This window comes from Balaenoptera borealis (genome assembly GCF_965194805.1).
Source record: "Balaenoptera borealis genome assembly, chromosome: 7".
Taxonomy (NCBI): Eukaryota; Metazoa; Chordata; class Mammalia; order Artiodactyla; family Balaenopteridae; genus Balaenoptera; species Balaenoptera borealis.
In genome coordinates, this window is record NC_138864.1 from 99161684 (window position 1) to 99233772 (window position 72089).

The 72089-nt window shown below is 34.0% G+C and overlaps 1 pseudogene across 1 annotated transcript; it reads left to right on the forward strand.

Annotated features, from left to right (window-relative positions):
- Positions 1-14426: 14426 nt before the first annotated feature.
- On the forward strand, positions 14427-56594 carry LOC309632502 (ADP-sugar pyrophosphatase pseudogene; annotated as a pseudogene). The gene has a single exon. The product of its transcript is annotated as an ADP-sugar pyrophosphatase pseudogene (transcript).
- Positions 56595-72089: the final 15495 nt, after the last annotated feature.

Consider the following 72089-nt stretch of genomic DNA (forward strand, 5'->3'; position numbering starts at 1 on the left):
TTGGTTGGATAAAGATTGTGTATTAGTTTCATATGGGTGCCGCAGCAAATTACCCCAAACTTGGTGAATTAAAACAAGAAATTTATTTTCTCACAGTTCTTGAGGCCAGAGTTCAGAATCAGTATCACAGGGTTGAAATCAAGGTATTAGCTGAAATCAAGGCTGCCATCTTTTGAGAGGCTTAAGGGGAAAATCCATTCCCTGACTTTTCCAATTTCAGGCAGTTGCCAACATTCCTTGGCTTCACTCCAGTCTTCAAAGTCAGCATCTTCCATCTTTGCTCCATCTTCACATGACCTTCTCCTCTGTTTGTAGTCAAATCTCCCTGTGCTCTCCTTTTAAGAAAACACGTGATAGCAATTAGAGCCCACCTAGCTAATCCAAGATTATCTGGCTACCTCAAAATGTTCAATTTAATCACATCTTAAGCACATCTACAAAGACTTTTACCTTATAAGGTAATATTCACAGGTTCCAGTTATTAGCATGTAGCTCTCTTTAGGAAGGCCCTTTTTAAATTACCACATAGATCATGTAGAAATAACTTTCTAGGCACAAGATGGAGCCACTCCTGCCCAGGGTGCCATGGCAGCAAACCGAAATTTAGATATCTTTTTTTTCCTATTAGATTAAGTTTACTATTTACATAGTTTTTATCTTCCATAATCTTTCTTTTTTTTCCCTTCCAGTTTTATTGAGATATAATTGACATACAGCACCGTATAAGTTTAAGGTGTACAGCATAATGATTTGACTTATCATACAGTGGTTATCACAATACCTTTAGTGAACATCCATCCTCTCATGTGGATACAAAATTAAAGAAATAGAAAAAAATATTTTTCCTTGTGATGAGAACTCTTAGAATTTACTTTCTTAACATCTTTCATATATAACATACAGTAGCGTTAATTCTATTTACCATATTGTACATTATACCCCTAATACTTAATTATCTTATAACTGGAAATTTGTGCCTTTTGACTACATCCAGTTACCCCTCCCTCCACTCTCCCACCTCTGGTAACCACAAATCTGATCTTTTTTTCCAGGAGTTTACTTTGTTTGTTTGTTTTTGAAGTGTAATTGACCTACAACACTATGTTAGTTCCTGTTACACATTTCATATTCCTACACATTTCAAAATAAACACCATGATAAATCTAGTTATGATATGTCACCATACAAAAGTATGACATAGTTACTGACTATGTTCCGTGCACTATTCATTTCATATCCATTGAAACTGTGAGTAAGCATTAGTCAAATCCATTTCACCTGCCTTCGCTAATCAAGGTCATTTTAATTGTTGTTACAGAGACTTACATATCCCCCTAGCAGCATGTAGCTTTAACAACGAGGTGTTTGCTGGAGTTGTATTCCAGGATCTTGGAGTCAGCTGTGTCCAGTTCCAGCTGAGCTGGTTAAGACTAGATAGGATGACCCACCCTCCAACTGGGGAAACGGGAGAATGTGCGGAGGCCTGTAGCTTGGTTATAGCTATGAGCAGATCGACGATTACCTCACCCGTTTCCAATCATCTTTCGCCACGGTCCCCACGGTCCTCACGCTCCCCACCCTCCCCAGACCTCAGATCACCTATCTCACAAATACCCAGAGTCCCTTGCGTTAGAGGAGGTGGAGCTGAGTTTTCTCCAGTTTCCTCACCTGGCTGGCTGGTGAATAAATCCTCTCTTTGCTGAAAACCTCGGCATCTCAACATTTTGGCTTGCTGCACGTCGGGCGAAACAAACCTGCTTCGGTAACACCATGACTCGTTTATTTTGTGGCTGGAAGTTTGTACCTCTTAATCTCGCTCACCTATTTTTTTCCTCCCCCCAACCCCCTTCCCTCTAGCAACTACCTGTTTGTTCTCTGTATCTATAACTCTGTTTCTGTTTTGTTTGTTCATTTGTTTTTCTTTTTAGATCCCACATATAAGTTAGACCAGAGAGCCTCAATATCAAAAATGCAAACAACCCCATTAAAAAATGGGCAGAGGACCTGAATAGATATTTATCCAAAGAAAATATACAGATGGCCAACAGGTACATGAAAAGATGCTCAACATCATCATTTATCAGGGAAATGCAAATCAAAACTATAATGAGATATCACCTCACACATGTCAGAATGGCTATTATCAAAAAGACAACAAATAACAAGTATTGATAAGGATGTGGAGAAAAGGGAACCCTCGAGCACTGTTGGTGGGAATGTAAACTAGGGCAGCCACAAAGGAAAACAGCATCAATTTTCTTCAAAAAACCCAAAGTTGAACTACCATATTATCCATCAATTCCACTCCTGGATATTTATCCAAAGAAAACAAAAACACTAATTAGAAAAGATATCTACAGCTCTCTGTTCATTGCAGTATTGTTTATAATAGCCAAGACATGGAAGCAATCTAAGTGTTCATTAATAGATGAATGGATAAAGAAGATGTTGTATTATATATATATATATAACATATATATATACTATATATATAATGAAATATTACTCAGCTTAAAAAAGAATGGAATCTTGCCATTTGCAGCAACATGGATGGACCTAGAGGGTATTATAGTAAAATAAGTCAGAGAACGAAAAGTACTGTGTGAGTTCACTTATATGCGAAATCTTAGGTCACTTTTCTGCCCCTGAAAATGTCCCACTTCACCAGAAATGCAGTGTATTCAGTCAGCCGATCCCCAGACTCCATGCCCACAGTGGGCTCTATGCTTATTTCCTTCTTATCCCAAACAATGTTGCAAATTAGATATTTTCTACTTTCCTCTTCCTTGTTCTTTATTCTTTATCCTTTAAAATCTTCCTGCCTTCCACCCCATTTTGCAGTTCTGTGAAAGTAGACTGTTCACTTCTTGAAGTATTAAATAAGGTTTTTGGTATCACCTAAATTGTTTTCTTTATTTTCTCACAGTTTTTGGCGATGAGGATGGGATCTGAAGCTGACTACTGAAGGCCTATGGGACAAGGAGACTCACAGGCAAGGTGGCCATTGAATGCTTGGTGTTAAGCGTCCCTCTCATTGTTACCAAGGGCTGTGGGTAAGTCACTGTCAGATTTGAGCTCCACTTCCTTGTGTGCAGCTCTCTGATCCAAAATAACTTTATTTAAAAAACATATATAGTTTGATCCTAGGATGTTTTCAGAGTTTGTTAAAGTTTCCAGAAAGGTTCTGTGGTTTGGAAAGGTTCTGGTGTAGTTATATTGGGAGTCTGTAGCAGGTGCTGTGCAATGGGTGCTGGCCATTAGGGAACTCAGAAAGCCTCAAGCTAAATTGACAGCATAAATAGCTGGGGGACTTGGGAAAATAAAGGCAAGAAATTCAAACTGTTTTGACCATCAAAATCAAAATATAAGTAGACACAAGTCAAACTATTAAAAGCCATTAGAGCATCCACCACTATAAAGAAATTTTCCAGTGAAAGGAGTAACAGAGCTGTTGCTAATGGGAATCTCAGAAGCCAAATCTGCAAAATTGGTGGGCACAGATCGAGCACTTAAAAGCTGTTAGAACTCTTGCCACCTAACTCTAAGACTCCTGTGCCAGGATAAGTTGGTCATGGAATGAGTTGGATTGGTACTAGGTCACCCACCAACCTCAACATTTCAGTGCTATAAGAGACACTGTAAAACACCACAAAATCCCCAACCTAGTGGCATATCCAGTTTAGGTATTAAATTGGTTCCAAGAGATCCAAACCTCAGCCAACGAGGTGAATCCTCAAGCTTCAAAGAATTGAGTGTGCCACCTTCCAGAAGACCTGCTTATTTTATGTCTAAAAACATTCAAATTAATAGAAAACTTTGCCAAATTCTGGTAGATACTGGGGCTACAGTGTCTACTTTGAACCCCACTTGGTTGGGAGCCTGCACATGGGATCCTTGGAAAACTGGCAAAAGCCAGTGAAGAGTGAGAATTCTTATCAGAGTCAGCTCTACTGGATCTCTGAATGGATAATGTAAAATTTCATGTTATCCCTTCCTTTCTAATCCAGACTCTTGTGAATTTGGTTTTGGGGTTTCCACTGGTTATCAATCTTTTCTCTCCCAGGGACAGCTATTGTCTGCTTATTTGTCTGGTTTTATGTCCTGAGAACTTGGCTTGGCTTTCTGCCTGCCTGGGGCACATGGACTGCTGGTTTTTGCATATGCAGGCAGTGCAACTATCAGCTTGGGGGCTGAAAACTGTGGCCAGACAAAAATGTGAGTTGCACTTCTTTTGTGGCTAGGGTCCTACTGATTGTTGCCAGCTCTTGGGGAAATTGTCTGTGCCTTTCTTTTGGCTATCTTTAGGAGTGGCTCTGGGTCTTGGGAGGATGGTATCTTTTGTTATCTCTGTTACAGAATTTGTCAGCAAGAAAGTTAAGATGATGGTTAGCTTTTTAATGTCTCATGAAATTTTCGTGAGCAATCTAAACATAATTGTTAACAGCAAGTAAATAGATATAAATAAAAGTTTATAAATGAACTTTTCAACAATAATTATATTTGATAGTATGTCTATTTTAAAAGCTTCCAAATTTTTTTGATAACCTTAAAGTTACAGGGCTGAGACAAGTTAATTGATGGATATTTATTGAATATTTAGATCATTTCCAAATGAGATAAAATACTGAAACATTAATTACTGAACACAGTTTTATCCACTTTGGGCGTCTTTTTATAGAGGAACTAAAGATATTTTGGTGTATTAGTAAACGTGTTTTGTGCCACGTTGAAAAATTTACGGTAAGGAAGAATATACTTCTAGAAATTATGAAGTGTATTTATAAATTTGCCGATCCACAAAATGCTTGTGTAACAGACAATCCACGATTGCTTACTTCTCAGTTTTCACTATGGATAAAGAATTCTAAGAGTTATGAATTCTAATCAATATAAAACTACTTAGAAATAATAAGAGTAAAATGAGACAACTGTGTGTGAAAAGTAGGTAAGAAAAGTGAAAACTATTTTTTCAGAATGAGAAAAAAAAACAGGACAAAATCTGAATGGATATAAAAAAGCTGTAGAAGGTTTCTGGAAAAGGAATCTTGGGAAGGAAATTTTATGTGTGGTCAAGCTGGCTAAGCTTGGAATGGATTTAAGTTTTTAAAAAATGAGTTTTAATATCTAAAGTACACTGGTGCAAAATTGGAATTTCCTTTTTTCTCTGTTAAAAGGACAGTTTCCCTAGGTTATTGGTCTGCTCTTAATACAAAATTATAAACAGGGGTTTTCCTTTACATTTTAAGTAATCTGCCTGGAGAGCAAAGATTTTGTGTCTTACCAAAATAATTTACTGCACTTCATGTTGTCTTTATCAGATCTTTGATTACTTAAGAGATTACTTAAGAGAACTTTCTTCTCAGTGTTAAAAGAGCTAAGTTTTGTTTACAGATATGTAACTTTCTATATTTGCCTTTAAAATATTTGTCACTTTGCCTATGTGTATATTCTTGACAAACTACCCCCCCCCCAAAAAAAATTAAGTTCTAAATGAAGACTTTTGACCTTTAACTAACTTTGGGATTTTCCGGAGGGACTCTGAGGCACCTCAAATTTTTTGTGTCTCATGTCCTTAAGATGGCCTATAATTATCTACATGTTCTGGCTTCCCGTTAACTCCTACCCTGAACACTCTGTTTATAATTTAACCTGATTCCTGTACATGTCTTCCAATTGGGAACCTCAAGTTGTAAGATGTATCGGTACTTTATTCCTTTTTATAGGTGTATAATACTTCATCACAGGTATACGCAACAATTTGTTTATCAGTTCATCATATGATGGGCATTTGGGTTGCTTCCACCTTTTGGATATTGTAAATAGTGCTGCTATGAACTTGTGTACACTTGAATTTGTTTGACTATGTGCTTTCAGTTCTTTTTGATATATATCTCAGAATGGATTTGCTGGGTCATATATAATTCCATGTTTAACTTTACTGAAAAAAACTCCAAGCTGCTTTCTTCATAGCTGAACCATTTTGCATTCCCAACAGCAATGTATTGTTTCCAACTTCTCCACATCCTTGCCAACACTTGTAAGGTTCCGGATATTTTTGCATTTTATTTGTTTGTTTTTAATTACAGTCATCCTAGGCATGAAGTAGTAGCTAACTGTTATTTTGATTTCCATTTCCTTAATGACTAAAACATTGAGCATCTTTTCAAATGTTGGCTACCTGCATTTCTTATTTGGAGAAATATATTCAAGTTATTTGCCTGTATTTAGATTGAGTTGATAGCTTTTTACCACTCAATGATAAAAGGTTTATATATTATGAATATTAGACCCTTATGCTTCTCAGATGTTTTCTCCTATTTTGTAGGATGTCTTTACATTTTCTTTATAATACCCTTTGATATACAAAAGCTTTTAATTGTGATAAAAGTCCAATTTATTTCCTTTTGTTGCTTGTACTTTTTTGTTCCATAACTAAGAATCCATTGCCCAATCCAAGGTGCTAATAATTGATACCTAGATTTCTTATAAGATTTTCCAGGCTTTAGGTCTTGCATTTACCTTGTTCATTTTTATATATCATGTGAGGTAGAGGTCCAAGTTCATTCTTTTGCATGCTGATATCCAGTTGTCCCAGCAGCATTTGTGAGGAGAATATTCTTTCCCCATTGAATGGTCTTGGCACCCTCTTGGAAAGTTAATTAACCATAGATGTATTATATCTGGACTCTCAATTCTATTCCATTTGCTCACATATCTAATGCTTATGCCAGCACCGCATTGTTTTGATTACTGTAGCTTTGTATTAAGTTTTGAAATCAAGAAGTGTAAGTCCCCCAAATATGCTCTTTTTAAAGATTGTTTTGTTTATTTGGTGTCCCTGTGAATTCCATATGAATTTGATGATTGGGTTTTCCGTTTCGCAAAAAGGTTGTTGGAATTTTGATAGGTATTGAAAGTATTCGGGGCATATTACCTTTTTAACAATATTAAATCTTTCAATAGATAAACATGGATTGTCTTCATTTATTTAAGCCTTTCATTTCTTTCAGCTATTTTTGTAGTTTTTAGTGTACAATTACTTCACCTTATTGGTTAAATTTATTCCTAGTTATTTTGTTCCCTTAGGTGCTATTAATGAAATTGCTTTCTTAAGTTTCTTTTCAGATTGTTCATTGCATGTTTAAGGAAATATAATTGATTTTTGTGTGTTGATCTTTTACCCTGCTATTTTGCTGATTTTTTTATTAGCTCTAGTGGCATTCTTTTGTATTCACTGCATTTTCTATATATAGGAATATGTCATCTGTTAACAGAGATGATTTTACTTCTTCCTTTTCATTTTGGATGCCTTTTATTTCCTTCTCTTTTCTAATTGTTCTAGCTAGAAGTTCCAGTACAGTGTTGAATAGCAATGGTTCAAGAGGCATCCTTGTGTTGTTTCTTTATATATAATCTTCTCCCCTATTACACCAAAGAGGAGAGGTCATTTACAAAAGTATTTAAATACGTGCAATAAAATTTAAAAATACAAATATATAATTGGTGAAGGGAAAGGGTACATAAGATAGAAGGTATCATGAATGAGGGCAGCATGTAGACATGGACTTACAGTATTCTAATATAGGGCTGCAAATTAGGCTCTGCACTTTTCTGATATCCAAAGGAAAATGGGGAAAATCTCAATTCTGTTTAAGGAAAAAAGCAAAACAGATATTTAGATGGAAATAAAGACTTCCCAGATGTCTCAATCTATAAACCTTTTTCTTCTATGAATTGTTATATAGGGCATTCTAAACAATGTGGTTGGTAATATTCTCTAATATACTTTAAAATAATTCCGTAGTGAATATGTAATAAATTATTATAGGAATTCTTAATGTAAGGTAAAGACACAAACCATTAAAAGCAATGGAGGAATGGAGATAGAGCAGCAAGGTAAAGTTAGTTTTAAAGAACAGAGCACATCTTTGTGAGGATGCCCTGATGAGAAAGAGAAAGTGCTGGGCAGACATGGGATTGGACTGTGGCTAGATCAGATTATCTCTTTTTAGCTGAGTGAGAACAGCCGGGTGGTTGTTCAGACTATCAGAGACCAGTGTGTTGTGTGTCCGGTGGGGAAGGGGTGGGTGGAGATGAAGGAGATTCATAAGAGGCAGCAAATCTGGGCCTTTCATTAGTAAAACTTGCTTCACTTTGATCATCAAAACTTGGAGAGTGTAAACCTTGCAAGATGAATCGATTTCTTAAAATATATTACTCATTAAACTTTGCTGATTTGGAGAGGACAAACTCATTATTAAAATGTGTATGTGATTTTGGTGGTTTTATGTTTTGCTATGTTTTAACAATGACATTTTGCCATTATACCTGAAAATCTAAACATCTAGACTACTATCACTTCCAGTTCACAGTAAAGAAGTATGATTTTTAGGATACTGTATCACTGCATATAAAACAGAACTGTATGAAAAAGTCTGTTAAACATTTTATTCCTCTCTGAAGCATAGTCTGAAATATCAATAGTAAATATTAATTTCAGCAGTATGTAGATTATTAACAGTTATTATTTTTAAAAGTAAGAGAGAGATGATTTTGATGCTCATCTGCTTTTTCCTGCCTGGCTTTTGCTGATGACTTATCACAGTATTTGTGTGGTAGCTTCTAGACAAATCAGGAAAGAGTCATATGTTCTTGTCTCCTTGTCTAAGCTCTTTAACTAAAGATAATTTCTATTTGATCCTCTTTAATTATATGACTAATTAAAATTAATAAAATGTGATATTTTCTCCTCAAATTTACTTAGCTACATTTTCATAGGACTCTAAACTCAAGGGTCAGGGGAAGAACAGTATGTACAATTCTATAAGGCAACTCCATGTGTTCTTCAATTTAAGTACATAGTAAGCTACAGAAAGAGGTAGAAATGACTAAGAAGGGATATGATTTTGCCAGACATTTTTTTGTCAATGAAAGAAAGAAATACTGGTTAATTTGGGCTCTATTTTATAAAATTATGTTCTTAGTTAAACTTTCTAATGATTTTTGTATATTAAAGATCTCTGGTGTTATTAGTGTCTTATTTTACTTGTTTCATAAAAGCAAAATTAATAAATTAGTCCTTTTTAATAAATTTTATGTATATTTCAATATATCACAACCCATTGAACATTTTCAACCCAAAGCTTCTAGCGAGTACAGAGTTCCTGCTCTGCGCCAAAGAATATATCTAGGGACAATAAACTGTTGTCCCGTAAGCATGTTTCTTTCTTGTCCATTCAGTTTTATATATATTGCACTAGAATCTTGCATATAGTCTCCTCCCCCACCGTTCCATGCTATAGAAATATACAAGGTTCCTATGGAAATCATGGGATATTTTTACTGCTGCTCCCAACACAGGAAACTTGATTCTTAAAATTCAAGAAAAGGGTATATTGTCATAGCCTTAAGGTCATTTTTTAAAAATATTTATTTATTTATTTTTGTGGCTGCGTTGGGTCTTAGTTGGGGCATGCTGGATCTGCACGGGCTCTTCATTGCAGCTCATGGACTTCTCTCTAGTTGTGGTGGGCGGGTTTTCACTCTCTAGTTGTGGCGCGTGGGCTCCAGGGCACATGGGCTCTGTAGTTTGCAGCACAGCGGGCTCTCTCGTTGAGGCGTGCAAGCTCAGTTGTTGTGGCATGCGGGCTTAGTTTCCCCATGTCATGTGGGATCTTAGTTCCCCGACCAGGGATCAAACCTGTGTCCCCTGCATTGGCAGGCAGATTCTTTACCACTGGACCACCAGGGAAGTCAAAGTCATTTTTGAATTGTAATTATCAGTGTCAGCCATATAGACAGACCTGGATAGAATACACATGCCTAAGGCACACTGTAGACCTACTTAATCAGAAACTCCTGGGGCAGTTATAGCATGTGCATATTGGAAGAAGTTCTTCACATGTTTTAGAATGATTAAGAAAACCCTAGAGCTGGTAATATTCTCAGGAGAGGAAATAGGATTAGAAGGTGCAATAAAGCATGGAGATGGGGATAGCTGATAAAACAGAAAGAGGGTATAAACCATATAATATATAAAAAGAAAAGAAAAGAAAAGAAGAAACACATGAAAATGAAAGTAGTATGACATAAAATGACTGAATTACCAGACAAGAAGTAGAACTGATGAGGAAAACATCAAACAGGATTTAAATGTAAAGTTGGGCAAAGCACTTAACTTAGAATAAAACTTGCAGAGGTCAGGGCTCCTGTCTGTACTCAACTTCTAAACCACCATAGTCTTCCACATATTTGATACTCAGTACATATTTCCAGGGTGGACAAATGCTCTTTAACTAGTAAAGTACAAGTAAATTCATGCAGAAGTGGAGAAAGCACTGATTGTACTTGCGTCACTGTTCCAGGTGTACACAGAGCCCATCTGTTGTACCAGATGCCTGGTGGTTGATTGGACAACAAGCGTGTGGGAGACAAAAAGTATCCTTTTCCAAGAAGGCCACCAGGAAAGAATCCAATGCAACTGTGCCAGGACTACTCCTAACTTCTATCAATAGCCTCACAATCATATTGAGTTCACTAATTTAACCAGAAAGCTTCTGCAAATGTATGGGGAGATAATTGGGCTGCATTTTACAGTTTAAAATAAACAACCCTTGAACATTTTTGATAAAAGTTAATTTACATGTGCTTTAGGCAAACACTGTGTTTGCTATGCCTTCCTTTAAACATACTAAGACATTAGTGGCTTCTAGGAATACTTCAGTATGCAGTATTTCTAAATTAACCCTTAATTTTCAAGTATTTGATGTGGGTAGTGTATACATTCTCCTAAGTTTAAACATCTTTCATTTAGCTATAATTATAAAAACCTATGGCTTGTAGAATAAAAATCTAATGATTTAGTTTTCTATTTCAGATTGTCATTTCTCACCTGTAAGTTATAGGATTCTGAAAAAAATGCAGACAATTGAATTAAATTTAGTGTTATAGTCTCTAGATTATTAAACCAATGTCATTATTGCAAAATATTTTGCTTTCATTATTGCAAAACAAATATCTGTACTGTAATCCTAAGAAGTCTTATTTATATGTGTGTTTTTCTCCCTTTTACTTACTTTTTGTAAGAACTGATGCCTTACAATAAAGTAATACATTCCTTATGATGTTACTTTAGTTAGCTTTCTGACTTTTGTGCTTCTTTTGTATGTTTTGTTTTGTCTTGTTTTGTTTTGGAGAAAGGGAATTACCTCTTAATGTCTTCAAGTCACACCATGGTTTCTTCCTCATGCAGTTGTGAATGTTGGCATTATTGATCAAAGTGGGAAAAATAGTGGCGTCAACATCTAAAGGCATGGTTAATACGGTCTGTCAGGTATCAGTAACCCTAGAATCTTTCTGTGCAGTAAGGAGGTTTCGGATTTCTTCTTGTTTTACTTCAGTGAAAACCTAGTATCCCATCTATTCTTTAGTAGTAAGGCAGAGGAAGGATAAATTTGGTTTTTGAGAGGTATTTGATTTTTATAGGTATTTTATAAGTATTTCACAGGTTAACTTATGCAGTATTGAAGTCTAAGAAATGTAAGTAGTGGTCTGAAACAAAATGAGACATATCAATCACAGTCTTTGCTTTTCAGTAGAGTAGTGGCTTAGAAGGGGCGATTACAGAAATATGCTATTTGGAGAGTTTATACCAGAGAATATTGACCTGCTGTTTCTCACAATAAGGAGGAAAAGTATTTAAATTACATTTAAATGAAACAATATCAGAATAATTTTCTAAGAACTGTTATTAAATTGTTTGTCTAGAGATACTTAAAAAGAAAAATGACATTATTCTACCCAGAATGGTTTAGAGCTAATTAACCAAAGATATTTGGAAGATGTAACTGAACTTGTGACATTTTTAATATTAATTTTATAGAAAGGTAAATGTTTTCTTTTTATGAAATTTATATATAACATTATATAACATAATTTAAAAAATAAACCTAGAAAATAATAGCAATAGCATCAGTATACATTTTTTTTCTTGAATCCGTTTTGCTTTATTTTTATTTTGGGGGAAGCATCAAAATTGGTAGTTATATGGGCATTGAAGCATACAGATCTGAGTTCAAATGTTGTCTCCTTCTAGTAATATGTGACCTTGGTTAGGACACTTCATACAGTCAAGGCTCAGTCTCTTCAGCAGTGAATAATCCAAGTTGTTTTGATAATAAAAATATATATATTTAAAGTAGATTGACTCATCTGGAGCTAAATAATTATTATCCTGAATGAAAATCTGCCTATGTCCATTTTTCCTCCAACTTTACTGAGACAAAATTGACATATGACAGTCTGTAAGTTTAAGGTACACAATGTGATGGTTTGATACACATATATTATGAAATGATATCCACAATAAGGTTAGTTAATACTCCTCACCTTGCGTAATTTTACCATTTTGTTGTTTCGTCTGATGAGAACATTAAAGTTCTACTCCCATAGTAACTTTCAAGTATACAATACAGTATTATTAACTATAATCCCCATGCTGTACATTAGATCCTGGAACTTATTCATCTTATAACTGGACGTTTGTACCCTTTGACCAGTATCTCCCCATTTCCTGCACTCTTCAGCCATTGGCAACCACCATTCTACTCCTTGCTTATTTTTAGATTCTGCATATAAGTGAGATGATACAGTATTTGTATTTCTCTATCTGACTTATTTCACTGAGCATAATGCTATTGAGGTCCATCCATGTTGTTGCAAATGGTAGGATTTCATTCTTTTTTATGGCTAAATAATATATATATTTATATATCATATTAATATATTTTATATTATATATATCCATGTATTAAATATATATCACATTTTATAGATATAAATTATATAGGGTATATATGCCAAATGGTAAGACTCTTGGGGGCTATCTTTGAATTCTGTCTACAATAGAGACTTTTAAATTCATTTGTTTTTAAATGTAGCATTCTAGTTCAGAAAGGAATCTATTCATTATTTCAAAAACTCATTTCTTTGTAGAAATAAATGAGTATAGAATTCTGGCATTTATTAATATTAATGCTTATCCTCAAACTGATAGACACTATTTATATCACCCAACTATAAAATCAGTACTAGAGATCAAAATACATGTAAATCAGAATTATACCTTTAGATACTGAAGCTGGATGAATGATTTTTTATCTATGGATATTTTTGATGGATGGAGATTGTAAATATCAAATTATATCACATACTTTGATATGGAAATATCACTGTACTATTTCTAAATAATATATTAAATGGTCTTGAGTATATCCTATGTTGAAAGGTAATATATATTCTTTGTACTATAACATCTAAATGGCACAAACACCTGTTTGGCAGGAACGTAAGTGAAAATCCAACATTAAGACAGAAAAAGATAAGGGTTTTAAACTAATACAGAATTATTAAATTCTACTATTTTGCATGTTAAAAGAGAATTAAATTCATAGTCACTTATTAGTATATGGTATCTAAATGCAACAGAAGACAAACTTCTGCTTAATAATTTATTTCCCTTCCTGATTTTCCAAAGTTTAGAATTAGATGCAACTTAATAATTTACTTTGAAAATGTCATGGGAACCCAAGAAATGACTTTTGGAACTCATCCTAATACTGGGTCTCTGACAGTATCACTGTCATGTGGGAAACAAGGTAATTTACCTTTAGAAATTAAACAAAATTTAAACAGACTCTCCCAAGCATCTTCTGTTTATTTGTTCATATAACATTTTTAGCACTTACCCTATTCCAGGCACTGGGCCAAACACATTAAATGAATTAACTCATCTAATCCTCACCATAAGCCTATGATATTATAGATGTTTTGCCAGGTCATGATATGAAATGTTACCTGTACGTGATTTTCCTTCTTACTATTAAAATAAGTGGCATTTCAAAAGCATTTACTGGAAAAAAATGTCTAATATGCTAAGAGTCTTTCCTTATTAAAAGCTCTGATTAGATTTTAAGGAAAGTAAGTAACCTGCTGGTGGTTACATGCTGACTGAAACTGAGTGAACAATTGGAATTTTCTTCATATCCTTCTCATTCATTTTCTCATCCTCCCTCACTCCTTCAGTATAAGACCAACTTCCCCAAAATGAAAGGTGGAAATAGAGAATGGAAAGCCCAAACCTAAGAACATGCAATTTTTCTTCTACTACATGAACTGCTTTTGTATGCCTTTGCCCTGTGTCTACTTTGTATGTTTCTAATCCTATTTGGGCTCCTTCCTCACAAACAGACAAAATATTTTTCTGTTTGACAGTGATCTTACTCATGTATCCCCTTAAAATATCTTTGAAAATTTATATTCTGTTTTATGTTTTAGTTGACTTCTATAATGTTCTATTATTAATTTAAAGTTTAAAAGGTTCAAATTCAGGCATATTATAATTTATGATAAATACAAAACTGCCACATTTCTTTTTAAAATTGGATAATGGTATCAGTAGGCCCTGAGACAATTATGTGGTGTTAAGTATTTTATTTCAGAGACTTCAGGGAAGCATGGTGAGAAATTGGGAGAGTGAGGCAAGGGAGGGAAGGAAACAGTCTAGTGTGTTCATGTGATGGGTTGTTGCTGTGGGTAACAGTGGTAACTGTTTCAGATTCTACTGAAATCATCTGGAGAGACTGACTAGTACGTATACCATAATTATTAAAAGGCAAGGCGTATGGCTTATGTATCCACCTCCCTCCCTCACTGGTAGAGGGTTTCTCCTGGAGACAATAATTCCAGGGGGCTTCCCTGCCTTCCCTAGTTTGAGTCAAGTCAGCTGCTAGAGCCAGAGGAAGCTCTCAGGCAGGGAGATGCAAGTCTCAAGTCAAGAAGCTGTCACTGTGCACGAGGCTTGTCCATCACATTTCAGAAGATCCTGGGGTAGGCCAAGGGTCTAGGGCCAGACACTGACGGTGTCTGATTTAGCCTCTAATTCCCACAAAACTTGATTCAATCAGTTATTTTCTCTGATCATAAAAATATACTTTTTAAAGTAAACTTTTAGAACTTAAATATAACCATAATTGATATCAAAATAGAAAGAGCAAACTTTTAAAAATATTTATTAAACATAAAAAAAATAAAATTTTATTCCAAATGTGTCTCTTAATTGAATAAACGTAGCTTTTTTTTCAATAAATCATAAATCATGGCTGAATATGATATTCTTGCTAGAAATAAACAGGATTTAGCATTATTCTTATTTTCCATTTTCATAGACATAAACCATAGTAAGCCTTTTACATATAAGTAAGTAATCTGCATAGAGGGAAATCTGTTGTTGCAATGCTATTCAATTATTTAAATTTCTTTTTAGTTATGGAACAAAATTCACAAACTGATATTACTAAAAGTTCTTTTAGTAAGCTATCAACTGATTGCTTTATTGTGTTATCTTTCATTTTTATTGAAATCAAATTATTGAAAATTACTCAACTTACAAAATATTTATTACATCATCCCTAGAGCCATTCACTGTCTTAATTTCTCAGAATTATACCAAAAATTTTTTTGTAAGACTTATCAATAAAATGATAATCCTGCTTGTTATTCCCTACTGAGGCATCTCTTTTAACTCAATATAGCCTTTAAACGCTTTATTGACTAATGCATGAGAAATACTGAAAAAATCAAAATATTTCACTTATTGTATTTAGAAAATTCAAGAGACCCAGGGAAATATTCAAATTATTTCTATTTAACTTAAATCAACATCACCAAACTGTATTTCTTTCCCTTTCAAATGTGTTTTCTAATGACATATTCTAGAAACGAGTACTGCAACTAGTTGAAAAGAATTGCTTACTTTCCAAATGTGCAAATTCATGTGTGGGAGGGTGTATGTGGGAGGGTCTATATTAAGTATGTTTTATTGATGCTCCCTTTGCTTTGTCTCAGAGGCTTCTCTCTCAAGAGATTTGTTTTTATATCCCCAAATGGAAGATGTAAACTTATTAAAAGAAAATTGTCTTTGCTTGCATATTCCTATGCTGCCAAATTTCTGAATTCAGAATAAGACCCTGTTTTTATCTTCGGGCTTTGTCCTTAACAGACGTATGTAAAACTACAGGAAAATAGAGATATTTTAGTTATTCATTAAAAGAAGTATCTTTTACTTAATTCCCTGTAGATTTCTGTACCCTAGGTCAATAGATCTGGTACTATTTGGGGTAGCTAAGTATAATAAAACATTTGACTCTATTTTTGATGTTTGACTGCTGACAGGTTTCAAGCCGCACTACTCAGCCTCCCCTCCTCTCCGCATGTGGCCAAGCTGATGTCAAAGTCTGGGTGCGCCCCCTTTTGGTGCAGGTGGGAAGTTCAGTCCACACCCGTCCTGGCTCCCATTCTCATGAACCTCTAATCACAATGAAAGCCAAGCTAGTCTCCTTTTCCGTCTTTCTAGTCATTTTTGGACCTGCTTGGGAACCTGCCCCTCTGTCTGCAGAAAGCCTCATCATGTGAATAATTAACCTTTTCATATCCTTTTTGTAAACATGCACTTTACCAGTTTTGACATCTTTTGAGCTCCTCATGCCCAAAACGTATTTTGTTATCAGCATTAGTAACCTTTTACAGAAGATGTAACAGTGAGACAACTGTATGGGACACATGTAGATTAATTTGACATGTAAGGAGAAATAGTATTTTGGGATCAAGATACTTAAATATATCCTTGATTCTTGAGAGGGATAATTCACAACTTTGTACCTACAGACATTAAGAGTTCTGACTCAAAGGCAGTTAAGTCATAGTGTTTGCTCTTTGAAAACCATAAAAGAGTTTCATCAGTGTGATATTCTCTGTTTGAATAGAATATGATATCTCAAACTATATCTTGGATTTCTACCAATCAAAAAGCAGTGATTCAAATGGCTTATTTTAAGCAGAGTTCAAAACAACCTGGACTTGTCCCTGAGGGTTTCATTATTTGACTCAACAAACTACTGTGGATTACCTATTCATAAGAAATGTGCACAAAAAATAGAAAATGATCTGAAAAAGCTCAATAATGATTAGTTTCGCTTCTTTTTTAGTATCCTTAATCAAAATGAACAGAAACAGAAGAATGAGATGGGACTCATTTTGCAGTTAAATTACAGAAAGGAAGTTATATAGACAATATTGCTCTTAATACTAGAAATTTATATCTGATAGAGAAAAAATACAGCATCAATAAACAGAAAATCTGAAGTCCTCACCCTCACAGGATCTTTGGAGATTTCACTAAAGTTCCTTCCCCTCTATAGATTCCAGTTGTTGAATTATAAAATCATGTTCCTTTCCTACCTAAAATGTAAGGTTCTGTGATATGTTTTTTAGATATGAAAAATTGTTGAACTTATCTAACCTAAATAATTAGGGTATTGTGTGTGTATATGTATGTGTGTGTGTGTGTGTGTGTGTGTGCGCATGTGTGCAAATTACAAACTTTCAAGCTACTAAACTAACATTAGCATGCTGAACTCTCTCTAAAGACCCAAGGATTCATAGAATTTTGAATACTCCCTAGGCTACTTTCTGTTAGAACTATTTTTTTAATGATGATAATGTCCATATTGGCTTTTGTGAGTATATGTTTTGGAATCAATTTGCAAATTGACATCTTGGCCCAGTTTACTCTCAAAGATATAGGAGCCATCTGTCATCTTTATTCTGTAAAGATTAAGTCAAATGCCCTCTAACTGATTCCTTTGTATCCTGGCTGTAAAGAAGTCCTGTTCATGTGAATTCTGACTCATTGGTTGGCTATTTCATTGCTCAGACAGCCATAGCTTCATTAAATGAACAGAGAGACCCACACATTTGCACTGACTAGGGAAATTCACTGGACTTATCCAAAGAGTCCTCTAGAATGATTTCTGATCATCATTGTTTCATGCTTTATCTGGCAGGGTTCAGTGGTTGTTTCAAAATCTTTCATTTTAAGACCTACAGACTATCTTAAAATTCATCTGAAAATGGGATTGAACAAAATCCCAAATCCTATAACTTTTGTTGTGATCATATTTTTATTTTGTGCCTCTCTTTCAATGAATATTTCCTGCTTTAGGCATATTTCAGCTTATAAGGCAGGAATGTTTCCGCTATAATTAATACCAAATGCATTTCCTTTCTTTTTGAAAAAAGCACCTACCATCCCTAAATGAATGGGTCAGAACTAGATGTGCTCTGGTTATTGAGGATTAGCTAAATACATGATACCAAATACATGCTACAGCCTTCCCTTTTAGTATATCTATTTATTATACAGGATATTAGATGGGACAAGTTAGTCTCATCTTAGAAGACTGTACAGAATAAAAAAGTCACTAATATGAGGACTATTACAAAATCCTGTTTGCTCTGCAGTATTTTTTAGCTCTGCAGTGTTTTTTACATATCTTCTACTTTGGCTCTGAATTTTCATCAGGGTCATTCCTTTAGAACAAAAATACAGAATTGTAAAATAACAATAAAAATAATTGTTCTATTTATGGCAGTGTGTGGTATATTAAACAAGCTCTAATTATTTTACATGAATTCTGATTTTTTAATTCTCAAAAAAAATGCTACAGATTAGGTTGAATTTACTATAGGCTCAATTTTGCAAGTGAAGAAAAATAAGCTCAAGCTAGATCCTTCCATAGCCACAAGATGGTGGCTGAAGTTCTGTTCACTGCATCCAAATATCATTACATGCTTTGCTGCTTCCCCCATAACCATTAATATTGCCTAGCATTGTTTGCATGTGTATCTGGGTTTAATTTGCATGACATCATTAGACTATAAATAGATTGATAGAAAGACCAATAGATGGGCAGAAAGATAAAAGAAGAAACTGCCTTCAGAATTCTTCTTTCTCAAACTCACTTGCTGATCTGGTCATCTTTGCAATTTCTATTTGCTAATGAAAGCTCCAAAATAATTGCAGAAAAGTGAACCTGCAATTACCAAATGGGTAATTATGAAGCAGTTCTAGAAGACTCCTTCATATTTCTTTCCAACTAATTAAATTGTAGAAACTTTGATTCTTTCTCTTAGAATTAATGTGGCATTACGTATAACTACAAGTTTGTTACTTAAAGATAAGTTAATATACATTTTAAAGACATTTTAAAAGTTCGGTAGGTGTTTCATAATTGCATGTATACGTATTTCTCTCTAGGTTTCTTAACTTTATGCTTATCAGTCCTATTTTTATTTAGAATTTGCCTGTAATAAAACAATTGGTCTCATACATAGGTTAAAGCCAAAATGTTTATTTTCATGTTAGACCAAGAAGACACAAATTTACCCATGTTTTTGTAGTAACAAAAGTCATAAGTATGTGGTTTTTTCCAAAGTTTTCTTTGAGAATACTCAAGTTCTCATTGACATGAAAGGGAGTGACTGATGTAGAGCAATGGTTAGGACAGTTCAGGAGTCAGACTGCTTGAGCTTCATTCCTGCTCCATCACATCTCAGCTGTGTGATCTTAGACACATTATCCTCAGTATTTCCATTTCCCCCTGTAAACTGGGGAAATAATATTACCCATCTCATAATGTCCTCGTGAAGATTATAAGAGATAATAAATGTTAAGTCCTTAAAACAAAGCCTGACACATGATAAACATCTAAGAAATCTTAACTATGTATTATTACCTTAATTTTCTGAATGATTTAGAATTTTAAGCTTAAATGAAATGATTATTTCAGGGTATTTTTTAGCCTTTGAGATAAAAACCTGTGATTTCATAAAGCAAGTATTGTAACAAGACACATTTTCCCTTACACCTGAATAAAAGCATTTTTTAAGCCTGTCAATTTTTCTGTTTTGTACATATGTGTTTTCTATTATTTATATATGTATACATATATAATATTATATACATATGTAATTGTACATTTCTTGGGCAGTAAAATCTTTCTCAGCTTAACTGAATTATAGCTTACTAAAATTCTTCATTCATTGAGTTTTCTCTTTGCTCTTAAATAATAAAGCACCTTACCAAATAGCTCTGATTAGAAACAAAAGGGAAAGAAGAAAATGAATAAATGAAAGGAGAAACCCTGCAGCTCGATCTAGCCTGGAGACTCTCTGGGAGAGAGTCATTGCCTGGATTGATGCTGGACGCTGATTGCAAACGGCACAGGGACCTTCTGTGTGCCCTGCAGCATGGTCAGGTGGTGGACAGTGGAGGTTGCTCTTTGCTGTTTGCACCTCATTTTCAGTCGTGACTGCTGAGCTGGCTTACTCTGGAATTTACTTCAGACCCATGAGGTTCACAGGACTGCTATTATTGCGTTCGTTTGGACACAGAGAGACTCAGGTTTTTTTCTTTCATTATTCATACAGTAAAACCCTTGAGCCTCAAGGCAGAAGCCAGGACCTTTGTCATCAGTAACTATTTATAAACAATTACAGTCACTCTTCTCAGGGATGTTGTGCACTGAGTAGAAAGGGGCAAAGGAATATGAGTATTAAATAGAGGATTATCTCCTTTTTCTGTTCTCATATACATGTGCTTTCTTCTAGTTTACCCTTCATATACTTCCTCTCAGACTTATATCTTACATATCTCTAGTACACTTACCATAACTAAGAAATCAACATTACCATTAACTAACTATGCACTTTATTGAATTTAACCATGTTTCTACTGTTGTCCTTTTTCCATTCCAGGTCGCAATGGCTAATTTTTTATATCACTTTTCAATACTTGTGATAGCAATTGTGAAGACCATTATCACTAGCATAATGCTGCTAAAACAGAGGTTCAGAGAGATTAAACAATTGGCCTACACATCCAGAAGACATTGGTCTTGTGGCCCTAGGTCCAGGGCTCTGTCCTTTAGACCATACTCATACTGTCTTCCAGCATAAAAAATACATTCACAGCAAAGAGAGTCATTACTTTTTTTACTGGGAACAAAAGAAATGAGCAGTCTTTTTATTAAAATTTCTTTGTGCACATAAGTGTGTAGTTTATAATTGCTTTGAAAAGCATACATTTATGTTCATTTGGAAATAAGATAGTTATTTATTTTAGAAGATAAAGGATGGCTAATGGCATTGAATAATATTGTACCAATATATGTATCTGTTCCCAAAACAGCTTATTTTCAAATTTTCATTCATGAGCTTTTATTCTGAAAGGCTCTGTATTTTTAAGTGAAGCTTGATATTAAAATATCAAAAGTTCCACAAAGAACATTTCAAATTAATTTCTTAAAATGCTGTTTTATACTATTTTAATGTAAATAATTACAGTAAAATGTATTTTAAGGTTAATGATTCAAACTAAAATTTATATAAGGAAAAAGAACCATTTCTTTCTTTTGCTTATCCCAGTTGACCCCAAATGAAATCAATGTTAAGAGTTTTTTAAGAATGCTTCTAGAAAAAAGCAAACATTTTGAATATTCTTTTCTCCTTTGTACTTTTTCCTCATTATAAAAATTTCAATAATTTGTTCATAGAATTATGCCTTATACATTCTATTGACAGCTGAGTATTCTACTTATGGGCATACTGCGATTTAGTTTAGAGTTTTTAAATTGATAGCCCATTTTTTGTTATTTTCACTTTTGTCAAAGCCATAAATGCTATGATGACAAACTACTTAAGAGATCTCTTAAGAAAAATCTGTAGAGTGAATTCCTAGGAGGAGAACAGTTGCCAGAACGATAAGTGCATTTAATTTTAATAGCTATTGACAAATTGGCCTTCAAAACAGTTCCAGAAAACGTTGACCAAAGGCACATCTGAAAGTACCTTTACCACAGGCTTCCTGACCATGAGTACTAACAAACCTCGAAAAATTATCTTCACCAATTAGTTTGCTGAAAAAGGGACCAGGATTTTATTTATATTGATTTAATTATGAGGCAGAACATCTTTTCAGATACTTAGTGGCCATTGGCATTTCTTGTCATAAAAACATTATTTTGTGATTAATTTTTTCCTACTGACTTGTTGCTACTGTCTCTTATTGATTATATTATTAAACTAAAGATAGTAGCTCATTCTCTCATAGGTGCTTCATGCCCCTCCCCAACTTTTTACTTCCATTTTACTTTATGTATGGCATGTTCTTCATTCAGAAGAATCTGGTTTTGCTTTGGTTGTTATTTTAAGCTGTCAAAATTATCAGTTGTTTCCTTTCCAGTTTCTGGACTTGTGATCAGGCTTAGAAAAGTTTTACTCACTCCAGGATTTAAAAAATGTAAACTTGACAGGTGTTGCTTTCATGTGACTGAGTGTCTGGGTATTTGGCAGCTTTAGCGAAGTAGTGTTCATATGCTATGAAATTCACTCATTTGAGTAAGTGTACAGTTCAATACCACAATCCAATATGGGGACATTATTATCACCAGTGAAAGATGTCTTGTGTTCATTGGCAATCAGTCCCCATACCCATCCTTAATGTCTGAATAGATTTATCTTTTCTGGATATTTCTTATTGATAGAATCACACAACAAGGAGTACTAACAAACCTAAAAAAATTATATTTACCAGTTAGGTAAATTGGCCTTCTGAGTCAGGTTTCATCTACCTAGTATAATGTTTTGGGGATTCATCTATATGCTAGCATGTTTTAAGTCTTCCAATCCATGAATATATATGTCTTTATGTTAATTTACATTTTAAAAAATTTTTCTCAGCAATATTTTGTAGTTCTTCTCAGTGTACAAGTTTTGCACTTCTTTTGTTAAATTTAATCCTAAGCATATTTTATGATATTGTGAATGGAAATATTTTATTTTGTTTTCAGATTTGCATTGCTATTATATAGAAATGTAGTTTTTAAAATGTGTTGTGACCCTTCTGTTAACCATTTAAATGCTCTAGTAGATAAAGATGGTTTTATATTGGAAAGTACACTGAACTAGCAGTCACAATAATATATATGTCATTTGCTTTAAAATGTATGGATTTACGCTTAGATACTTCTAACAAGTTTTCAATGTCTATGAATGTTTGGCAGGTTATGCAAAACTTTGTAGGGTAGAGAACATTCCTGCTGGGTTTGGTAGGATATCTAGTGTCCTTGGTTCTGGCATACCAAATTCTAGTAGCCTCCTCTCACTAATCATTGTGGAAACTGCAGAAGACCCTATAATTAAAAAATATATATATTTCATAGAATATATTACCATGCTTTGCTGTGAATCACTCTTTAGAGCTTACCATATAATGTCTAAGCCTATGTGTTCCCAGAGAGGGAGTATGTCTTATTCTTTCCAGTGCCTAGCGCAGTACATGGCATGCAAGCATTCAGTATGTCTACTGAATTACTGTATTATGAGTGAAACCTTGGAGATTTCCAACAATAAATTTACCATATAGTTGAGATGGGTTAAAGGGCTCATGGACTTCATTTTACAGGTTGAAGAAATGAAGACCAAGGGGTTTAAATGACAGAACTACTTTTTTTTAATTGAAAGAGAATCTCAGTTTGACTTAAAATATCTTTGAATTGGTAGAGATCATGGACATCATTTAGTTTAATTAGCTAATTAGAAAACACCACTTCTATAGCATCACTCACATGGTAATCTATGTAGCTTGAAACCTCCACTGACGGTTAATATACTTAATAGACATGATTACTTGAGAATGTAGGCCTTTGTTTTGTTGGGAAGCTATAAATATTTAAATAGTGAATTTAAATATGCCTACTTTTATCTAATCATATTTAGTCATACGTTTGCCCTCTAGAAGAGTATAATTTGCTTCCAATATTGAAATAATAGCTTGTTACATGTGCAAATACAGCTATAATGTTTCCCTTTGGCATTCTCTTCTTCAGGCACGAAAAAACATATATTTTAACTTTCTTAGTTTAGTTTTAATTTTAATCCCTAATCAGTCAGGTCACCTTCTTCTGAACTTTAATACCTCAATAGCTTTCTTAAAATGTGGTGCTCAGAATTAAATATGATATTTTAAATGTGTTTCTAGTGGAACTCATGTAGTCCCTTTTCAAAGCAATAATCACATTTTTGCAGATGTTTCATTATCTGGTTATATTTCCTTGCAAGTCTAGGAACTCCTTGGTGAAAAATGCTTTATCTTATTACCCCTACATGATGAATTGATTTAAAATCATTGAAATGTGTTAACATCTTTATAGTACCAGATCATGATTATATATTTAGCTATGATATTAGATTATTGAAGATAATCTGCCTTTTTAATAAGGCAGTATAAAATTATCTCCACCATATTCTTATCATATTGATTATATATACCTTTATGATATAACTGGGTACAGAATAATCTGATTCTGGATGTAAATAATATTGTTCTGTTAAGCATTCCAAAAGTAAGAGGCATGAGTAGAGAAGGTAAGTTTTCCTAGAACACTCAATACTTGCAAACCTAAGATAGTTTTTTGATCATCGTTTTCTCTTTTCTGAATATTCCTTTAAAAACTATGCATTGAAGTTCTCCATAACATTTGGTTTTTCAGGGAAAAAAGTATTATAGCATCAGTACATTGAACGGATACCAACTTTTTAGATATGTCAAATTTTGTCCATGTTTTATTCATTGCTATTCATTGCTTTCATTCATTGTCAGTTCTAAGACCTCCTCCTTTGAGCCTAGATACTTGTGGCAAACTTCTTGTGAGTATCTGCTATACTTGTACCCGCTGGTCTTTGGAACAATAAGAAACTTTCCTGTTTGTGTCCTTTGCTCAAATGGTGTTTACTGAAACGGATCTCTCTTATTTTTAAGGTATCCCTATTTTTTCCTTAAGAAACTGCCCTTTTTTGTACTTCCTACATCCAACAATGACGCTTCCTCCAGAACTTAGCATTTTGTTTTTTTGGGGGGTTTGGGCATATTTTCTTTCCACTGCCTTCTTTCTACTCAGTTTTTCATATCTCTCTCCGAGAGGATCAGTCAAGTAATCTGACAGAGGTAAAATTATCCTCTTTAGTGGTTCTCATGATTGGGGGAAAGCTACTATATTTGTGTGCAGGGTCAAATTAGGGGATCCTAATATACCTATGAAGCCCAAGACAGTACCAACCCAATCAAGAACTATTTTGTAACAAGCTGATAATTTCATTTAACTCTTCACATGACTTTGGGAAGCTCAGTTTTTTAAGCCAATGGGGTAATGACACCTTCTTTCCTAGGAGTTTTGAGTGTTAACAAACATAAGGTGAAGAGGAATTCTTTTTCATTAATGAGGAAATGCAAAACAGTACAATCACTTTGGAAGATGGTGTGGTATGTAGTTACTTATAAAACTAAACATATTCTTGCTATATGATCCAGCAATTGCATTCCTTGGTATTTATCCAAAGAAGTTGAGAACTTATGTCCACACAAAAACCTGCACACAAATGTTTATAGTAACTTTATTCACAGTTGCCAAACTTCGAAGCAACCAAGATGCCCTGCAACCTGTGAATGGGTAAACTTTGTTATATCCAGACAATAGAATTTTATTCAACCCTAAAAAGAAATGAGCTATCAAACCATGAAAACACGTGGAAGAAATTTACGCACATATTACTACGTGAAAGAAGCCAATCTAAAAAGGCTACATATGATTCCAACTATATGACATTCTGGAAAAGGAAAAACTATGGAAACAATAAAAAGATCAGTGGTTATCAGGAGTTGGAGTGGGGGAGGGATACATATATGGAGCACAGAAAAATTTGGGGGCAGTGAAAATATTCTGTATGATACTACAGTGATGGATATGTGTCCAAACCCATAGAATGTACAACACCAAGAGTGAACAGTAAGGTAAACTATGGAAGTAGGGTGATTGTGATGTAGCAATGTAGATTCATCAGTTGTACTACTCTGGTGGAGGATGTTGACAATAGGGGAGACTATGCATGTGTGTGGGTAGGGGTTATATAAGAAATCCCTGTACCTTCCAATCAATTTTGCTTTGTATCTAAAACTGCTCTAAAAAAGTCTTAATTGAAAGAAAAAACACAATGAGACATCACTTCACATCTGCTAAAATGACTATATTTAACAGATCATTAAAAGTTTTGTGAGGCTGTAGAGAAATTAGAACCCTCATATATTGATGCTTGGGATTATTAAATGGTGGGATTATAAAATGGTGCACTCTGGCAGTTCTTCCAAGTTAAATATACAGTTGCTGTATGATTTACCTATTCAACTTCTACATACCTAAGAGAAATAAAAACTTAGAAAACTTGTACATGAATGTTCATAGCACCTAATAGCCAAAGGTGGAAACAACCCAAATATCCATCAATTAATGAATGGATACTTGTGTATGAATAAAAAAATATGTTATATCCAGACAGCAGAAATGTGTTCAGCATAAAAAGGAATGAATTACTGATAGACGTTAGAAACACAGATGCACCTTGAAAACTTTATGCTACTTAAAGAAGTCAGTGACAAAAGACTGCATAGTGAATGATTCCGTTTATATGAAAGGTTAAAATAAGAGAATCTAGAGATTGAAAGTATATTAATATTGTCTAGGGCTGGAGGGATGGAAAGTAATGGGGAGTGACTGCTCATGGAAACAGGGTTTCCTTTGGGGATGATGAAAATGTAAAATGTGGTAACGGTGGCACAGTTCTGTAAATATACTAAAATTCACTGAACTGTACACTTTAAATGAGTGGATATATAACATATGCATTATATTCACAGTAAAGCTATTTTTATTTATTTATTTATTTAATTTTATTTTATTTATTTATTTATTTTTGGCTGTGTTGGGTCTCCGTTTCTGTGCGAGGGCTTTCTCTAGTTGCGGCAAGTGGGGGCCACTCTTCATTGCGGTGCACGGGCCTCTTACTATTGCGGCCTCTCTTGTTGCGGAGCACAGGCTCCAGACGCGCAGGCTCAGTAGTTGTGGCTCACGGGCCCAGCCGCTCCGCGGCATGTGGGATCTTCCCAGACCAGGGCTCGAATCCGTGTCCCCTACATTGGCAGGCAGATTCTCAACCACTGTGCCACCAGGGAAGCCCTATTTTTTAAATTTTAAAAATAAAGAAAAACAAGGTCTGTCGAAATATTTTGTAGTTGATAAATAATACATAAATGCATCGTTATTTTTCCTTGCTGAAAGTAACTTTGGTGCTCGTGAAAATTTACTTTTTGAATACTATAAATAGTCCACATTTAGTCTTCTATTATATCATTTCCTTGTCATATGTTTTACTCCTCTTCTTGCTACTATTAATCCTACAGGGGAACAGGAAATTAATTTGGTTCTCTTTAATTCATCCAAGTCCATTACCCATAAAAGTCATTTTATTAAATCACAGAACCAAATATTTTGTTATTTTTGATTGTGTTGAGAGTTTATTTTTTGACAAAAATAACTTTAAAAAAATAGTTCCAATATTAGAAATCACTATCAGTTGTAAAAAATTAACTAAATTTGAGTTGCAAATTTCAAACTCTGAATGCTAGCTTAAGATATTCAGATTTTAACTAAATTAAATTCCTATAAATTTAATAGGCAAAAAGTGCCTAGGGGATAACCATAAAGATTGTCATCATACTTACTTAGAATCTTTCCCAGTGATCTAGAAGAGAGGATAAGCATCTTAGAAATTAACTATAAATTTGATAATAAATAAACATATTAAACACACCAGTAGAGACAGAAAAAAAATAATACCAAGGGTCAACATAAGCTAAATATAAAAATATATAATTATAAAAGTTAAATCAAATTGCATACTCATTTCTATAAACACCTTAGGAAATGTATGTCTGTCACTTCTTAGAGAGCTTTCGAAAGAAGGTTCACTTACGCTTTTTGCAAATATACTGGATTTAGAAGACGATGATCATAAGCCTTAAGCACTCTCAGCTTTGACTTCTGATTGTAGCAGATGAGAAAATTTATGAATGAAGTCCTATTTGTTTTCACTTGGAATAGGTTTCTTTGGATAAGCCACTATTTTCAAATCAGAGTAGTTCCACAGCAATCAGAAATTCTTTTCTATCTTCTGTCCCTTTTCCTCTATGGGTCATATGGGTTCTCTGAGTAGGCAGGGACATTCTTTTTTGGTTTGGTTTGTGTTTTCTTGTCTGTCAGTAAATACATGAATCCCTGTTATATTCTCTTCCTGAGAGAAGTAAGACCAATCATGAAAGAAAGGGAAAATGTATAAATGGACCCAGTAAATGAGAACATGTGGCAAAGTGCAAGGTAAAAGAGCAAGTGAAATTTATTGGGTTATACATTACATCTATTTTAATGCAAGGGAAATAGAGAGACACTTTCAATAGTTCCTGAGACAATGCTTTGATTATATGAACTTTATTCTTTCTTATTAATATCAGTATAATTTATAGGAGTTGAAGTCAACATGAATTAAAATTAGAGTGTTGAGGGTGAGTCCCTGATGTTCAGGAAGGAATGATTCATCTGAGTGTTAAAATTCATGTGACAAAAAAGATCATCACACTTTTCCATAGATATTCAAGTTACTAATCATAAATAAGGTTGTCCTTTATTAACACCCATTCATCCAACTTGTTATTAGTGTTAACAACTGGTTGTAATTGACAAAAATGGAACTCTAGCATTATAGAATGTAGAATGGCAAAGGTTTTTGCTTTTTTTTTTTTTTTTTGACTAAGCTCTGACATTGGCTCATTTTTAGAATGGCAAAGTTCACAAGAATGAGAACAAATAGAGAGTGAAATGATCTTTTGAAAGAAATGGTAGCTGTGTCATCCCAGAGGCAATTAAATCTGATGAACAAATCACCAAATTGTACACGGTACACTGGGGATCAATCTAATCTTAGCAGGGGATTCAAAAGCCTGCGTTAGATGACAATAATTTGATTATTTTCTTTAAATATATAGTTGGCTCTTAAATTTATCCCCAGGTCTGTGTTAGATATTGATACTTACAAAAATTTAGTTATCAACTGAGATTGTTAAGATAGTAGGAAGTATGAATATGTGAATCTAATCTTGTTTTCCTTCAAATCAGTTCTTCTGTTTATCCATATTTGATTGGAATTGTCTTTTTCAAACATTTCTAGTTATATTTATTTGTATACACTGTTATTTGCAAAGACAATGTGATTTACACTTAGGTGAAAATATTTAATTTAAAAAACATAAAATTATTTAAATATAACTTTAAAAATACTATATATTTCTTAACTAGGCCTATCTTGGAAAAATAATAATAAATTTTAAAAATAATTGTGGTTTTGTGCTCTATTTTGTATTGTTTTTCATGTTGTTCAAGAGATTTGTATTTTTATCCCTATGAGTGAATCTCTGAGGGTGTTCCTGAAGCTTCAAAGCCCAAATACAGTTTTCATCAAAGACTGAAATCCAAACCTGAATGGAAAATTTCATCTTGTCAATTTCTCACATGATTTGTATTTAGTTTACCAAGGAGGTTTTAAGTGGCACATGAAATCATTGAAACAATAATTCCTGAAAAAATGCAATATGCATTATTTGTTCTGTCCTCAATAAGTGACTTTATTTACTACAATGTTTGGGAAGCCACGTTTCCTTACAGTTTTTCTCAGTCTCTGATATCTTGGGAACAAATATAAAGCCAACCTCATTAAAATGAGGAAACTTATGTTTATATATTCAAGGAGCTTTGGAACTAGAAACTCATTTTAGCCATGATATTGACCAATATTAAGTAAAGTGGGAAGTTTTTTCTTAGATTCTATTCAAGTGAGTTTAATTACAATCTCACAAATGGACCTTGGATGAAGTATCATTTCAAATAAGATTCTTATTAGGCTACAACAACAGAAATAGGAATATAATGTGACCCACATGTCTAGTTTTAAATTTTCTAGCAGCCACACTCAAAAAGTAACAAAAAATGGAATTATTTTAAAAATTTAAACCAATATGTCCAAAATAGTACCATTCAATATGTAATCAATATTAAAAACTCTTGATGAAATAATTTTTATATCAAGTCTTTGGAATCTATTGAACAGCAGAGGATTAGAGTTTTAAAAAATATTTGTGTTTATTCTTTTTTTTTTTGCTTGTTTTGATTTTTCTTCCAGTTTTATTGAGATATAATTGACATACAGCACTGTATGAGTTTAAGGTGTACAGCATAATGATTTGACTTACATACATCATGAAATGATTATCACAATAAGTTTAGTGAGCATCCTTCATCTCATATAAGATACAAAAGAAAAAGAAAAAAGGTTTTTCCCTTGTGATGAGAGCTCAGGGTTTACTCTCTTAACAACTCATATATAAAATACAGCTGCATTTAATTATATTAAGGTTGTTGTATGTTACACCCATAGTATTTCTTTATCTTATAACTTATCTTGTACCTTTTGACTACTTTCTTCAAAAATATATCCAAAAATACATAGGCAGAGCTCTTTTCACTAGTCACTGATGCTGTTCATAAATTGGTCACATGACTCTGTTTTCTTTGTTAAGACAAAAAAAGTGTAGAAACCATTCATGTAAGAGCAGAAAAAAAATAAAGCTCATTTCTCACTGCTGTTTCGTAACCATTTTCTTTCTTCCTTGGCATGTTTCATACATGTTATACTTCCTTCCCTGAGAAACTTTCTGGGAAATACAATGTAAACTCTCTCTTTTCCTTCGATAAAAGATTAGAATGCTTTAAAGGCAAATAATTTAACATTTTAATAATTATGGTTTCCTAATAAGGTAATTACTTTCCATGGTGATACTCTAGGGAATGGAGGCAAGGAGCTTGCCTTCCTAACAAAGACTATCAGAACCACGTTGGGATTTTTGAAAGTGCATATTACCGTGTGCTCCTAATATTTTAAGAACCACTTGAGGGGCAGAAGTTGTTTAGAAGTAGGCCTCATTACATTGGGACTTAGTTTGGGGCTCTATCATTAAGAAAGCATGGTAAGAAGAAGGAATTTAGAAACAAATAAAACTTTTTTTGCATGTTTTTGATGGGATGGAAATACATAGTACATAGAAAATCTTATGAACACTTATTTTGTTCCTCTCTAACTATCTATCTACCCAAATCCCATCTTCCCCCAAAGATCCTCCCTCCCCAGACTTGGAAACATCAAGAGCTGGGCTTACATAGGAGTTCACAAACCCATGATTTCTTTTCTTTTCCTTTTCTTTTTTTCCTTTTACATCCTCCTGCTCAATCTTGGTAGATCCCGGATAAGAGATGACCAATAGCTCATGTCTCCCATTCTCACCTTCTCTTTCATTTCTTCAACGTCACTTTCAGTTCTAAGCTTCCCCTCTCTTCTTCTTAAGCTGAAAATGTAATTCACTTCCGCCTGGAGTCATTTCCTAGGTGGAGGGGGTCTTTCTTCAAAACTTAGGTCTAGAAAATGGGTGATTTCTGACGAATGGATACTTTACAATGACATTTAATTCTCTCCTCTTACAGTACATGAAGTCATTACCCGGCCATTATATTCTCTGAAATATTTAAGAGAATAAGGTCTTAATGACTAAAGCGCTCTCCCTTATGGACCACACTGTTACACTGCGGGCATGTTAGGCACTCCTGTCTTAAACTTCCCCTGGCTCTGAGCTCTCCTCACCAAATTCAGGGATCTCCTTCCTTCCACTTGCATGACTATTTTCACTGCAGAGCTGAGTCAAGGGAAGGTGCCATAGCAGCACCACTCTGATCAATCAGTTCTGAATGTCTTAGATGGGTACACTGTTAGCTGACTTTGTTCCTGATGGTAAATTAACCATTTTTTCCTTAGCCCAAACCATACCCAGCAACAGCAAGAATTGTTCACTGCATAATTTATGTTAACACTATTCAAGTTCAGCTGATGTAATTTCTGGTTTCCCAACTGTGCCCTACAACCCTGGTGGCAGGTTGTGATGGTTTTATTTAATGAAAATTCAAAGGCAGAGGTCTTTTCACTGTTTCACTAATACTCTTTATAAGTTGGTCACATGACTCTCAGTTTTTGGTTGTTGTTAAGACAAGAAAAGGTATAGAAACCATTCATTTAAGGGAGAAAAAATTTCTAAATCAAAGCTCACATCTCACTGCCATTATTTAAACATTTTCTCTTCTCTCTTCTTTACTGCCATAAACACAACATACTCCCTTCCCTGAGAAGCCTTCTGGGAAATACACTGTAAGCTTTCTCTTTTCCTGGTTTTTCTCATAAGAAACACTCACTGGAGAGCTTATCTTTTCCATCCCTTCTCCTTCCACTTTTGGCCACAAAGTGGTGGTGATGGGGCAAAACCTGTGGGAACTCAGTCATTTTGCTCTCACTTTTATATACTATACCCAAAGCCAGAGGAGTTGATTTGAGAAGCTTCCAGACTCCTTAATGAAGACTCCTTACACCCCTATTAAAAAAGGACCTCAATGAGTTTGAAGTCCTTCTACATCTTTGGAGGTGTGTTCCTGTTATGGTTTCAATTGTGTCTTCCCAAAATTCATGTGTTTAAGTCCTAATCTCCAGTACCTCAGAAGGTGACCTTATTTGGAAAAAGAGTAGTTGAAGATGTAATTAGCTCACTTAAGATTAGGTCATACAGGAGTAGGATATTTGCTTCAGATGTTAATTGTTTTTTAAAGAAATGAAATGTTACAGATAAAAATAAAACCTTGTCACCATTGATTCTTTTCTCTTTTCCTCTTGAAAAGTAACCATAATCTTAAAGTCACTGTGTACCGTTTAGTTTTATTTTTTAAATTAATGTAACAATCATCAAATCAATATTTTTTTTTAAATTTTATTTATTTATTTATTTATTTTTGACTGTGTTGAGTCTTCGTTTCCGTGCGAGGGCTTTCTCTAGTTGCGGCAAGCGGGGGCCACTCTTCATCGCGGTGCGCGGGCCTCTCACTATCGCGGCCTCTCTTGTTGCGGAGCACAGGCTCCAGACGCGCAGGCTCAGTAATTGTGGCTCACGGGCCTAGTTGCTCCGCGGCATGTGGGATCCTGCCAAACCAGGGCCCGAACCCGTGTCCTCTGCATTGGCAGGCAGACTCTCAACCACTGCGCCACCAGGGAAGCCCCCAAATCAATATTTATTGTTTTACCGTGTACCAGAAATTGTCCCAAGTATTTTACATCATGATGTCAATTCATTAAACTTGCAACTGTGGTATTCTCACCTTACCTATGAGGGAACAATTGTCTTAAGGAATAAGCAGCCATCTGAAGTCACACAGCCAGTAAGAGGTGTGTGACTGGAATTTGAACAGTCTGGCATGTTGGCTCCAGAGATCATATGTTTAAATGTTCCCTTACATAGTCTGGGCACATAGTACATAGTATGTACCTGTAAACCAATTATGGTACTATCTTAAGTTTTAGATGCTTATATAAATGGTAACATCCTGCAAGCATTCTCATCAACCTGCTTTTCACTTAACATTAATTTGGAGATTTATCCATATTTATACAAATAGCTCTATATTAGCTATTTCTTAACATGGCCATCAATGTTTCTGAGTGTTGTAGATTTCTACACCCTGGAAGAATGTCCCATGTGATTCAGATTGGGTGAGTAAAGTGAAAATATGAAAAAAGAGATCTTGTAGGACATCAGATTCATTCTCAGACAGAACAATAGGAAGGTGGTACACATAAAATATGAGGATGTGGACATTATTCTATTAAAACTGACCAAATCTACATACACATCTCTTGGAAAGTCTTTGCATATTCTCAGGTACATGAAAAATATATTGAAGAACACTGCTATAGATGATCAGTAAGGTTCAGTATGGTCCAGCAAAGTTGCTGACAATAATCTATATATAAAACTTCAATCAGATGCATAAAGTTATTTACAGTAATGGCTTGTTATGAAGAATATTGTATGTAGTACTCTTGAATTTGGATTTAATTATCTGGTCAATGAATAAGCAAACTCAATTTATTGTTTCTGTTTTCTTTTCTTCCATTCATTTTGGTTCATTATTTGTCAATCACATTGTGTGGTGTATATTTAGAAATATATGCAAAATCATATTTTATATAGAGGATGCTTTTGGAGAGAAAAGAAACCAGACAAAACAGAACCACTTAGAAGATTAGTATAGTCACTCAGGCAAAGAAAGATTAGACATATACATATGGACAGTGGGGTTTGAAACTGGAAGATTTGAAAAAATGTTTAAAAATAAAAATAAGGGAGAGTGACAAGTTGTTTATGGTGAGAGTGCAGGAAGGAGTCATTAATAACTCTTAACCTTGCTAAAGAAATGTATCTGTGAGTCAGAGTTAATAATGCTTTAATGATGAATTGTGGGAGTTTCAAAGAGAGAGAGATTAGTGGAAGATTCATTATAATGAAATTGACTTTTAAGATGGATAAGTATATTTTTCGTACTTATGAATATTGTTGATCCTATTTTCCTTATCAACAGGAATCATGTATTATTTCTTATGACAAATGGTATCCATTGTATAGAGCTGAGAAACTATGGAAAAATACAGGGAAGGAAACAAAAAATACCAGTATGCCTTAGAGATAACCTGCGATGCATGTGTATGGCTGTATAAGACATTAAAATCATACTGTGAACATATTATTTTAATGTTTAATATTATAAACAATATTATTTTAATTATAAAGTATTATTTAATGTTATAAACAATAATAGTTATATTTTATTATTATAAACATATTATTTTAATATGGTTGATAACCCAATTATTTGCCAATCTTCAATTACTGCACATATACAGAATTGAAATTTTGATTTGGTTTTACAAATGGTGCCAAAATGAAGAGTAAACAGCATTTTATACACACACACACACACACACACACACACACACACACACACAAAACGAGTTATAGTAGAATCAGAGAAAAAGCATAAGAAAGGCACAGAGAAATAATAAATATTTAAAGCATGTTAAACACTATAATTCCCCTTGAGCACAGAGATTTTGAAAGCTAAGAGAAGTTAAGACTGGAAAGAAAAGCTGACATACTATCATGATGACAGATGATGGAATTTGTTCCTCACTTGGTTATAAATATGAAACCAATGTAGTTGCTAAAATATAACTGGGTAAAATGAGCATTTACCTTGGAGGATTATATAAAGTGAATGAGTGGATAAAGGCTGAAAAAAATGAGGCCAGTTAGAACACTGAATAATCAAGGAAATAAGCATGAGAGCTTGAACTAGAATGTTATTTTTAAAGGAAGAGAGAAAGAACTGGAAGTGATTAGCATCAGTGAGAGAAAATGATAATGGTTGGATAGATATAAGCAAGAAAGGAATGTGAGGAATCAATGTTTCAAGCCTGGGAAACTTGGTGAATTTTGCTAAGTTTCTGGAGAAGAATCGTATTTAATGGGATAAGATGAAGTGTTCAGTTTGGGTTGCAATTTTCTGCTGCCTATGAGCAACCAATAGATATACCCTAAAGCTGAAGGACATGTGAGACATGAGCACAGAAGCATCATTAAAGATAGAAATAGAGACTCATTTAAAAGGAGGGAATGATAAAAATTTTTTTTAAATGGGGAAATAGAAGATTTTAAATTGTTAGGGTTATAGAGAAAAGAGAATATGATCTATACTAAAGCTTAATACATTAAATGTAGGACGTGAGTAAAGAGAGTTAATCATGGTATAAGGAATACTCACAGAGATAAATGACTTAAATGGTTCTTATATTTTAAGACAAAGTGGTTGGTCAACTATCACAAATACTGTGAGGAAATTTTGGAGGAGGAAGGACAGTTGGCCATTATATTCATGGTATATTTTACATTCAGCAAGACTTTCTTGATCAAATCATATGGAGGTGACAGTGAATCAGTGAAGGACTGACACTCAGGTGATCCTCATGAGATTTTTTATCAGAGACACAAGCATATAGCAAACTTAGATCCATTTGGGGAATGGTTACTCCACCTGAAGTAGTTAGGGTATTTCCATTTCAACCCCTTAATTAGTGTTCCATGTTTTGGAGTTTTCTAGAAGAAAACCAAATATAAAAACCAATTGTAAATGTTAAGATGCTTTTAGAATGGGCATCTGAAAATAAAATGTAGTTTTGAAAGACTGTCAAATCAATGCTTTGCACTGTAAGCTCTGCGCTGTTACTTTATTTCAAGTTAAAAATTATTCTTAAAAAATTCTAAACACCAAGTTTAATAGAATTACTCTAATTATTTGAAAGATTTAGGTTTTATTTATAATACTTTAATATTATATTTAATTTAAATTTTTGAAGTACATATTAATCATTTAAATGAGGAAAGTACTGAAGAACACATTAATTTAAAAAAATATTCCAACTTACTACTAACTTGTAATTCGTTATTAGCTCTAAGTCTCCATTATTAACTTATGAGTTTGAATACTGTGAAATCAACGTCACTAACATGGAAGATATTTAGGCTGAATTAGGTTGAATTAGGTTAAATTTTTCTAGATCATACCTCTAGATGAAAATACAGTAGATTAAAATACAGTGTTAGTAATTAGGAAACTATATTATTTAACAGATAGGGTCACAATATAATATTAAATGTACCTTTACAGTGCAACCACTCTAGAAATGGTTTGGCAGGTTCTTATAAAGTGAAACAGACACTTACTATAACACCCAGCAATCTAATTTTTAGATATTTAACCAAGAAATTAAACTTTACGTTCAAACAAAAATCTTTCTGCAAATTTCAGAGTCGCTTGATTCATTATCATCAAAACCTGGAAAAGTCCTTCAATGGGTAAATAAATAAACTGTGATAAATCCATGCAATGAAATACTTATTCAGCAATGAAAAGGAACAAACTGCTGAAACATGCAACATGAATGAATCTCCAGTACATTATGCTAAGTGAAAAGGCCAGATTCAAAAGGCTACAGCCAACATGGTTCCAATTATATGACACTCTTGAAAATGAAAAAAACTGTAGGAAGAGAAAATATATAAAAACAGATGAGTGATTATCAGGAGTTGGAGGTGGGTGTAGGTGTTGAAACACAAAAAGGCAGAGTGTAATATTTTGGAGAGGTAGAACAGTTGTGTATCTTAACTGTGGTGATGCTACACTTCTGAATACATTTTTCAAAACTCAGAAAACTGTACATCAAAAGGAATGTTTTACTGTATGTAAATTAGACTTAAAAAACAATTTTTCTCTTAAATTAGCCCATCAATTGCTAAAATTTTTCTTTAAGAAAAAAATACTACACTTAAAATATCTACACTGGTGTCTGACTTACTTCATCCAGTATGACAATCTCAAGGTCCATCCATGTCATTGCAAATGGCATTATTTCATTCTTTTTTATGGCTGAGTAATATTCCATTGTATATATGTACCACATCTTCTTTATCCATTCATCCATCAATGGACATTTATGTTGCTTCCATGTCCTGGCTATTGTAAATAGTGCTGCAATGAACATTGGGGTACATGTGTCTTTTTGAGTGAAGTAAGTCAGACAGAGAAAGACAAATATATGATATTGCTTATATGTGGAATCTAAAAAAAATGGTACAAATGAATTTATTTACAAACAGAAATAGAGCCACAGATGTAGAAAACAAACTTATGGTTACCAAGGGAGAAGGGAGGGGAGAGATAAATTGGGAGTTTGGGATTGACATATACACACTACTATATATAAAATAGATAACTGATAAGAACCTACTGTATAGCACAGGGAACACTACTCAATACTATGTAATGACCTATATGGAAAAGAATCTAAAAAAGAGTGGATGTATGTATATGTATAACTGACTGACTTTGCTGTACAGCAGAAACTAACACAACATTGTAAATCAACTATACTCCAATAAAAATTAATTTAAAAAATGATGACTTAAAAAAATATCTACATGATGTATCATAAGGTATATGTTTAAATGCCTGTATTTTAACAAGCTCGATTTAATGTTAGCAGATATGTAAAGATTTTAATACTAGTAAATACAAATTTGTGGTCATTATGTCAAAGGTAGTAACTATTGTTTAAGAAACCATGATGTGACACAGCAGGAAGTAGAATATTTACAGTTAGAAGGAAATGAATTTACATCCCAGTTCTGACGCATAGTTGCTATATGTCATCAAAAGAACTACGCTGCCTTTCTGGGACTCAGTTTCCTTGGAAATGGGGTTAAAATACTCACATGCTTTATTTATTATAATAATTAAATGAGATAATGCTATCCAAGACCCTCAATAAATTTTTTTGCTAAAAATCATTTCCTCCCTTTTCTTGAAAATTATTTCTGAAGAGATTTTTAAATCCCATGGGATCATAATTTATTGGCAATTTTTACATATGTTTTTCAAAGAAGTCCTGGAAATATGGGCTAACATATAATATTTATGCCAAAAAGTCACTTGCAGCACACAGTTTGCTCAAATATAATTTAAGTTTCAGTAATAGAAACTTAAATATACTCTTTAAATGACTATATACAATCATAAACAGAGATTTCTGATCTCAAAAAAATATTTTTCTGAAACTACATTTTTTTTATTTTCAGTTCTTTATTAAAAGGAAAAGGACCACTAAATTTGATTAAAGGTCTGCATTATTATCGTAAATGGAAATATATATTTTCTACAGGAAAATACAATTATTTTATGTAATACTTACAGCACTGCATTCATGGAGTGTGAAATGTTTCAAAGGAGGAGAGAAATGGTAGGAGATAAAGTCGAGGAGCTATAAGAAAGAAAGGCTCAGAACATGGTGGACATTGGTGGCCATTTTAAGTCATTTGTCTTTATCTCTTTGAAACACTGGAAGCCAGTGTATTACAGACATTTCAACAAATGAAAGACACTGTTTATTTATTTATTATCACACCAGCTGCCTTGTTACAAGTAGATTGTAGGGGAAGAAGGACAAAAATCAGAAAGGCCAATTAGGAGACTGCTATAATAATTCAGGTGAGAGAAGGCGGTGCCTTGACCAGGAAGGCGTACAAGATTAACCAATTACTGAGGGGAAATTACATGGACTCCATAGGGAAAAGTTTTGTAGTACTTGATATGGGAGAAAATGTAAGGGAAATGAAGAGAATAGAGAAATATAAGGGATAGAGAGATAGGAGTTATAAAAATACTAGATGTTTGCACGTAGATAAGTAACAAAAAGGAAAAATAAGACAAGGGATACTAAGACATATTATGCTATAAAGGAGAACTAAAAATATGCAGAATGAGTTTCACAGCGAATGTCACTACAGGGAATCTGCCTACCATAAATAAAACCGATGGACTCTCTTGTCCAGAGACATGGCTCCAATCAGGTCCAGCTGTCAGAGTGGCGTGACTCCCAACAGTGTTGCCAGATTCATGGGCCATTAGGACCAACCCAAAATGGCTGTGAGGGTTATTCTGAGAATATAGAAAGTTGCCAGAAAACAGTAGCGAAGTATGATTTTCCCTGAAGATTTCCAGAGTGAGTTTTGCAAAAACTTTTGAATCGCTGTGAAAATATACTGAACAATGTTCTGTTCTGTTTCTGGTTTGAACCCCTTGAGACCTATAGGAATCGCTAACAAGCTCTTAACTGTCTCCATTGACATATCATTTTTAGAAAGACCAATTTGTTGCATCCCTGGGCAATGTACTCTATGCAAATAACTCTATTTTATGTTTCTTTTCTAATTTGTCTCAGCAGAGCCTGAACTACTGAAGTTCTTTGGCCTCCATCTGATAGAAATAGGAAAGTCAAGACGCTCTGTCTGTTTCATATTCAGTTTTATGATGTTTTCTAGTGAAAAGTTAAGGCTATTTACAGCTGTTATACTGTACAACTATTGCAGCTATTTATGGTTAATCTAGAGATTTTAAACAAGTGGGCTATTTGATATTTGTAATATATTATAATTGTATGTAATGTTTATCTCCATCATTCCTATAACCTTTCAATTTCTGTTTTAAACTCTTGGATGAAAGGTAAAACACAATCTCAAATTAATGATTTTTCTAAAAATTAACGATAATGGAGGTATTCTATGTCAGAATATACAGAAATTTTAAGGAAGTGACCAGACAAAATTTTATTGCCATAAAACTTTTTTGTCAAAAAAATTAAAAATGTAAATGAATGAAATTCCCAGCTCAAAAAAGATGGAAAGAGAAAAGCAAGTGAAACAAAAGAAAGAAGAAAACAGTAAAGAATGAAGACAAAAGCAAAAATCAAAATAGAGACTGGGAAACAGCTAATATATAATTACTAACTGAAAATGATGTTTTTTGGTAAAATTCACATAAAAAGGCCAATCACTAGATAACTTAAGGGAAAAAAGAAAGCATAAATAATAAAAATAAGAAAGGACAGAGGAGAATTAGTCATTAAAATGGAATACATTTTTTTAAAAAATCTTAAGGTCTCTCTGCATATAATTGAAAAATGAAATGGTAATTTCCTAGAGAAATATGATTTGCCAAAATTCACCCTAGTATAGATCAAAAGCCTAAATAGGATAATTTCCATATAACAATAGAGAAATTTATCAAGAAACTTTCTTAAGAGAAATCATCCAGCTCAGATGACTTCAAAGGAAATATCAAAATAGCAGAGGTTAGATCATCCCAAAAGTTTGCTTTTCAAACTTTTCCAGCTCATAGAAAATAAAGAAAAACTTTTAATACTTTTTGTGAAGTAAATATAGCAGTTATACCTAAACCTGATAAAGACAGTTAAAAATGAAAATTACATACAAATATCACTTACTAGTATTGATTCAAAAGTCATACAGTTATTAGCAAACAGAATGCAATACCTCATTAAGAAACTGATATGCCATGATCAAGTGGAATTTATTCTAGGATTACAATGTTGATACAACATTAGGAAGTCCATCAATATAAATCACCATATGCGTCAGATCGTCAAGAGCAACCCCTGGTTGGATGATTTGCTAGGAGTATCCCCAGAACTCAACATGTAGTCATATTCATGGTTATGATTTATTACAGTGAGAAGATAGAAAGCAAAACCAGCAAAGGGAAAAGACAAATGGGGCAAACTTCAGATGAAACCAGGTGCAAGTTTCCAAGTGTCCTTTCCTAGTAGAGTCACACAAGCTATCCTTAATTCCCTCAGCAACAAATCTTGACAATACATGTGAAATATCTACCAGAGAAGCTCATTGCGACCTAATGTCCAGGATTTCTGTGAGGGCTGGTTACACGGGCACCCTCTGCCAGGAATGTATCAAAACTCCAAACACCTAGAAGGAAAGAAGGGAGTTCAGTGCAAACCACATTGTTTGTGCAAACAGTTTAGGCACAGTGAGCCACTCTTAGTCATTAGTGTGACTCAAATATATGAAAAGTTTTTCAACTTCACTTCTAATAAGGGAAAAGTATATAAATAAATTGTGATAATATTTTTCACTTAGAAGACTGGCAAACTTTAGATAGATTATATGGATGGATAGATGATGAGAGAGAGAGAGAGAGAGAGATTACAGTTTACTCTGTGGTGGGGCTGTGTAGAAAAAGACACTCCCATAAATTGCTGAGGGATGCCAATTTGCACAAGCCTAAGGGAGAGAATCAGGTAATAGCCAACAAATCTACATGTTACCTTTTGACCCAGTAACCTCACTTCCACAAATTTAACCAGAAAATATACCCTTATTACGTTGCAGCATTATTTGTAATTTAAAAGCTGCGGGAAATTAGATCAATGTCCAAACATAGGCAATTCGTTTTATTAGTGATATATGTGTGTAGACATATGGTGTACTGTGCAGCTGTAAAAATGATAAGAAACATCTTTTTTGAGCTAATATAGCATATTTATATGTGACATATTTTAAGCAGAAAATGTATCAGAAAAGATCTAGAAAATGTTTTGTTAAAAAAATAAAGGGAGGGGTAAGAAAATAGTTGTGTCTCCTCTCTAAAAAGAAAAATAGGAGTACTAAACCAGAGTTCCAGAGGATTGGTTACCTCTAGGGAGATGAATGGGAACATAGTGGAAAGAATAGAAGGAATGAAAGGAGGTCATGTTGTGTCAGTTCTATGTATGTACATTATGGTATGGGTCTGATTATTCGAACTATGCCGACACTTTAGGTGGGGAGGGTGGAGAGAGAGAGGGGAATAAAAATAGTGAACAATTCTGGTAAAGGTACCATAAAATGGAATTCAAACAGAAACAGATGGACCAAACTGAATTTACATCAGTGACTTAACCACCCTCACCCTGAAGTGGGAGAAAGAACTAACCCAAGTAAACCTTGAGCACTGTATTTGGAATTTGTGCCCTCAAGTTAAACACAAACAACATTTTCAGCAAGTACTAAACTATAGTTAGTAGGATTTTTTGGTAGAAATCGTTTCAATAATTCTGAAACGTTTTTGTGCATTCTAAGATTGAGCAAGCAGTTAAATATATTGCAAATGATGGAATCATTTTTCTTACTGTTATGATTCTGTCCTAATTCATTCTCTCTCTCTTTCAATCTCTTCTGTCTCCCTCTCTTTCTCTGTGTGTGTCTCTCTGTCTTCCTTCTTCCATACCATCTTTTTCTTTTTATTATATTTGAACTTTGAGAAACTTTTTTCTTTGTCTTATATGATTTTATTGGTTAGTTTTATTGTATTGCATATTTTATTATTTCTGTGGAATATTATCTCTATTTGCCTTTGCAAGTCTTGTCTTCTATGACAAAATTATGTTTTTAAAATTAAGAAATTGACATTTTTAAGCTCTATAAACAAGGTTATTTTCTATTTATTCTATTAGTTTTATCAACGCAGCAATTACATGTTCTTCTGGCTTTTTTTTTAAATACAACTTTATTGGAGTATAATTGCTTCACAATGTTGTGTTAGTTTCTGCTGCACAACAAAGTGAATCAGACATATGTATACATATATCCCCATATCCCCTCCCTCTTGAGCCTCTCTCCCACCTCCCTATCCCACCCCTCTAGGTCGTCACAAAGCACTGAGCAAGATGAAAAGACAACCCTCAGAATGGGAGAAAATATTTGCTAATGGCTTTCTTTTAAACTATTCTGACTCCTTAAGCAGCTAGCAAAAGCATGTAAGATTGCTTAACACACAAGAAAGTCAGTATATGAGTGTTCATTTAGCAGGGGTAGATTGATTGGCAGAGGGAAAAAGATACACAGTGAAAAACAGGAGGTTTGCCACAATACTTTGACAGGTTGGGGGCATCTCTTATGAAGAGTACTGAGGTGGCCTCCATTCTCAAGGTTAAGCAGAGATGGATGTTCCTTACCCCAGCACTGCAAACCTTCTTATGTATTGGTGGAGTCAATGAAATAAATTGATTATTCCAGTACTGTGTGCAAGTAGGTAATGATAGACTGTCTCCTAACTTATTGATCTGGCAAGTCACGGGACATGAAGTCTTCAGCGTGGGCTCCATTATAGAGTCAAAATTGTTTCCAAGTCACTGAGTTTGCATCCAGTTTCACCCCCACTTTCTCAAAACATTACAAATAATAGCATCCCATGCTACAAACTTTTCTCAAAGACTTGAGAACTGAGTTCTACATGGTCTCTTCTGCATATTCTCACAGTCAGCAGTGATGATTCAAATATCGAGTTCCATTTAGCAGTAATTGGGAAGTAAGAAGATCAACAGCATGCAAATAAACAAAAACCCTTTGCCATCTGAAAATTCATTAATTCACTCTTTAACTCAGAAATGTATTTTATGTGTTTACTTTGAGCAAGGAAGTGTTTTGCAATCTAGGGATAGCGCAAGAAAATACTTAGGAAATACATCTGCCCTCTTGAAGCTTAGTTTGTTAGTAGGGGAAAATAGACCATTAAAAATAATTAAAATATATAATATTTTGACTAATGATAAGTGTTATGGAGAAAAAGCAGAGAAAAGGTTATGAAATACAGGGTGGAAGGGATATGTGGTCAGGGAAAGCTTCACTAGGAAGTGACAATTGAGAAAAGACTTGAAGGAGAGGAGGGGTTGAGTATGCAGACCCTGAGAAGGAGCAGTCTTTTAATGAACACCTGGGTCAAGGAAGAAAGTAAACTTGAAATGAGCAAAATTCTAGAAATTAAAGAAAGAATGAAGTTTCTTACATAATCCATGGAATGTAAGTGAATCTAAGTTTATTTTTTCTTATTAAAAAAAGAGGCAAACAAATTAAGCTTAATAATATGAAATATAAGACTAGGAGGATGCAATGATTTAAGCTAAATAGTAAACTTAATGGAACTTAAAAAAAAGGCTTAAAGCCAAATTAAAGTAGTGTTATCTATAGATAAATAAAATAGACAAATAACTAGTAAGTGAGTAAAGAAAAAGTAATTAAACCAAAATAGGCTGAGAGGAGAAAGAATATGTAATCACAACAGAACAAAGACTAAAAAAATCATAGTTAACACTTGGAAATTTAGAGAAAATGGATAAAGTTCAATAAATGACTAAAGTTGATGCAAAAAGATGTAGAACACCTAGACATACAATAATAACCATATTCCCTATAAGAGAAACTTCTGAAAATATCCATTAGTAAATAATGTACCAGGCCCATGTGATTTGGGGGAAGTTTTAATTAAGTTTCATAGAACAGAAATATTCAATGCTATAGAAATGTTTATAGCTCACAAAAAATTATCAAGCCATTATTAGAGTAACATCACAGCTTGACAAACATCATACCTAAAATGTACAGAGAAGTTTTAGTTATAAATTTAAATACAAAGAATGATTAAAGTAATAGCAAACTGAAGTCAATAATGTTTAGATAAAATAATTCACCATGATCAACTAAGGTTTATTCCAAAAATGCACATTTTTTTTTATTCCAGTGACCTAATTTATACAAACTAATCAGATATGTTATAAACACAAAGTTAAGTGCATGAAAAAAATTTGATGAATTTGAACAAATATTTCAAATAAAAATTTAAGTAAAATTGGACTATAAGAAAAATGCCCAAATATGGTAAAAATCTTTACCAAAATTTGATTGCACACATCATAATAAAAGTAAAGCACTCGTCATGAATATCAAAACCAGGAATAACATAATTGTGACTCTTTTCCATACAATATTTTTAGCATATTCTAAATGTTCTAGCCAGGTCATTAAGAATAGAAAATGGAATTAGCAACATAGAAACCATATAAGAAGAGAAATTATGAAGACCAAATCTTTAAAGAACTAGAGTAGCTAGATGCAGATTAAATATTTTCAGATAACACACATTTCTCTGTGTCCCCAACCACCATGTTGGCTACTCTAGGGATACTTATATCTCTCCAGGGGATATCTCATAGACTTCAGCAGTATGAATTAAATACACAAGATTAACGGAAGGAAGAAGAAATCTCTGGAAGTCATGAAGCAGGTTATAGGACTAGGATAATGCTACACCTAAAAGCAGGAGTAGTCTTTTATTTTATGTGAAAACATTTCAGGATATGGTTTCAATATAGCTACTCCTACATTGAACGCTAAACCTAAAAAAAAAAAAAAATTTAAATATTTAGATAATTAAAGATGCAACTTTTGTCTCAATTTTCTGCATCTTTCAAACCAGAATTTTTAAGATAAATCTGAATTTCCCATGTCTGTAAAGATATTTACTCCTTTAGTTGTAAATAAAATTTCATAACTTAAAAAAAATCTTCTTCCTAAAAATGTAAAAGAAAATATAAAACAATTCAACCACATTGATTCCGTTTCATTTTGGCATACCAGAATCTACATATAAACCCAGTTTTTTTATCATAGTGTTCATAGTATTCTGATATTTTCAATTTACCTACACTAAAGCACTTTTATTTTTCTATATGTTCCTGTTAATTATGTTTAATGTATGCATAATATCTCATATAGTGTTGGTGTATGATGATTTAACACTTTGTTAGATTATTTCTAATGTTTAAATTTTATTTAATATTTACTATAGAGTGACATCTTTGTGATAGTATATTTTTTATTTCTATTGATTATTTCTTCAAAAGTGGAAAAAAGAATAATGATAATTTATTGAATTATTAATATTACATGAATAAGTTAATAACTGTATCAATTAGAAGGAACATCTTATGAATCTTGTTGCATAATTGCATTTTGTTTTACAAAAATGCTGTACAGGTTGTAAATCCTTCTTGTAAGGAATATGTATACTAATTTCACTGCACTATTTCTTAAATTAGAGACTTTTAAAAATTTTAACTTTTTAGTCAGAATAAAATAATATCTCGATTGTGTTAATTTGCATTTTATTATTAGTGTTGACGAGCATCTATACTCTTTACTTTCATATTCTTTGGGATTGAGAGTTACTTTTTAGTTGTTTATAATTATAGGTAGGAAAATTAAATATCTAATTGCATTCATCTAAAATCAGTTGCATTTTTCCCAGACAAATGAATTATTAAAGCAAAGACCATTCAAGGCAAAAATGATCTGTAATACTACTTTTAAATGCATTTAATTTAGTTCCTTGTGCATTTGTTGAGTTTTTACTTCTTAGTGTTAGAGCATAAAAATGTTTCATATCAAAGGAATGTATGTCTCCTTGGGATTAGATTCTTTAAAGAATATGACACTTTAATGAGTATGACATATGAGCCCTTACAAGCCTGATTTTTAGCAGATCAAGTTAAATTAAATAATAGAGACAAGTACCGTATGGTAAGCTCCCTAGGAGAAATTACAGTACACTGCTGCTTTTATTATAATGATTTCTCATGCTCATTCTTATGTGAAAGAAATGGACATGAAGAATCATTATGAGTAAAGAAAAAAGCATGTTAGAGAGCTTTACTAGACTTAACTAAACCTATCCTCTTTCACTTATCTAATTTAAGCATTTGTGAAGGGCTAATATGGCTAGAATATATATTAAAATCATATGCAATATAAAAATCCTCTTGGTCTTATACCTCTGGTATTTCCAGCTCATTACCTCCCGGATTGTTTTATAAAATATTATAGAAACCTGCTTTAAAAATACAGAAGACCTTTGTCTGGCTTTCAGTAACATTACCTGTCTCAATTGATATGACTCTCTTTCCCAGCCTTTCTTCTACCAGACTGTGGACTCAAAACACTCCAAACCTCCTGTCATTCTCTGAATAGGTTATGCCTCAAGTCTATGCATTTTTCAGATTCCTCTTCTTAGAATGTCCTTTCCCATCTGTATTTGTTTTCTGTTGTTACTCTGACCAACAACCACAAACTCGGTGACTTAAAACAATACAAATTATTATCTTACAGTTCCAGAAAGGTACCCAGAAATGCAATCATAAGCAGAGAGGCATTCTACAAGTTGAGAGAATGGAAGAAGTCACTAGCATCTTCATCAGGGCTGGGTACCACTGGCATTTCCCGAGACTGCGACCTCAGAATGGCCCTTTCTTTTTTCAATCCCTTCCCAAAGGAATACTCTTCTCTTCATCCCACACCTTGGACATGAACTTCTTGCCTGAGGACTGAAAAGACTAATTAGATTAGCTATGGAAAACCAAGAACTATCAAATTTTTCTCAAAATACCAGTCTATTATTTCAAAGGAGTTAATTTCAAAAGGAAAATCAGTCGAGCTTGAAGAAACAATGTACATGGATCCTACTGGTAAAACTAGAACTTGGGAAACTTTGAAACACATAACTGGGAAGGATAGTCAGCTGATGGTGTGGTAGTTATCCCAGTGCTGCAAAGAACTCTTTATTATGAATGTATCATTCCAGTGAAACAGTTCTGACCGCCAATGGGGAGCTACAGCCTAGAATTCCCCACAGGTCTCACAGTCAGTAATGAAAGCCCAGAAGCAGCTGCTCTTTGGGAGCTTGAGGAAGAAACTGGCAATGAAGGTGACGTTACTGAATGTTCTTTAGCTGTAAGTATGGATCCAAGTTTGTCAACAGTACCACATACACTGTGGCAATAACTGTTAATGGAGATGATGCTGAAAATGTAAAACCTAAGCCAAAGCCAGAGGATAGAGAATTTGTGGAAGTAATTTTTTGCTAAAGAATGATCTCTTGAAGAGATTTGATACTAAAGTGACTGAAGAACATCTGACGGTGGATGTCAGAGTCTTTTCCTATGGTCTCGCGCTGAAGCATGCAAACATGAAGCTGTTTGAAGTTCCCTTCCTGAAATTTTAGGTGCAAAGATCAGTGGCCATGTTTTTGTAAATGAGACCACCGGGGCCTCCTTTACTAAGACTTTGTATTCAGCTTAGTTTAATGTCGATTTGAAATTAACTTTTCCATACAATATAAGCAACACAGAATGCAAAAAAAGAAAAAAAATCCTCAAGTGCAGTGGTAGCTGAAACAATGACAGAACATAAATATTAGTCTCTGAGAAGAAACCAAAATGATGAGATCATATTCGAGAAATTATTTGTTGAATCTGGCTCAATGCTAAGCTAGCACTGAGAACACAGCAGGAATGGGAAGGATGTTGGATGCTAGGAGACAAGGAGGTATATGCTTCTGAAGTGAAAAGGAAGCCAATGGGAATGACAGACACCTGAGTCATTCTAGGATTTTTGCATAAAATAAAGTTGATGAAGGACAGGAACAGGGCTATACCTTCAGCTTGGGTGTAGGAAAGATACCCAGAAACCCAGTCATAAGCAGCGAGACATTCTACAGGATGGGAGAGTGGAAGAAGTCACTGGTATCTTCTGGAGTTATACAAGAGTAAACACATATTCCAAACATTGTCTTACGTATGGATGCTCTCAAAGCAGTGATTGTCCTTGCTATAAGCAATGATCTAAGAAAACATTTACCTATAACAGGAAGCCTTGTAGACAATTTAGACTTTTGAGAAAGACACCCTAATTCATAGAGTGCTACTTTTGAATGACATCTGGGATTGCCTCTTAGACTTGAAACCTTTTTCTATTAATGTGTTTATCCAACACAGTATACCAACTTATCAGCCTTAGATAATTATTGACCATCAGACTCCATTTTTGAACAATGAAATCTCACCTTCTAGGTGCATTTGAACTTTATGTAGTTAATGATTCCTAAAATTGACTGTAAAGCAGGACCAATTTCCTACTGTTTTGAGTTCCTAATGTCAGATTCAGGTTCCTGCAGGGAGATTGAAATCAGTCAGATTCAAATCAGTCACGATTTCCTAGGCAACAATCTGAAAATAGTTGAAAAAGGAGGGCCTTTTTAATATTCTTCCTCATGTCAAAACAGGTGCTTTACCACATGTAGTGCCAACACCAGTTTGCACCTAAGACTGCTTACCCGTGTTCATTTTCCCTGCCCCAACATTTACAACTCCAGTAGTCCTCTTATTTTTTCCGAGGAAGAAGCAGAAGTAGCCTAGGGATGATTTCACTTTCTGTGGACACTGGGCCAGGATAATGAACAACATAGAAAGAATAAAACTCCGTAGAATCAAATGTTTTACTGTTTGCAGGGTAAACAGGGTTCAATTAAAATTTAATTGAAGTAGATGTTTTGTCTAGCCAAGCTCAAATGGACTTCTGGATCAGAAGCAAAATAAAGAATTTCTAGACTCCAGTCTCCCCTCACACACATTTGAAGTATCACTCCCATATAAAATAAATATTTTGTGTTCTAATTCACCTATTTAAGTCTGTGGCCTATTAATAGAGACTTCTGAGTAATATAAAGAGACAAATGATTTTACTTGGGTAAGCAGATTATATAAAACAATACTAACTATATGAAATACACTTGAAATAAATTGCCCCTTTTGATATGATTTGAGTACAGCACTAAAAGTATACAGGATCAGACATATCAAGAGTAGCTTTGCATATAAACTAAGCAGTTACTACTTAATAAATTAAGCATATTCTAATTGCAAAATTCATAACATTACATCATGTTTTTAAGTATGTGGCTGTCCTTTACTGTGACATTTACTTTGAAGGTAGTATTTCACTGAATCTATGATTCACCACTATTTTATATGCCACTAAGAGCAAGACATTATGATTTTTAATATAACACAATTATTTCTTTTTTCTCTCCTCTTCAGTTTTTTGCAATAGTTTGGGAAGGATAGGTATTAACTCTTCTTTATGTGCTTGGTACAATTCCCCTGTGAAGCCATCCAATCCTTGACTTCTGTTTGTTGGTAGCTTTTCGATTTATTGATTTGATTTCAATACTAATAATTGGTCTGTTCAGATTATATATTTCATCCTGATTCAGTCTTGGAAAATAGTATATTTCTAGGAATTTATCAAGTTCTTCTAAGGCTGTCCAATTTGTTTGCATATACGTGTTCATAGTATTCTCTTATTGTGTTTCTTTGATGTCAGTTGTAATTTCTCCTCTTTCATTTCTTATTTTGTTTATTTGGGTCCACTCTCTTATTTTTCTTAATGAACCTGGCTAAAAGCATATAAATTTAGTTTATATTTTCAAAAAATCAGCCCTTGGTTTCACTGATTTTTTTTTCCTATTGTTTTTCTGGTCTCTATGTTATTTGTCTCCTCTCTAATCTTTATTATTTCCTTCCTTCTGCTGACTTTGGGCTTTTTATTCTTTTTCTAATTCCTTTAGATGGTAGGCTAGGTTGTTTATTTGAGATTTTTCTTGCTTCCTGAGGTAGATCTGTATCACTATAAACTTCCTTCATAGAACTGCCTTTGCTGCCTTCCATAGATTTTGGAGAGTTGTGTTTTTATTTTCATTTGTCACAAGGTATTTTCTGATTTCTTTGTTAACCCATTGATTTTTTAGTAGCTTGTTTTATAGTCTCTATGTGTTTATATTTTTTTCATTTTTCTTCCTGTAATTGATTTCTGCACTGTTGTGGTCGGTAAAGATGCTTGATATAATTTCCATCCTCTTAAATTTATTGAGACTTGCTTTGTGATCTAGCATGTGATCTATCCTGGAAAATGTTCCATGGGCACTTGAAAAAGGAAAAGAATGTGTATTCTGCTATAGCAGGGGTCCCCGACCCCCGGGCCATGGATCAGTACCAGTCCATGGCCTGTTAAGAACCAGGGCGCACAGCAGGAGGTGAGCAGTGGGCAAGCAAGCAAAGCTTCATCTGCCACTCACATCACTCCCATTGCTTGCATTACCACCTGACCATCTCCCCCCACCCCCCCATCCATGGAAAAAATTGTCTTCCACGAAAACGGTCCCTGTTGCCAAAAAGTTTGGGGACAGCTGTGCTATAGGATGGAATGTCCTGTAGATACCTATTAAGTCCAGCTGCTCAAATGTGTCATTTAAGGCCAATCTTTCCTTACTGATTTTCTGTCTGGATGATCTGTTCATTGATGTAAGTGGGGTGTAAAATTTCCCTACTATGTTTGTATTATTATCAATTTTTCCCTTTATGTCTGTTAATATTTGCTTTATATATTTAAGTGCTCCTATATTAGGTACATATATGTTTACAAACATTATATCCCCTTCTTGTATTAATCCCTTTATCATTATATAATGCCCTTCTTTGTCCTTTATAATAGACTTTGTTTTAAAGTCTACTTTATCTGATATGAGTATTCCTACTCCAGCTTTCTTTCTGTTTCCATTTGTGTGGAATATCTTTTTCCATCCTTCACTTTTAGTCTGTGTGTCTTTAGCTATGAAGTTATTCTACTGTAGGCAGCATATAGATAGGTCTTTTTTTTAATCCAATCAGCCACTCTGTGTCTTTTGATTAGAGCATTATTCCATTGATATTTAATGTGATTATGATAACTATGTAACTATTGTCTTCTAGTTGTCTTTACAGTTCTTCTCTGTTATTTTCTCTTCTTTTAGTCTTTTCCCTTGCGATTTGATGATTTTCTTTAGTTTTATGTTTGTATTCCTTTCTCTCTAATTTTTGTGTATCTATTGTAGGTTTTTGATTTGTGGTAACCATGAAGTTCATATATGTTGACCTATAACTATATCTACTTGTTTAAAACCGATAGTCATTTAAGTTCAAACACATTCTATAAGCTCTACATTTTTTTACTTTTCCCTCATATTTTGTGTTTGTGATGTCATATTTTACATCTTCATGTCTATCACTTAACTATTTATTTTAGTTATAGTTGATCTTACAATCTTTGTCTTTTAACCTTTATATGAGATTATTTAAATGGTTAATTCACAGCCTTTACTATATATTTGCCTTTACCAGTAGGATTTTTCCTTCCTATAATTTCCTATTTCTTGTTGTAGCCTTTTCTCTTTCATTTAAAGAAGACCCTATAACACTTCTTGTAAGTATAGTTTAGTATTGATGAACTCTTAGTTGTTGCTTGTCTAAGAAGCTCTCTACTTCAATTCTGAATGATAACCTTCCAGGGTAGAGTATCCTAGGCCGTATGTTTTTTCCTTTCACCACGTTAAATATATCATTCCACTCCCTTCTGGCCTGAAAAGTTTCTGCTGAAAAATCAGCTCATAGCCTTATTGGGGTTCCCTTGTATGTGACTTCTTTGATGCATTTAGAATCCTCTCTTTAACTTATGCCATTTTAAATTATAATATGTCTTGGTGTGGCTCTCTTGTTTCAAATTCTCTGTGCTTCCTGTACTGAATATCTGTTTCCTTCATGTTTAGGAATTTTTCAGCTATAATTTCATCAAATACATTTTCTACTTCTTTCTCTCTTTCTTCTCCTTCTGGGACCCCTATAATGCAAATGTTAGTATGCTTGATGTTGTCCCAGAGGTCCCTTAAACTATTCTCATTTTTTAAAATTTGTTTTTCCTTTTGCTGTTTTGATTGAGTGATTTTTGCTTTTTGAGCTCTTTCTAAGAAATCTTTGCCTTAGCCAAGGTCAAATTTTTTTCTATATTTTCTTAGAAAAGATGTATAGTTTTATGTTCAAACTTCGGTTTAGAATCCATTTTGTGTTTTTTTGTGTGTGATGTGAGGAATTTGCCATATATCGCTTTTTTTAATATGTTGTCAAGATGTTCCAGCAGAATTTCTGGAAAAGGCAGTATTTTCTCCATGCAATTTATTTCACAAATTCTCTGAAAATCAATGGACAGTATATGTAAGGGTATCTTTGTGGGCTGTAATTTCTCTTCCATTGATTGTTGTGCTCTTCCTTTTGTCAATATCCCATTATCTTGTTTATGGTAGCTTCTGGCAAGCGTTGAAATTAAATAATGAGAATCCTCTAAATGTTTTCTTCTATTTCAAAATTACATTGACAAATTTAGTTCTTCTCCCTTTCTATATAAAATTTAGAATCAATTTGCATTGTACAAAGAAAAAAAAAAGCCTCTGGGATTTTGATTGGGACTGAGTGAAATTGATGAATTCATTTGGGGAAAACTGGCATTTTTGTTGAGAATTTTATCCACAGGAAGGATGTATCTCTTCATTTATGTAGGTTTTTCTTTGATTCTTTTCATCAGTGGTTTATACATTTTTTCATACTGATATTACACATATTTTGTTAAATGTATGTCTAAGTATTCCATGTTTTGTGGTGCCATATTTCTTTATTTTTCTTTTAATATCAGTAGGAGCTGTAGAAGTCCTCGCTACCTTTTAATTCCTGATATTGCAATTTGTGTCTTCTCTCTGTTTTCCTTAATCAGTTTAATGTTTCTAATCTTCTCAAAGAACTAAGTTTGGGTTTCATTGATTTTATCTATGATATTTGTTTTTGTTTGTTTGTTTTCTTATTTGATTGATTTTTAACTCTGATCTTCTGCTAGGTCATAGTATATGTGTGAGAGTGTGTAACTGAGTCAATCTAGTCAAGAGCTTTTGTTTCATTGTCCTGTAGTTATTTTTCAGTGAACAAGTGTCCTCAAATATTTCTGGCATGACATTGTGCTTATTTTGGAAGCTGGAATACTGGAGGATTTATCTCAAAGTTCATGCTCCTAACCCAGATTTTGCTATTACCAATTTAAACAGTGTTAAATAAAATATAATAGATATAGGAATGTTAACATTAAAATTGTTGATTTTAATGGTAATACTGAACCTATAGGTAAAATCATGTGGATATAAAATAAAATGTTTCTTTTTCAGTGAAACCAGGCATCAACTTTTTCCATTAACATGACTTTATTTTTTTATTGACGTATAGTTGATTTACATTGTTGTGTTAGTTTCTGGTGCATAGCAAGGTGATTAAGTTATACACATATATTACATATATATACATACTCTTTTTCATATTCTTTTCCATTATGGATTATTACAGGATATTGAATATAGTTCCCTGTGCTACACAGTAGGACCTTGTTGTTTATCTATTTTATATATAGTAGCTTGTATCTTCTAATTCCAAACTCCTAATTTATCCCTCCCCTACCCTCTTTCCCCTTTGGTAACCATAAGTTTGTTTTCTATGTCTGTGAGTCTGTTTCTGTTTCGTATATAAGTTCCTTTGTGTCATATTTTAGATTCCACATATAAGTGACATCATACGGTATTTGTCTTTCTCTTTCTGACTTACTTCACGTAGTGTGATAACCTCTAGGTTCATCCATGTCGCAAATGGCATTATTTCATTCTTTTTTATGGCAGAGTAGTGTTCCATTGTGTGTATATACCACATCTTCTTTATCCATTCATCTGTCTATGGACATTTAGGATGCTTCCATATCTTGGCTATTGTAAAATAGTGCTGTTTTGAACATTGGGGTACATGTATCTTTTCAAATTATAGTTTTCTTTAGATATATGCCCATGAGTGGGATTGCTGGATCATATGGTAACTCTGTTTTTAGTTTTTTAAGGCACCTTCATACTGTTCTCCATAGTGGCTGCACCAATTTATATTCCCCCCAACAGTATAGGAAGGTTTCCTTTACTCCACACCCTCTCCAGCATTTGTTACTTGTAGACATTTTAATAATGGCCACTCTAACCAGTGTGAAGTGGTACCTCATTGTAGTTTTGATTTGCATTTCTCTAATAATTAGCAATGTTGAGCATCTTTTCATGTGCCTATTGGCCATCTGTATAACATGACTTTAAAGTATCACTTTTTCTTAATAACACTATCAAAGATTGCATAGATGGCACAGCCAGAATAAAGATAAAGGTTTTCACATCTCATTTGTTTAATTTGTATAATATTTGTGAAGTGGATATTAAAATTTTGTATCAAGCACATTCGTCTATATACAAAGGCCATACTTTGTGTACATGTGCATGCATACACACACTCACACAAACATCTATACATATATCAAGGCTATATAGTAGAGGTTTACTTTAGTGCACAGGTTTGATTTGTAATCATCATATTGACACGATGACCAAATATTACAGTCTCTGCTTACATTATAATACCCATGAAATTTCAATCACATTGAGATTTTACAACTTGAAGTAATTTGAGGAACAAATAGAGCTAAAAATAAATAGGTATTAGGGTTTTAGTTGTTTACATCAATACCAAAGCATGGGGCCAAAATATCTAAAAATTTTTTCTGACATTAAGAAGTAATCATTTTTCAGTAAGCAACCATGATGCAAGTATGACACTAGTGAATGCAGAGGTGGAAGAGAATAAAATTGAATAGAATGAGACTTAGTTTGTGGTGCTGCTCTGAGAAAGTTTCAGTCAGGCTATGGGGAACCCTAGAGAAAGGAATGCCCATTAAAGGAGTTCTGTTTGGGTAGGAATGTCCCAGATATAGTACTTAACTCTTACTCATTATTTGGAAAGTCTGGGGAGGACATAACTCAATATGAGTGCTGTGGTGGTTACCAAAGCTACAACAGCAGTAGGATCTCTGCCAGCTACACAACTCAGGGCAGATTTTTTTGATAGGAGACCTGAGGACCATACCTCCATTTTTGCCATTAAAAATAACAAGGAAATACTAGAAAATTCACGATTGAATAGACTAAGAAAAACAAAAAAATATAAAAATATAAATATGTATATGGTTGTTGAATTATTGGTGATGTAAGCCAGAAAAAATAGTCTTAAGCTTACTACATTAATGCTACTTTATTAAAGTGATTCATAAGCCAAAGCCTTATTCAGAATTTAAAATGTGTTCATTGAGTTATGTGTAAGTTTATCTATTACACAGCTAGGAGATAGAATTTTCAATCTTTTTATAGAATTTAAAATGCAATTTTTAATGTTTCCAGGGATTTATAATCTGTTCAAAGCTAAATATTATGAACACTTTGGGAATAATTGTATTCTGTTACCAGATATATGGAAGTATCATATTTTTTAAAATGGTAATGCAAAAGAAAAATGTTAAGAGATATTTCATTATCACTAGTGAACAAACTTTAAATCTTAGATACCATAGGTGATACAAATTTTCTAAGAAAAGACTGAGGTTAACTGTGTTTATGATGTAGAAATCATAAACAATTTCTAATGGTGTTGAAAATTTTAAATATAATGTTAACAGGGTGAACTATTTTATAAATCAGCAGAATAACATTTAGGAAAAGTTCTTTTAATCTCTGGATACTATGCAAAGGTTTGAGAGAAAAAAAGATGAAAAACTACTGTGGCTCTACTGTAACACAGTAGCTCTCTTTCTTGGAAATTATTCAAAGCAAATATTCAGGGAAAACACAGTGATGTATATGTAAGAATGAAAAACAGGATGTTTTTTATTAAAGAAAAATAAAATTCATAGAAATAATTAAATTATAGTAAAGTTTTACCCTGGGATATTTCGCATTTTAACAATTTAACATTTCAATAACAATAAACTATATTTAAGAATTAGGAGAATTCTTGTAATACGTGAATACTAATTGCTTTCAATTTTGTTGCATAATTTGTTTCAGGCACTAAACAAATTGTTGTTTTGATGATGTGCTGTTTGGTAATGTTAGGAGATACAACAATGTATGGCTGCCTACTTTGCTGCTCCCAGAACATGCAGATATTTAAAACGGCCTCCTCAAATGGTTCTGGCTTGTGGGACAAATAAACTCTCACTTGCCATCCCTGTGTTCTTCAAAAATTTCTTGTGGTGCTTTTTCTCCAACAATTTCTTTAACCCAGGCAGAAGAATATCTACTTCGGGTGGCCTTTGTGGGCTCTTTCCATAGCCCCTGGACATTGAGTGTTATATTTCCTGGCTCTTATGCTGAGTTCTCCTTACCCTCCCCTCACCACCACCATGACCCTATTGAACAGGGCATGTGATGGCTGACCCCACAGGGATTGCTCTCTTGTATCCACAGGAAGCTTTCATCCACCCCTTGCCCTGACAAACCTATTGCAACAGAGCAACAGCCTTCACTCTCTGGCTTTACTTCAAAAGCAAGTGGTCAGCCCTTCCTTTGTCCTTTAGAAGTACCCTGTTTTCTGTCTGCTTTGATTTTCACAGTAATGAGTCAGGCTTCTAACTTTGGTGTATTCCAAGGACAAGGAACACTTCTCAAGCTCTTTGAGTGACTCCCTGCTCCTTTGATAAGTTTCACCTGGTTTAGAATTTGAGAACTTACCTTCTTCTCTCATAGAAAGCGGTGTAGGGACTCTAATTAGGATGACAACCCTCTCCAAATAAAATTATTTACCAATTACTCTGCTTTAACTTTATCTGACTCCTTAAATCTCTGATATTACCTTGGGGTCCATGAGGCATGGAAGAGGCTCTGGAAAACTTTGTTGTTTTTCATAAGGGTGAGATGTTCAACTCGCACTCATCTTGGTATTATAACATGTATACTATTGAAAATTTAATGAAAACTGAGGAAGAAGTATTATATTCTAATATTATTTCATTTTTCAATAAGTGCCAATCATGGAATAAACATAATATCTGGGATTCATAGAAGAGGAACAATATAATTTTCCTGGAGGTAGATCATGGGTTTTAAGAGCATGAAGAACTTTCAGAAAAATGCTTCTTTGTGATCTTTAAATCATATATATTTGGAGGTTATTGATGTATGTACTAATTAACTGAGTGCTCCCATGTTTTGACTTTCACACCTATTGGTACCTGCGTACTGAATGAATTTTAAAACATCATGACTGACTTCCAAAACTTAAGCCACATTGACTATAACCATACTTTCTGGTTTTATGATGTATTCAATTAACTCAAAAACAATTTAGCCACAGAGATTATGGTATTATGTACACAGTAATTTTATTTACTGCTTAAAAATGGTTGCCCTAATCAAGAATTCACAGTCCAGATTAATTTACTCAGAAAGACCTCAGTTATTCTTATGTTAATCCACACCAGTAACTTTACTACAATTAAATTTTCATTGGTGATATTAATAACTTGTTAGCTAATGAAAGTCAGAAATTGTCTTTCTGAAGAAGTTAGTAAATTCAATATATGTTAACTGGCTTACATATTTTAGAGACACCCTCACCTTCCCCCAGCATTAATGGGCCTAAAAATCTGGTTAGCCTTGTATATGTCTGATATATTCCGGCATCAATCTCCAGGCTTGATTGTTAAAGGATATGCTACAAAGAGTTTTGGTTTCCAAAACCTGCCCCTGAAATATAGTCCATTTGCCTTAGCTAATCTTTCAAGAAAAGTGTTTTAAAAACACCCAAAGCCAAGATTCCCTAAACCCACAGAATAGGTTGCTTGAGGTTTGGTTTCTACTTGCTAGTAAATATCTGTATGATGGAATTAGGTCAAAGAGGCCATTTGACTAACACCTTTCAAGTTTTTAGAGACTATCTTGCTATAACCTATTTCCAGCTATTGGAGACCTATATGTAGTCTAGTTCAAAACAGCAGTGGGAGGGAAAGATGAAGGAGTTGTGGGAGGGGGAGTGTCTGGAAAGGCTCACAGATGAGATGGTATTTTAACTATTAAAAATGAGTAAGATTTTGCCAGTTGATTGGGACATATAAGAAAAAATATTTAGTATGTCAAATGTTTCTATGTAGAATTGTTCAGGGAATGTGCTTTATTCAGGAAAGAAAACTATGGCTGAAATTTAAGGATTTTAAGATAAAAGTACATGCAGGGGCTGGGTTATAAAAAGGTCTATATGGTATACTTCAGTGTTTTTAAAACTTTTTCCTACTTGTGGAAAATACATTTTTTTGTTATATGACCTCTTATACACACACACACACACACACACACACACACTGAAACAAAAATGTTACAAAATAATACTTACATTTTACTCGTTTCTATGTACTCTAATATTTACTTTTTTCTGAAATTTTCTATTCCATTTTATTTTATTGAAATGTTGGTATTGAAACCAGTGGATTTATTTCTTGACACACCAATGGAACATAACCCACAGTTTAACAAACATTGCCCTAGAGAACTTAACCAAAGTCATAGGTGTCCAACTAGTGCAGGCAGGAGGGGTAACCCAGCAGCTGGTGAGCAGCGCATGAGCTGAGTCATGGCGGTCTGCACTTGTCCTTGCCCAGAAGCGCACTGCACGACACTCGCACATGCCAAAGGGAGAGCAATATTAAATAGCAAATACGAAAATCTGTGACAGGCTGAGAGAGAGACTGTGGAAGAAAGGAAATTCTGGTACCTTTAAGAGCACTTTTTTCCTGCTTTTTGAACAAAAAGTACCACATTTGCAATTTTCATTTGGTCCCCAAATTGTTTCCCTTTGTACAAAAAGCACTGTCCAATAGAAATATTGTGCAAGCCATGTATGTAATTTAAAATTTTCTACTAGAAACACTTAAAAATATAAAAAAGAACATGTAAACGTATTTTAATATGTTTATTTAACACAATATATCCAAAATATTAGCAAATCAAGTAATAATTAAAATATAAAATATTAATGGAATATTTTAGCTTTGTATTCCCTCCAAGTGTTTTAGATGTGGTATATGTTATACTTACAGATCATCTTAGTTTGAACTAGCCACATTTAGAGTGGTCAACTGTCACATGGAATTTGTCATCACCATATTGGTCAGTGTGGCTCTAAAAGTGGGGAATACTGGAAAGTTTCATGCTAGTGTTTATGAGGTCCAATTTGACTTTTAGGAAGATCTCACTCTCTTAGTAACTCAGAGAATGAAGTAGATTGTGAGATTGGAGGCAGGGAGAATCAAACATTAGCTCTTTGGATTGGGGGAAGGGCATATCTGAGATGTAAATGGGTAGAATTATCAGGACTTGGACACAGATTACATGTGTTTAGTGGTAATGGTAAAGAGGAAACAGAGAAAAGAAAGGGATTAGAATGATTGCAAGGTTTGTGAACTTGGTGATTGGGCGGATGGTGGTGCCACTCATCAGGATAATGTATCCAGGATGAGAGCCACAGTATACTTCCAATCCTTTTTTTAAGTTGACTTATTATATTCTGTTGTTATCAAAGTGGCCTGCGATACTCCTTGATTTAATAATGTTCTAATAGAGCTTATCTTGGGAAACACACTGGTGATTTAGAATTGAAAAAAAACCTTATAAGTTGTTTGATCCAGTGGATTCTGCCTAAGATAAACTCTAGAGGTTGGATTCAGGGCCAGTCCTATGGGTGGTAGAAGATGGCAACCACTAGAATGACCAGCTTTTTAATGAATGTATAAGAAAACTGACCTAGTGAAATTGGGTAATTTTCTCAAATCCTCTCTAGTTAGACACAAACTAGAACTAAACGCCACTAGTGTTTTTCTTTTTTAAGACTTAGGACTTTCTTCAAAACTTTATTCTCTGTACCTTGGCTTTACCTTATACTTTTAAAGTGAGATTATTTGGTCAAAATTCCCCCAGTTTCACTTTAAAAGCGCTACACTTTCATCTTTTCAGTCTTCCTTCGATTCTCTCTGCAAGATGTGCCCTACTATTTGTGAGGACTAATATCTTGCCCATTCTCTGGCTCTTACCTGCTTTCCGTTCTTCCTAGATCAATGTGTTGTTCCATTTACTTTTTGAGATCAATATTTTGAGATGCCAGTATGTACTCTGTAAAAACTCCTCTTGGTTATTTATATTGCTCCATATCTTTGTTTAAAGGCTGAATTTCTATACTGAGTTGGTCAAGGTGGAAAAAGGAATGGAGAATGATCTTTAGCTTTGGGTAAAATACATACGAACCTATTCTGAATAGTTCAGTTTTTCTACTTCAAAAATACATTTGCCCCAGTGGATTAATCAATACCAAAGATCCAGTATGCAATAACAACTTAAAATACTACAAAGAAGTAGTATTGACACATATTTGTTAGAGAGCCAACTGTGTGCGTGAGAGAGTGCATATACTTGTGTGTATACTTGTGTGTAAATGGATTTTTCTGTATTATTTAGCTCTATTTAATGTGATAGAGAAAATATAGAGTGAAATATGAGTAAGGATAAACACTAATAGAGACATTAGAGAATGTCTATATGATGCAAATTTTTTCATTAAGTGAATTTAAGTTTTGAACAGAGACTATTATGTAAACTCAGTATATTCTTTCAGGAATACTGGAAGCTAATAAACTTTCTGAGTCATTGAAAATCTAAAACTATTTTTATCTTGTTAGTCCACTTAATCATTTAGTAAGGAATCACAGATTGAACTTAATTTTCCAAAAAACTTTTGTAGCCATTGCTCTGTTGTCATCAGCTAAAACAGTTGTCTCCAATCAAACTTAATTTAGCAGTAGCAGTGGAAGGAGCAATGATCATCTAGAGGATAAGAGAAGAAACTGAGAACAGAAAAGAAAATTGAAACTTTCCAGTCTAATATCCCTGTTTCAGGGAATTAACTCTACTGAAGACTAGACAAACAAACAAAAATGTAAATAAACAAACAAAACTTAATTAAGGGGCTTCTAATTCATACACTTTTATTACTTTTTATATCCATCTGCAGGGTCTTAGCAGACAGATTTTTTTTTTTTTTTGAACAATCGGTAGATTGAGTGGAGTGAACCCAAGATAGCTCCATCAGAACAGTCATTTTGTCTCTCTCCATTTTATTTTTTAAAGAGATTTAATGACAGTTATTTTTAATGTTTCTTTTAACTCATGTTCTATGAATCGTTATCATGGTGTCTTTGAAAGTTAGAATATCATCATAGGTATACTAGTCATAGGACAATAGAATTTGGAGGAGACAGATAGGGATTGAATCCTGGCTTTATCATTTACTACCTATATGACTGGGCAAATCACAAATCACATAATCTCTCAAAACCTTTGGCTTCTCATCTGTAAATAAAAGTCATGTCTTACAGAGTTCTTATGGAATTTATGGATTATTCATATAACATGCTGAGAATTGTGTAAGTCACACATTAGGGACTATAATAAGGTAGATTTTACAGGTAAGTGTTTGGCCAGAGTTGGAGTTTAGGCTTTCACATATCAAAACTTTTATTTTTAAGTGTATATTATTGTAAATATTTCTACAAAAATGATTGTGCTTTATGTCCCTCATGAACACAGTAACATAATATATCAGGATTCTACACTGGGTCTGAAGGACCCTGGCTTCATTAGAGCTGTCTCAGGGAACATAAGCAAAGGGAATGGAAAAAGTTACACAGGTATCCCTGCTTCAATCTTTACATTTTATGTAAATATGTGTTTAAACATCCAGGTTTCTATAGGATTTTTAAGAAAATTATTTTGCTGCTTAAAAACAAGCCAAAAGCAAAACAAAACAAATATTAGTATGCACATTTTTACATCTTCATTGAGACATTTAATAAAGTACACTTATTTAAAATATACAACTTGATAAAATTATGACATATGTATACACTATGAAAGCATCATCACAATGACAATGAAAAATTCATCACACCCACGTAATGTTGATTAAAGGCAGAAAAAGTTGAAGTAATTAATTGATATATGAAATAGATGTCCTGGGACTTCCCTGGTGGCTCAGTGGTTAAGAATCTGCCTGCCAGTACAGGGCACACGGGTTCAAGTCCTGGTCCGGGAAGATCCCGCATGCCGCAGAGCAGTTAAGCCCATGAGCCACAACTACTGAGACCACGTGCCTAGAGCCCATGCTCCGCAGCAAGAGAAGCCACCGCAATGAGAAGCCCATGCACTGCAACGAAGTGTAACCCCCCCTCACCACAGCTAGAGAGCCCGTGTGCAGCAACAAAACACCCAACGCAGCCAAAAATAAATAAATTTATTAAAAAAAAATAGATGTCCAAATTAAGAATCATTTTCCTCAACATCTTGCTCTTTGTGTAATGTAGATTTCCTACCTCTGATAGCCAGAACAAAATAAATAGTTCTATAGAATTTTCAGATGACCTGCTTTTCTGCAAGATTTGCTAACATTTAAAAAGTAAACATAACGTTAAACAAATTATTTCTATTGAAGGACAAGGAAAGTTTATTTTAATGTATCTTTGAGCAAGTTCATGCAACATTAAACCTTTTGTAAGGCTTCCTGGAATTGGCTCGGTGATGCAAACCTGTTTACTGAGAGGAATTGGATTCAGACATCCTTTCCATTTAAGGGATTAGCAGTCTCACTAATGACTAGTCAATTGTTGAGGTGAGTGCAAATTTAAACCAAGAATGATTACTTAGGTGCATGGCTCAATTGCTGGCTCACATTCCGTTAGAGGAGGCACTAATGCATTAATTCTAACACTCCACTAAGCAATATGGAGGTGTTATATGCTTATTATATGCTATGTTAGCTCTGGAGAAAAAAACAATCTTTGAAATCCCAGTATGCATATTTATTGTACTTCCTACTATTGCTTCTGCCAAGTGGCAAGAGTATATTTATCTGTCATGTAAATAATCACATCTGATTAGGCATTGAAATAGTATATTTATAAACATTTTCCCTTAAAGTACTGAATAAATTAACCTCATGAGGGAACCAAACTGCCCACCTTGATCTGTTACTTAATCTGACCAGAGATTATTTAAAACATTAGGACCCGATTACACCTCTTCAGACTTCAGAGTATTATTTTAATAAATCCAAACATCAACTTAATTTATCATGATTTTTTAAATAACTTATTTATTTTTTAACCAAATCTTACACATGCACAAAATAGCCATCATAATAACAAAATAGTGCTCTGTATATATTCTTACTCCATAGATGTTCTTAGATAGACACACATCTCAAATAAACATATAAAGAAGGCATGGACAATTCTAATCCTTTATGCACAGATATCCCTTTCCCTATGTCAGAGAATCCCTGAGGAAAATGTGAATTCTATAAATATAGGTAGTGTACCATGTGATGTGGTAAGAAAGAAAACCAATTTAAGATTCTTACCTCAAAAGATTGAATAAATATCTGATAACATATCTGTATTATTTTTACTTTTCCAAATGCTATTTTTATATTTAACTAATATTATATTTTATATGATAAGTCCAAAGAAGAATTTAATGAACACAACTCTATTACTGTGAATTTATCTGAGTTTTTTAAATAAATAGCTTTTATGATTAAAATTATAAAATCAAACCCAAATATCATGAATTATGCTTATTAAGTAATATGCTGAGCTATATATATATATGTATTTATATATACACACATATATCTGATTAAAAAAGGAATATGATAATGAAGAAAAAGGAAAAGAGGAAGGAAGAAAGTAAAAAGGAAGGGAGGGAGGAAGACATATTGGCCCTGTGTGCTAATGGCTTATCTTTTAGTGAGATATGATTAAAAACCATTTTGTGCCACTTTTTGCCTATCTGAATTCTAAAATAATAAGTATTAAAAAATATATGAGATAACAGGCCTCTGGTATGGTATGTGGTTGGAATGGATAAGAACAGTTTATTTTGAGGATGATTTGACAAATAGCCTTTGTAAGTTACATGCACATTCCTTATCTCATCAATTTATCTTGTAAAAAATGTGCCCTGAAGATAAATTTACAGAGGTCCAATAGATATATGATCAAGATTGCTTATCACAGCATTGTTTATAAAATTAAAAATAAAGCAATCTGTGAAGGAATTGATTCAAAGGCAACTGTTACTCCTATATAGTATGTTACTCCTATATAATAGGATACTAAATAACTGTTTAAAAAATAAAGTAGACTTATACATATTAATGTGAAAATGTCAATTACTCATGATTAAATGGAAAAGAGTCACTTAACTCTGTATAGAATGATTATTTTGTATGTACTTTAAAAATCTATAGTCATAGATATGCTCTATATGTATACAAAATTTGTAATAATACAAAGGAAAGATTCAATGCCATTACCTCAAGCATATAGATATTGGGAGAGTTTGATATGAGATCCAGACCTTTATGTTTTGCTTCATAAACTTTTATAAATACTTTATAAGCATCAATTTTTTATTTTCTAAATAAATATCTCTATGTTTTTATGATTGTTAGTTATTCTTCTCTACCTAATCTTGGAGATGAGAAAGAATTCCTTTGAACTTGAATTTAGTTGGCATATTATATCATGTGGTTAAAAGAATGACGATCATTTTGGAAATAAAAATAGAGAATGAAAACAAGAGGTAAAGGATTCTGGTTCTTTTGCTGTGAAATGAAGCTTGTGACAAATATTCTAGGAGCTTCTTAATGAGACCAATGAAAGATTGGCAGAATGGAGGTATTTGGGGGTAATTAATAAACAGAACTAGCAATGACCAAATAGAACACAATTTTAAAATTTAATTTATTACTAAATGTTGCCTGATGAAGCAAATTCAATAAGAATGAGCATAAGAAGAATATTAGGTAACTGTAGAAAAAGCCTATGGAGGGGGGGCATATTACCAGGGTATCCTTGTACTTTCTCAAAGGACTATGGGGATTCTCCAAAATTCCACTAAAGATGGCAGTGTTAAATATTTAAAAATAAATGAAATCAATTAATTTGCAGCATGGCTATATCCTGGCACAGACTGATGGTGTTTAGTACAACAAAGTATCCCCAGTAGTGTAGGGAGATGCCAGTTATCTAAACCAAAATAGTCCTAGTTTTGAAAAAGACAGTTCATTATGCTCTCATAAATTATCATCATTTTTTTTTTTTTTTGCTAAAAATTATGCTCACAGATCTTCTAATTTAGATTTTTCCATAACCTATCCACTGGGAAAAATTAGAAATAGCTACATCTTTTCATATATAAACTACAAATTAACACATTGATTTTTCTTCTTATAAGTTAGTTAAATTAAGCATGAATTCAGTGCCTTTAGATGAATGGATTTGATATTCTAAATTTGACAAACCTGAAGACCAATAGTAAACTTAGAAGACTTTAATAAGATTCAAACACCAGATAATACCTCCTCTGAGTAGCTGGTCAAACAGCCTCTCTATTATTGCCAACTTATTAACAGAAAAATCCCAGGCATGACCCTGGTTGAGTGCTATGTGAGATCTACTGAAACTGTATTCAGTTTTTTTGGAAAAAATATTTTAAAAGTTTTCCTTCATAGTGCTTCATCAGTAGATAAAGTGAAATAGGTTTGTATTGGGTAAAAATAAGAGTTGCTTCTACTGCTCAAGTTTTGATAAACAGAGTTGTTGTGAACAGAAGAATAGAACAGACTAATATAAACTACAACAAATTATTTTCCAAGTTAGTGAAGAAACATGGAATTTTTAAAACTTACTCAAAATCAGATCAAATTCATAGTGTACTTTAAATTTAAAATTCATAGCGTACTCCTAAATGTCAAGAACAGTCGATCCCTGTGGGACAAACTCACCAGGTATCATGACAGGGAACAAGGGAATATTTGGAGATGTGACGTGTCTGGTTACGTGGTCAAATCCCAGATCCTAGTTAATATCTGCCACTCCCAATTTTCTTATGTTTTATACTATGAAAACAACTACCCTAAATTTTGAAATTTTCAGACACCTTTCTGATTGGATGGAGGAAGTCATTTTTTACCTGTAATGATTTGAAACTGTAAGGATTTTCTATAACCAGAACACTTCAATATTCACCTCATGCAATAATATTGAATTCTTACCTGATTGTGTATCCCAATTAACCCAAGGAGTGTATTATTGCCTGGATGGATAAGTACTTATAATCCCAGTTTTTCAAGAGGCAGTCATCTAAAATTGTAGGCCTTTTGTCCATCATACTTTACCTTCACAAATTGCAAAATTAGGTTTCTCAGGCCAATATTCATTATAAAGGCCAGGTGCCTTTCAGTCATGGGTATTTCACAGCTAATCGTTGTTATTCTCTCAGCATGGCAGAGGCATCACTCAGCAAAGTTGTTACACTCTAACTTTATTTTATTAATCGGAAGTGTTTACAAATTACATGAATATTCACTATTGAATTAAATGCATTCAGTATTGGCATCCAGTTAGAGATATTAATAACAGCTCATGTTTTTTACTACAAGGGTCAGTATTGGTTTTAATTACATTGAAGGAAAAATAACACACTGAATAATATATAATATGTAAAAAATTAATAAACAGAAACCTCAATTAAATAGAGTTGGGAGACCAGAAAGGGAAGCTCTCATGCCAAGAGATGATAGCAGAGCCCAACAAGAATAAGAAAGACTCTTCTTTCCTGGCAAGGTCTAAGCCATGACTCTGTTTACTATAGCCCTCCCAACTTCCTTTGCCTCTCTGTAAAAGTGCTCTCCTTCCCTTGCCTATAGGGGAACTTGCATGTGGCTTGCAATGGTTGCAGACTCCAATTGCAATTCTCTGCTGATCACAAATAAATCCATCTTTACTGGAGAAATATCCGTCCGTCTACTTGTTTCTGGTTAACAAATAGAAATGTGCTTTGATCCTTAATCTTGCAGTTTTCTATAATCACGCTGTTTGAACCAATCATTAGATAATTTGATATGAGATAAGCTAAATACATATGTCAGAGCTATTGAGACTAGAAATGTAAGCAATTTGTTCTCACTGCTGATACTATAGTTTTATTATTAAACACTGGAGATGGTCTAAACAGATAATCAACACAACAATCAATTATTTCTAGGAAGACTCACTAACTTAATATAAATTGCTCTAAAACTATGTTCATTAACTTTGGTGTATATGTCTTCAAAACCTAATTAACCAAATTACACACATTTTATATAGCATGTCAAAGAAGTCAATTGCTTAGAGTTATAACCAGAAGCAAGGTGATCTTTGAGGCCTTACCAGACCCATATTGGAGGAGTTCACAGCCATGTTTCGGTATAAGGCCTTCCTGCACTGGTACATGGGCGAGGGCATGGACGAGATAAAGTTCTCCGAACCTGAGAGCAACATGAACAACCTGCTGTCCAAGCCGGCAGTCCCCGGATGCTACGGCTAAGGAGGACGGCAAATTTGAGGAGGAGGCAGAAGCGGAGGTGGCCTAGAGATGCCTGTTACAGGGTAAAGCACGGAAACCATTTGAACTCTTTATCAGTCACAGCGTGGATCTGATAGCCACGTCTCACTGTGTCTGCACTTGTACTTCTTCCTGTCTTAACAACACAAGGTGTACAAACACTACCACTAAAGCATTTTCATAGTGAAAAAACTTCTTTTTTACTGTCATGCAGTGGGGTCAGGGTATATTCCTATAGGTGATATCAGAGTCATGCAATAAGACACTGGTGTGAAGAATTATTACTTTCTGAGAGCAAGACACAACAGTATTGTGTCGGTAATTTTTTGTTGTGTCTGTAATTTTTTGTATGATAATATTAAGTTTAATCTGCCAAATATACAAGCTGAATTTGTGGAGCAAGTGTTCCCTGCAGAGTAAATAGAAGTTTCTTGAAATGATTGGTAGTTAGTATTAAAATGGATTCTGCCTCTGGCCAGATGGCTGGGGATGGGGCAGAAAAGGGCAGACAGGAGAGGCCCCCAAAGGAGGGGCCTGGCTGGAACGAGCCATGCCCCTCAGGGATCCAGGGGCACAGGCTCCCACAGGACAGCGGCTCTGAGCACCAAGGCAACACAGGCTGGGGCTAATTGTCCCAGCAAATTCCTTGGCATTTTCCATCTGGCAAATCACCCCCTAACGTATAATCTACCAGACAAATGGAAGCACTTCTTACCCCACCTCCGAGGCATGCCCCCAACAAGGGTTTTAAATTCTAAAAACAGTAACCATCCTCCTTTGCCTCAATTTTGGACAACTCTGAAGCGTCATCCCAGCTCCAGAGCTCTACTGAGATAAGCTGAAGCCTCTCTTGTGAGTGCGTCACAGTTCAGTGTCTCCATCTACCCAGTCCTGCTTCCCTCTCCTCCTCACAGGTGATGTTGCTGAGATTACACTTAAAATTAACACCTGAAGGTCTCTGTCTCAGAGTCTATTTCCCTGGAAACCCAACATAAGAACTTTCTCTGTGAATCTAGGTCCTAAAACACAAGAATCTTGGTAATTCATTCTGTCTCTAAGAATTTTGTGTCTAGGAATTAATAATAATTCCTATTATTTATGATAGGAATCATAAATAATTTCTGATAAACATTTTAGCTCATTCTCGCTAAAGTCTCTGGACTCATTTCTCCATGGAAATAAGGTGTTGTCTTATACTTTTTATATTTGAGATATAATTATTCAAAATATTTTTTACAATTGCACTCAACCTAGTAGTTATGTTTGCCTAAAATAATAATTATTTATTTACCTATCACCAAAGAGGACATTTATTAGAAATACTACTTCAATTATAATATGTAAAATGCATGTTAACTACAATCACAGAATTCATGATCAATTTCTTGGCATCCTTAGACATTGTTAATGTTGCTTAGTCACTCTTAGATCTGATGGTCTTTCTATTAGAACACACCAAATAAGGGAATTCGATGTTGGGTCTCTATTATTTGGAGAACCAGCAAACTTCAGTTATCTCAACCATCTCAATCTTCCTAATTTCCATGATAGCATGGTCCTGCTAAACCTCAGTGGCTGGATGGTAACAGCATGGAATGAAATTGTCCTTCGACACTAGCCCTTGTGAAAAAAAAGCCTGGAATTTATGAATCTGGAGAGTTTAAGTAGGAAAACCCAAATTTTATCAGAAACTATTTATGGTTCATATAATAAATAAATGATATGAGTTACCAGGCTCCTGAGTTGTACAACCCAGAATTGTAAACATGTGGCTTAGGTTAGGTTTCCTAGGAAATAGAGAGGTAAATATTGTGTAATTAACTTTTGTTGCAATCTCACAAGAAGGTAGTCAATCTTAGAGTTTCTGAAAAATTGCAATTAAATGCCATCCAAGGAATTAAAAGGGAAGTGATGTTGGATATAATAAGAAAACCCAAGAATTTATCTTTGCAGGACCCAAACCAGCTTGGAACTAGTGCCATTTCACCAGGATCTCAGACATTGGAAAATATTCAAAATATACTTCCAACTTAGAAGGAAAGCCATTTGAATTGTCTGCATGGATTGAACAAGTAACCCAGACTTGTATTGTGTGGGCTTTAATCCTGGCAAGATGATTTTTTTAGGTTATTTAACCTGTATAAGAATGTTTCTCATTTGCAATTTATGGACAGTGTTAGTACTTTCCTCTTAGGTTCTTAAAGAGTTTTAAAGTGATAACTATAGACTATTTTTATAGCATAGGGTCTAGCTAGCATTTAGTAGACATTCAATAAATACAAACTCTTATTCATAGTGCTAAAACAGGCCCCAGATCATGACTAATGGCCATTCTTTTGGGCACACTTCTTGTTTGGCCTTCTGAACTTCAATACCCCAAAACATTCAACAATTCTATGTTCTACATAAAGTATATATCACACATGATATGAAGAATATATATTAAAATATTCTGTGCCTCCTTAGGGCTTATGCTCTACAAGTGTGGGTACAGGCAGCAGGTTTATTAGTGCAATGAAATGCTGTTTTTTGAAATGTGAGTCTAAGTGGTATGGGAGGACATGGATTGGCATGTTTCAATTATAGGAGACGAGGAAGGGCTTCACAGGGTATATGAGATAGCAGTCGAGTCCTGAAGAATTATACGGTTAACCAGATTAATAAACAGGACATGAATACGATGTTTCAGTTTAGAAAACAGTACTGGCAGATACCCAGAGATAAAAGACAATATGGCAAGAGAAGTTAAGTGAGAGTTCGGTGGTGAGAAAAGACTATGGATAGGCAAAAAGGACCAAGGCTTTAAAGAACTTGTAAGTCATGTGGTTATTATACATGTTTAGAGAAAAAATAATCTTCTGTATGGTTTTAAACACATCAAATTATTGTTTTGAACAGTATATCATGTGGTTAATTCACTCTTCTCAGAGAGTGAGTGGATGTGGTGTGAAGTATAATTTGGAAGCAGGGAGACCAGTTAGGAAAAGGTGATATAAGACTAAGTTAAGGAATCAGGCCTGGGAAGTATGAGAAAGCAAATGATCCAGCAGGTGGCTAGGAAGTATAATTGACAGGGGTTGATGGTTAACTGGAATTTGAGATAAGAATAGGGGAGTAGCTAAGTATCATGCATTTTGAAAATAATTTCATTCATTAGGGTAAAGACCACAGTTTGGGGGAGAAGACCAGCATCTCAGTTTTGGTTGTGATAAAATTGTCAGTGAGACTTTCCAAAGACAGAGTGGCCTAGCAGAAATGCAAACTTGCCTACCTCTAGCGACTATTCAACATGGTGGGGGATGCATTTTTATTACATACATAAGATTATCTGGTCTTTGGCCTGCTTCCCTCACTGTTTCTTGCCCTATTTCTACATGCAACTTGTGTGGAACCAATATGACTTGTGACAAGTTAAAACCCAGTATTATTTTTCTTTCTATCATCTTTTTAAGTTTCATTTAGTGGGGGTAATCTTCCTTATCCCTGGATGAAAATTCTGGCCTTTTGCTTTCTCCTTTTATTCTCAAGTACTACAGTAGTACTAGCAGTCTCAAAGTTGCCAGTACATGAAAATGTCCAATCCTGTGTGTTAATCACAATCTAAAACTTGAATCTGGGTTAAATCTTCTCCTCTCCTCCAGCTTGAAGGATGAAAGATTAAAATAACAGTGAAGATTTGATTGTTCTTCTTTCTACTCCTGCTTCGCACAACTCTTAACAGGTTTGCTACTTCAATTGTAGTTTCATTTTCCTATGGGAAGTAAACCAGAAGATGGCAGCGAGACAGGGATGGATAGCGCAATTCTAACTTGGCTGATGGCACTCTGTTTCTTCCGAAGTTCCCTGTTGAGCTCCTATCTGCTTTGTTCTAATAATCTTGGCAGAGGACACTTTTCTCAATCTCATCAAAACGCTCTTCTTTCTCTTGAGGATCCCATCCCTTCCAGGCAGTCCTATTAGCCAGGACAAAAGATGACCACACTCATCTCTCTTTCATTGCCGAAT